Raw genomic sequence first — 60,000 nt, forward strand, 5'->3', positions numbered from 1 at the left:
TCTCTTGAGAAAGAAAGTATGTAAATTTATCGGCGAAAAAAGAGAAAAAGAAAAAAGAAAGAAAAAAAAAAGAAAAAAAAAAGGAAAACCTTGTTATTCCGTTCAGTTTCGCCCACGCCAAAGTCAATTTGTAGGAACCCTTTGTGCATCGAAATAACATATATATATATAAAAAAAAAAAAAAAAAAAACCCAAAAAACAAAAAAGAAAAGGGAAAAAAAAAGACAAAATCGATCGATCCTCTTGCAAAAAAAAAAAGACGTCGTTACATGAAGGGTTTAATGAAATCGCGTTCGAACTCGGAATAATCCATATTACAATCCCGTCAAGATATAAGTCTGAGCAACTGCCCTTATTAAAGATGTTGAAGGAGAAGAAGAAGAAGAAGAAAAAGAAGGAGATGAAGAAGAAGAAAAGAAAAGAAAAAAAAAAAGAAAAAAAAGAAAAAAATAAAATAAAATAAAATAAAATAAAAAGGTATATGATATATACGGTGTATAAATAGTATATCTCGTGATATGCCGCGACGATCGGATCTTTACTTTCACCTCGTAAACGATCGTTTGATATACTCTTACTTTCGCCATAATGTCACAATAAGAAATTTGTTTAGATTAATGCGAAGATCTTCTTTATTTCGCGTAAGGAGAGAAATTTAATATGGGAGAAAATGTATGACCATTTCTATCGTCGATGTGTCACGTGCCTAGTAGCAAAGATCGTTAAATTATTTATCGCATTTTTCGAAAGACACGAATTCGCCTTCATCGTGCTTAGCGAAGATAAATGAAAATAATAGATAAATAGTTTAGAGATGCAAATGAAAGCGTTCGCTTTAGATTAATCTTACTTTATCAAGTTCCTGCGAGATTATTATAAAAATGATAAAAGGAGCTTCGGCGATACAATCTTTTCTAGCTTTTAAGCTGATTTTTTAAAAGGAAAAATAATAATAATAATAATAATAATAATAATAATAATAATAATAACTATAATGGAAAAAAAAGACAAAAAAAAAGAAGAAAAGGAAAAAGAAGAAGAAAAAATATTAAGTGAAAGATTAGCTCGAAGATAAGCTTGTAAATGGCGACGAACTCGACGAACGGTGATCCTTCCTTAGCTCATATTCTCGAGTTAAGAAAGTATTAGCCTTTTTGGAATATACAGGGATAATAAATAATAATGGGATAATAAATGCGACGAATGGGAAATTAAGCTAAAGAGATAGGTATCCGATAATATGCAGGGTGAAACATTTTAATGGGAAATATCGAACGTCTCTTTCCTATTTATGGGTGTACAAAAGAAAAAAAAAAAAAAAAAAAAAAAAAAAAAAAAAAAAAAAAAAAAAAATTCTCTTAGGGAAAAGTTATGACATTTGGAAATAAAATTAAAGTATTTCCTTACATTGCTCATTATTTTCCCCCCATTAAGGAGGATCTTTAACGTTCGTCCATAAACAAAACGAAAGATCTTTCGACGTTCCTATTTAAATAGTTCACTCTATACATATATATCTACGTCCGAATAGACGAACGTAATTATGGCTCTAAAATCGATCCGTTAATCTTAATCTGATCGATATCTTCGATTACCTATTATTATGCATTGTTCGAAGTCGAATTTTATGCTTTTGAAAGCGCACAAGTTTTCAAAGTTTGCAAAAATTTCAATAGATATCGCGCCAATTATTTGCGCTAATTCATTTCTCTCATCATACTGCGATAATTTTTTTTAGAGACGTCATGTAATATTTTAAAGAAAGAAAGAAAGAAAGAGAGAGAGAGAGAGAGAGAGAAAGAGAGAGAGACAGAGAGGAAGAAGGAAAAGGAGGGACAGAGAGAAAGAGAGTGTTAGGGCCTTTGCTTTTACATGGATCGTAGATAAAAATTTTTCACGCTAGAAAATGAAATTTGTGACGTACTAATGTATATTGAATTTAGATCTTTGAATTTGTAAATTTTTCTCCCCAACTCTACGATCCCGATCTATTTAAGACGTCCTATTAGAAAAATATTAGATAACTTGACGTATATATATATATATATATATATACGTCAGAAGATGAACTTTGATGTCGAAAATTTTACGACGATAGAATATATCAGCGTGAGATGAAAGGGAAAATTAAAAAAGATTGTATTTCATTCACGCTAGATTAATGAACCCACAACAGTGAAACATACCGAGACGATATTCGTATTGTTTAATGTGCTTCATATATGAAACATAAATCGATGTTTAAGATGTTTAAATGTATAGACAGAGAGAAAGAGAGAGAGAGAGAGAGAGAGAGAGAGAGAGAGAGAGAGAAAATAACTCTTAGACATTAAGTTTTAATTCTTATCGTAGAACGCTAAGAACGTTAAGAGAAAGTTAATGAAAAAGTGAAAGAAGAAAAAGAAAGATGAATGTGATCGAAACTGTCCTAATCTTTATTATGGACGAAAAGAGCGTTTAGAGACTCTAGAATTAGAATCCTAACTCGCGATCGCTTCTTTATATCATAGGAACACGTACAACGTCCTTTCTTATATTTCATTTCGCTTCGAGCGATTCTCACAGAGTGACGAGCGTTATTCATTATCGATAAGGGAAAAAAAAAAAAAAAGAAGAAAACAGAAAGAAAAAAAAGAAAAAAACAGGAAGAAAGAAAGAAATTAAATAATAATTAAAGAATGAGAAAGCAGAATTTCTGCGTGAATAAAACACGGAAAAGCGACGAGTGTTATCGATATATTATTATATATCTTATTAGAAATGCGATAGTTTTTTAATGAATTCGTCGCACCGTTCATTATATGATTTCAATCAAAAGTTTTTGGTAAAATCCTCGCTCCTGGTATAAAATGCAGACTGTAGAAAAAAAAAAACAGAAAAGAGAGAAAGAAAGAGAGAAAGAGAGAGAGAGAGGGGGGAGGAGAGAGTAATAATTTATATGCTATATATGTACGAACGTGCAAAGGAATTTTAAAGGAAACATATCCATTGATTCACCAACGCGGAGAAATATTTTTTCATTACCATTAGTGCTCACAACTTCAAAGGAAAAATGATTATAAAATATATCTATATATTACGTACATACATATATATACATACATAAATGCGCATATATTCACAAATACGCTACCTGCATTTTTCTCACGATCGAGGTCACATTTGCTGTGGTTTTCTTCCTTCCGATAAAGAAAGAGATAAAGAAAGAGAAAGAGAGAGGGTAAAAGAGAGGCAGAGAGAGAGAGAGAGAGAGAGAGAGAGAGAGAATGTGATAAATGGCGGGGAGAGAGATGGAAGAAACTTTTCGTATAAGTTTCGCATGATTTTTGTGGATACGTTGCGGACGGAGGAAAAAAAAAAGAAGAAGCAATTATTTTCGAATGTGATGTAATACGTAAAGTTATAAGGAGCGTGCCTGAAATATTTTAGGAAACTTTATCAGTGTAGAGAAGATGAAAAAAAAAAATGAAAAGAAAAAAAGAAAAAAAAGAAAAATGAAAAAAAATTGAAGTCGAGATGGACTTTGTTTTCGTAATTTAGCATACGAGATGAGTGCACGCTTGTTGTTGCGATTATTGTCTTTTGAAGCATCACAAGAGAAAGAGAGAGAGAGAGAGAGAGAGAGAGAGAGGGAGAAAGAGAATAAACATCGCGATTAGAAATGCTTTTTTAGAAAGCGGATGGATCATTGAAAGAAAGTAGAAAAAAAAATGAATCTTTCGTAATTAGATCGCGAGATACCGCTTAGTTTTGTTCCAAAAATATCTCGGGCATGATAGGCTTTAAAAAAAAAAAGGAAATAAAAGTTGGATTTCGATAGCGTGCAACGAGGAAGCCATCGTCGTGTCGCGAGATAGATAAAGAGAAAAAAGAAAGAAAAGAAAAAAAAAGGAAAGAGAAAAAACGCGATGAACATTCATAAAAATGTGTTCGAACATTCGAACAAGTAGGAAATTGCATTTAATTGATATTTAAATAAACTCGGCACGATTATAAGAAATTTAAAATATTAAATATATACATATAAAATACGCTAACGAGAGACGGACTTTAGAAAAAGAATTTTTATCCTGTCGTTATTATAAATATACCTATAAAGTATATATACCCACGTATTCGATACTTTTTGTTCGTTGATCGAACTCTTCCGAACTTATCGATAGTCGAGTATGATTTCGATAGAGAGAGAAAAAAAAACGTGAAAAAAGTAAACAAAAAGAAAAAAAAAATAAAGAAAAGAAAATAAGAGACGTTTGTAATATTCATCGAATTACGAATGTCAAAATCAAGCGTGTAAATAAATACCTACAACTCTCTTCGTATTTCATCGTCATTCGAATTCGTTGAATTTTATAAACCGACGTAATTGTCAAAAAAGAATTTTTCGATCGTCGATTAATATATACCTATCTATTATTATACTTTTAACGAAAAAAAAAAAAAAAAATAACTTCAGCCATTATGATATAAATATATCTAATAACGAAATTTCTTCATTAATGAAGAAACCATAGCCGTCTTTTTATCGAACTTTGTCATATCGCAAAAAAAAAAAAAAAAAAGAAAAAAAAACTTAAATGGAATCGTCTTCTAACGATTGAAAATCATATACCTAATCGTGTCTAAATTACGAAATTAATTACGATCTCTTACGATATTTGGAAAAGTTGTCAACGATATTTATACTTAATACGTATAACGATATCTCTACATGCATACATATATATATATATATATATACATATATATATATACATATATACATATATACATATATACATATAATACATACATACATACATACATAAATACATACATACATACATACATACATACATATATATTATATAATATAATATTGAAATAATTTTCAAAATAAATCACGACGGCTTCTCGTTGTACACTAGAGTCCGTGATTAATATTAAGTCATTCAACGCACACTTGTAGCTCTAAGGGTTTTTATAATGGTGCTCTATGGAGGCAATCGTATAATTCGATTGATATTTCAAAAGATTAGCAACCTTCGAGAAGTTGCTCATAAGAAAGAAAGAAAGAAAGAAAGAAAGAAAGAAAGAATGAAAGAAAGAGAGAAGTAAAGATTTTCTGTAGAACATCATGATACATACCGAAATATGTAAATATACTTTATGATAGTTTGTAAAAGAAATTTAAAAGGATAGGATAGAAAAAGAAAGAAAGACAGAGAGAGAGAGAGAGAGAGAGAGAGAGAGAGAGAGAAGTTCGTCAGAAGAGTGCTAGCGATCGTTTTAAAGTTTCTTTTTTCTCATTTATATGAATTTTAAAAAAAGAAAAAGAAAAATCGTTCGAGATCGAAAGAGCTATCGATACTCATTGGAAAGATAGAAAGGAAAAATTAACGAGATAAAACGATCGTTTCTTTTTTTTCTTCTTTTTCTGTTATCACGGAAGAAAAGAAAAGAAAAAAGGCACAGGTGATAAAATAGAAAGGAACGAGAATAGATTACCTATTGCATTATCAATTAGTAGATTTAATCGAGAAAAGTCGATAAGCTTAAAAAGATTTGCAGTAAACGATTAAGATCGAATTCTTAGATTCTAATTGCGTTGTTAAGTTAATGACGATTTCTTGTCGCGGATTTTCAGACGGAAAAATCTTCGCAATCGGAAAATTTATCTTGTGTTACGTCGTCGTGAGATATGCGAATTCGATCGCTAAGTTATTTAATCATTCGTCAATTTTTGTAATCGCTCGAACGGAAAAAAAATGATTTCTGTGAGGAAACAAAAAAGAAAAGAAGATAATGAAGAGCTTGAATAGTAATTAAAAGAAAAAAAAAAAAAAAAAAGGGAGTAATACACGTTGTAAGAACTACGGTGTATTTAATAAATGCATTTAATGGAACGGAGACTGTGTTTGCAAGCTGTGTTCTCAAATGTAAGATGGAAACGTTAATTATTATAAAATTAACGCGAAGACAAACGCGATGAAAATGATTCGACGTGATACGAATAATCGTTATAAATGTTATCTACAATGTAAACGTTTATTCGAGCCATTTATACCTGGCTACAAATAAGAATCGGTACTTGTAGTGATTTAACGAACATGTCATTACTTTATCGCTTAAGAATTACGTTAATCCGTATATTTTGTAAGCCAAGATTATCGATAGTGATTAATAAACATTACTACGTATTACGATAAATCTCAACTAATACTCGATTTTTATCCAAACAGTTTAATATCTTATTTCACATTCGTACACCCGTTAGAAGTAGATAAATGTCAATAAGTGACGAATTTCGTCTGTTCTAAATAATGATAAGGTTAGTCGTAAAAATTCTTCGTACTAATGAAACGATCAAAATTCATTCCATAATCATTTTGATAAATTTATCATTTTGAAGACATCATGAGACGAAAGTAAAAAATAATTCGTAAACTAAGAATAAAATATAGTAAATTTTTTTCGCGTAATCGTGAATGAATCTCAAGAATTATGCATCTATCATTATTTAATGAAGATTCAATTGTAATTAGATATTGCCAAATTTCTACTTTTATTTTCATCGTCCATAACATAATTTATAATCATTATATAAATAAATCACACTTTTTGTGATGGTAAGAACGGTATAAGAGAAAAATGGTGGAAAAAATCACATAATATATCGAATGGACAAAGATAAAAAAAAAAGCAGAATTATATTATTCACAAAAATATTAGAAACAAATGTTCAACGTTTACGTTTGTACATCTCCGTCAACCATCGTCCTACTTTTATTGTCTTTGAGTACGTGGCTTTGTTTATGTCGATGGGGTTTTCGATACAATATGAAGGATCATCAAGTAATTATTACATTTAATCATTAATTTTTATAATTTTATATTAAGAATAATATTCAAATATTTTATTTAATCAATTTAACAGGTTTTGTATTGTTTGATAATGTACTTTTTCATTATCACGCTTCTCAATATGATATTTTTGGGCCATTTACAATTCAGTTGTGATCACATACCAGAAACAAAGAATTAACAATTATTTCTAATAATTCGTAAAAATAATGAATTGTCTATTAATTTTATGAAATTGTATTTATTTGCAATACAATCTGTGAATTATTCTTATATTGATCCTCGACGCATGCGTAGATACAAGTAACGTTCTAGATGGCGCTTTTGTTTCCTTGTTGTATACATAGATCTTCGATACGTCGTAGCATTCAGTTGTATGTTGTTACGTATATAATACAATTATACGGATCAGTGAAAAAAGTAAGTTTTATTAATTAGATAATTACAATATCAATCAGATTATTTCTCTTCTATTTTTCGATCTTTTCTTGAAATAATAGATCATTATATTTCTTTCGTCAAAATACATAAAGAAGGACCTAACCTCAAAATCACATTTGTAAATTATATCATATTGTAAATTATATCAACGAAATAACGTAGTGATAATATCTTATCGATAATAATAATGTGATATATGTTTAGATGAATTTGCGAAGGCATACACAATTTCTTGCCAGAACGATATTTGTCAAGAACAATGATATTGAAAAGGCAGCACGTACTATAAATCGCATTCTTAATGCTGAAGGTTTATTCCAACAATACAGGCTAACCAGATACTTCGAGAGACCAACAAGGACAAGGCGAAGAATTAATTTTGAAAAGTGTAAAGCTATATATGACGAGGATATGACAAGAAAAATACAATTATTAACAAGAACAGTTAGAGAAGAACCTTATCCTGGTTGTTCTTAAAGCTTATTTTCTTTGTAAATATGTTTTACAATCTCTCATTAAATCTTTGAAAGAAAAGGCTTTCATAGATACATTAGATATATTATAATAAATATATTAAGAAAAGAACGGCTACCTCTTGTTATCTAAATGACTTAATCTTCATTTAAGAAATTCAAATTGCAATTGCAAGATAATGTGATCATTTTCATACCACCATTGAATATAATTCTTCAGGATCCTTTCAAATACTTTACAGATACAGGTAATGTTTAATTGTTCAAGTTAAATTAACTGAGATTCACAAAATGCATATTTTATCTATGAATTCTTTATATAATATATTGTTTACTTTCCTTAATATTATCCAAGTTAACATGATTATGTTCAACATTGATACATTTCTGTTTGAGCATTCTAATGGTATTTCAAAACCAAGAGATATTAATAAAAATTAATAAAGTTTGTTAACTACAGTTCTGAGTCTAACATTTTAATATAATTCATTGTCCCACGAAGCTATAGGATTTCAATTAATAATTTTGTACCCTTTGTTTCTTTTATTCCTTAATATCATCATGTAATAAAGTATTTAATTTTAAATGAGTTATGCTATAAAACAAAATGAATAAAATTCTAATAAATTAATAATAGATTTTTTATAATAACAAAAGAACAAAAGCATTCATAAATTTTTATATAATTTCAAACTAGATAATTATATAAGTATATTAAACTAAATTCGTAATTTTGATGCCGAGCATTGGCGCTACCTAACGGGAAATTGAATCAACGTGTTCATACCGACGGATCGGGAATTTTTCAAATTCTCTTTTACAGATCCGAAGAAAACATTAAAATGTTAAGTAAGGATTAAAGCGAAAGTGAGATGATGATTTGTAGTATGCGTGTATTAAGATTTTTCCTTTATGTCCGATAAATAAGTAGCCACAAATGGGAAAGTTTTTAATATATGAAAAAAAAAAAAAAAGAAATTTCGAATAAAAGGAAAGAGAAGAGAAAAAAAATTTGTTAGAAAGTGAAAAGAGATGGACACCGTATATCAAACGAGTTATAGTGGCTTTACACTATTCGTTCGTAAAACGTTTTCAAGAATCAAATTACCATGGCGAAAACTTATCTATTCTAATAATCCTGTCTTCTAGGATATTGCCAGACGGTAGATACAGCAGAAGGAGAATACGTTCTCTTCGAATTTCTGGATAGAGGAACATTTTCCACGAGGGAATATCGTCTCTTTCTCTCTCTATCTATCTATCTCTTTCTCTCTCTCTCTCTCTCTCTCTCTCTCTCTCTCTCTCTCTCTCTCTCTCTCTCTCTCTTTCATGGAAAACTTGGCACCACTTCCCGTCCGTTCCTGCTATCTATTCAATTTTCGCCAAGTTAGCGAAGCCGCTGCCAAGAAAACCGACGGAACGTTTTGTCTTTTCTCACTTTTCGCGAGTCTCCTGGAAGTTACCGGGGAAAGATGAAGGAAGCAGCGCGAAAAAAGATAATTCCGCTCCCGTGGAGTTTCTTTGAGTTACGAGGCGAGATAGCACCGGCAAAAACCGACAACGGACAAGCCAAGCTCTGCTACTTTTACTTCTAGGACTTTACTACGAGGGTGAGAAAAAAAGAAAAAAAAAAAGGTACGTACTTACCAGAGTTGCAATTAAAATCAATTAGGAACTCATTTAACGAGTATATTATCGTTTCATTAACGTTAACTTTTCGTTAATTTTCGCATAATTTTAAAACCGAACAAAATAAGCAAATCATGAATTAAAGTAAGTAGTAATAATAAGTTTTAAACTATTAAAACATTATTAAATTTAAGTAAATATAATTGAAATTTATTATCTGTTCCGAATATGTTCGTCCATTGTATATAAGAAGGATCGAATGTTTATTGAGTTTTAGATATTTATAATCAAACTTCTAACTCTTATGGGGGGGGGAGGGATTATTCTACGTTTTAATGCCGTTTTGATTATACCGAGTATTTCAAAAGTAGGTATATACGTCTGACGTATACACCTACGTCAGACGTGGACTATGAATTTTCATAAATGCCATTCGAGTCGAATGGAACGATAAGTATTAAATTAATTGAAATTCATAAGTACATCATCACGAACTTGATTTCTTCTCTATCGTGAATATTTGGAACTATAAATTGACGATAACATAACGACGATTTGATAGCTAATAAATTCATTCATTTTTATAAATTACAAGTTTTTTTCCACTCAATATTTTTCGTGTTCCGTAAACATAAGCAATAGCATTTGCCTGGCCCCTATTTGATAAATTTATTACGAAGTTAATAAAACACGTCTCCAAAAGTTATCGTGCGTGGTAATTAATTCGAAAATAATTCATAAGATCGAATATATGAATTAATTAACGACGATCAGTCATTTGTCGATCTTACTCTCTTGGTTAACCGTATAGGACCATTTCATCAACATTTTAACGTAATACGTTTTGTTTTTCGGCATGCGTACAACGAATCAATTGTATTTGACGATTACATCGACTTAGCCAATAATATTTGTTGATGTTACAACGGGATACTCTCGAGTACAATTTATCAAGGGTTTATCCCGCTACTTGACCTACGTCGAGCAAACATATTTGTACGATTTATCTTTTCGTTTACTATACGAGAAACAAACATTGCAATTTGTTACCTCCCATATCGTTCCCGAGTAAAACACAATTTTTCCTGTTCGTTTATTTTTACCTGATTTTTCCTTGTTATTAAAATACATACACATGTTGTATAACAATCAAGGAATACAATTATTAACTAATATATTATATATATATATATATATATATATATATATATATATATTCTCCATATGACAAATGCAGAAGTTATATACGAAGGATTCTGATCCTTGAGTACATATCTAAATAAAACGAGTAAACTTTTGCAATTTCATTATGACTTGATTGAAAGCATGTTAATTATCAAATTGAAGTGGAAAACTTGAGATACGTTAATACGATGTCAAAGAGAAGATGGACGTAAAGACGAAAAGCCAATGAGAGTTAAAACGAGAAAACAGGGAGGAAACAGAGAGAGAGAGAGAGAGAAAGTAAGAGAAATTGTATACCCTTAGGGGCAAAAGATAGACAGAGAGATAGAGATGAAGATAGAGATAGAGATAGAGTTAGACAGATAGATAGAGTGAGAGATAGAGAGAGAGATCTAGTTCTAGCGAAGTCTTGCGAGTAGTTCGAAGGTGGTTTCGAATCCAGATTCTCAAGAGTTAAGCCAAACCGCCTTCTCGACCAAAACGTACTCCCGTTCTCTCCGTAGAGTCTGTTCTCTAGGAAGTCTGAAATGAGATCTGCGAGCTCGTACTGTCCTTGATTTTCGCATGCAAACGATCATGGATGCTCACTCAATATCCGCCAAGTTGTGAACCACTTCGATAATCCTCGAATCAGTCAACAAACGTGTGCGAGTCGTGGTATGTATATAAGAACGAGATAGTTGAAGCCTCATAGAGGCTAAGGAGTGGAGGTTAAAGAAGGATAGAATAAATCATGCGTTTCTAAATTCTCTCGACGATTTTCTCACAATTTTCCAACTATCTCTTATTACGCTTACTTACTTTCCATTATGTGGATATAGAAACAAACGAGAAAATGCTATTTTCAAAATTGAAATAGAAAATTCTATTATTGCGTTTCACTGAACGCTTTCTGAACAAATGTTTTCGTTTCTTCCAAAAGATTGCCCGTAAAAAAAAAAAAATTATCGTTCAATTATTTCACGATTTATTTTCTTTTATTTCATTCTTTTTTCTTTCTTCTTTTTTTTTGTTCTTTTTTTTTTGTTTTTTTCTATTTTGTTTTTCCCCTCCTTAGTATCTCGCATTTCTCGTATCTTACGTTGTATTATTTCTCGATCAATTCGATCGTAAATGTTATAGAAACATGCGACGTTTGAAAGAACAACAGTAGAACCATTTCAAAGAATCGTCATAATTGAAATATGAAAAATTCATAATAAAAGTCCTAAGGACAGTTAGGAAGATGCTTTGAAAATAAACATTATACTTGTAAGAAGTATCGTACGTAATTTCAAATAATAATTATTCAATATAGAAATTGAATTATTTTAAATTAATAAATACATTTTACCAACGGTAATTTTATCTCTTTTAAAAGAACATTTGTAAACTAAGGATAACAATTCGAATAACAAAATAGCCGGCGTCTTCCCGTCCGTTCGTTTTTTTTTCTTTTTTCTTTTTTCTTTTTTCTTTTTTCTTTTTTTTTCTTTTTTTTTCTTATCCAACCATCTCCCATTAAAAGCACAATGTGCTAATTGAATCATAGCGGGTGGGAGGAGGGGAGAGGGGACTCGTAGATAAAACTCATTCTTCTTTTCGAAACCATTTATCCTATCGTGTAATAGCTTCTTCTCTCTCTCGTGTCCTCGAACGCATTGCTCGATATTGCAGGAGTTTATTTGTTCGGTTCACTTGGTGATTTATTTCCGGTCTCGAAAAGCGTGCACGGAAGCTAGCCGAAGAAGGAAAGCGATACTGCAATGCGGCGGTTAGTAATGCCAAATTTAAGTGGAATGTTAGCATGATACACGTTATGGTGGACCAGGAACGAAGGAGAAAAGAGAATGGTCTTTATTATTTTCGACCAAGCTAGCATTCACCACGGTCGACCGACTTTCTTCCCGCTCTTTGACTTAAATCTTCTGTTTCCGTTGGTTCTTATAAAATATTAATTCATTATGAAACGAATGACGTTGTCAGTGATGTAACTAACGCTTTCATCATATTTTCATTAATAATTTATTATTAATATTTTTACGAAACTATTTGTTTCTTTTTTCTTTTTTTCTTTTTTTCTTTTTTTTTTTTTTATCCATATTTAATAATTCCATTTATTTTTTGTAAATATTTTGAAGAAATAATGATTAATCGTATTAGTTTTCGAATAGATCGATCGTATACACTTGACCTTTACTTATTAATTTTATCCATGCATGTCTAACTATGGTTCTCTCTATTCGAACGGAATAGGAGCTTGAATGAAACGGAAAGCGTCAAGTAACATCGAGTCTCGCGAGAATGTTAGAAAGTCGAGCGGTATGCAAATGTCGATCTCCGTTTCGCGCATAGGATCCCTTTGTCTTTGGCAGAAGCGTGTCGAGTTGGCGGAGAAGCACGTCGTAGAATGAGATTATTCGAGCCTAGACAGGGGACGATCAATGGGATGTCTACCGAAGTCACTTTTGTGTTACCAACAAAAGGTAGGACTGCCCCCTCCTGCATATTGCAATGGAAGCCTCAAAATTACTTTCGAACTCGATAGTTAATGCTTCGGCCCTTTAAATATTCCAATTCGTTACCCGCCATCTCTCTTTCGATCCTTAACTTTCTCTCTCTCTCTCTCTCTCTCACTCTCTGTCTCTCTCCTCGTTCGAAAAGCCGAACCAAATTGAAATAAATTTTTCCACCCTTTTCCTTTGAATTTTTCTCACGATATTCTCTCTTTTATTTTTTTTTTCTCCTTTTTTTTTCTCTTTATCTTTTTATTTTTTCTTTTCTTTATAATCCTGCCAATGTCACTTCAATTTTCTAATTTCTCTTTCCTTTTTTATGTATGCCACTAGAATATGTAAATACTAATCAGCACTTTCTTAATTAAATTCTATTATTATCATTCGTTTTAATCTAATTCGTTTATCTTTTTCCTTCCCCTTTTTTTTACTCTTTTTTTTTCTTTTTCATTTTCCTCCTCTACTTTTCATCGTAATTAACATTCTAAGAATACAATCTACTCTATTAATAATACATAATATTTAATATTTTCTTAGATGGATAATATAACTTTCATTAGTTCAATTTATTGTTTCATATTTTTGGATATTTCGTCGTGTCGATAAATAATTAGTCATTAAGAAAAGAGAAATGATCCCGTGGGTATTAAAAAGTTTCGACAAAATATTCTCAATGTGTTAGACGTTTGCGTGCCTTCGTTTAAAAAAGTAAATAAAAATAAAAATATAAATGAAAACAAAAATGAAAATAAAAAAAAATAAAAACTTTTGAGAGTTGGAATTAGTCCGTTCTTTATGGGCACGTTTCTTTTTCACCAACGAGAGCTACTGAACGTCGTAAAGCTTATAGATAGAGAAAAAACTTCTCGTCGGTCCATCGCAACATTTTTGCGTTCTCATTCCGACTAATGTCTGCTATATTTTACGTTAGTGATCGTTTAATAAAAAAGTTTCCAACGGTATGGAGAATCATGTTCACTTTTTACACGTTTATACTTGAACATATACAAAGGTTAAAAAGATTTCATCTTTTGATTCGCGAATAAAATGGGTCAGAGTTATATGTGATAAATAATAATAATAATAATAATTTTTCAGAATATTTTGCAATAAAATCTAATTAAAATTTACATTTTTCAACGGTTTTATATTATAAATAAGAATTTTTTTAATTCGTCTATGTACATATACGTATTATATTTACATTCATTTTATGAAATATATTATATTTATTTCATTTCTTTTAATTTTCCGATATACCATTAATATAATTAATGTCATTCATTCTAATTAGTTAGAAAGATTATAGATATTGTAATATACGTGCTTTATTATTATAACGAAAAATCTTAAAGTGCATTTAGGATCGGAATATACAAGAGCTTTTGTTGCAAGTCTATCGAAGGGAATCGATTTAACGTTAATGTTTGCGAACGATATTACACGTAACATCCGTTCCCGTTGGTCCTTCTCAGAAAACAAGACGTGATCCTGAAAGCTCTCCATCTAAACATAATTTTCAGTAGATATCTAACGAGAAACGAACACAGCTTTCGGATATCCATGTAATATGATCAAGATTAACGTTCATTTCGTTCGGATCTCACGGATCGCCTACAAACGCAAGAATCGATTCTAATAGTCAAGCAAGATTGGATTAGCCTCCAGCAAGTAAGAAAACTGTTTCTGAGAAAAAGAATTCGCCTGTACTTTCGTACCAAAAAAGATATATCGATTGATCGATACAGTGAAAATTTTTAATAGAATTTTACAAGGTGAAAGTGTACAACGTGACCATTTAAAAATGATTTAATTAAAAATTTCGACTTGTTAGAAAATTTACTTGTTTTTATAAAATTTAATATAATCACATAAGAAAGTGTGAACGTATTGTATAATTAGATATGGTAAGAGAACTGTGTAAAAATCGAAAATAAGATAAACCTATAGTATTCCGATTTCTCATGTTCTAGCTCGATCGATTATATGAAGGAAGGGTAATATGAAATCATTCGATTGTCGAATAATATCGTTAATTAGTCTGTAATACAGGTACAGGATAATTAGATAGATGACATTTAGGATGTGTTCGAATATAGAACATGATAATATCCTCATTTGTCATTTCGTTCGTTCAGATTTATTCGAATTAAGTTTATTTTATTTTATTTTATTTTATTATTTAATTTATTATATTTCATTAAACATTTAAGATAATTAATAAACTCTTTCGTTGTAAGATATCGTTATAAACTTTTTGAAAAGATACTCTTTTTGTTTTTCCTTTTTTTTTTCTTTTTTTTTTTCTTTTCTTTCTTTTTTTAATATGTACTTACTATTGACTATTGTTTATAAATTATGATTAAATCTATTATCCGATATTTTCTGATTAATTTGAATAATCTCAAAGTTCTCCTACAATACCATAAAATAGTAAGGTTTACTACGACGTGGTCTTGCATATGCATCTTCCCAATTGATATTCCCTCTCAGGAGATTTAGTCGACAAATTCGTAACATAACGTAATGATACCTATATCTATCTTGCTACATCATAATTTAATTATGAATAATTCTATTTCTACGTCTATACTTCGATCGAACTAATCTTTCGCGAACTATTATATATTCAAAATTTATGTAGATGTATTAAGATCTTCTCACAATTACGATCAAAAATTTTCCACAAAGATTGTAGATATTATTATAATTTATCAAATTGAATATACGATCAAATCAAACATACGATCAAATCGAATCTTTTTAGGATGCGATTTGACGAATCTACTTTAGTAATGAAACTTATAATTATCATTACAGATAATCATGCTATTTTTACAAATGAGTAACAAGTATCATTAATGTATAATATATCGTCATATAATCCGATTATATCATCCACATTAATTTGCATGTGCATGAACATTTTCAATCCATTATCACGGAAATACAGTATAGCTCATGCTGTCAGCGATGTTACGATTCAGCAATGTGGTATACTAGTGTAAATGCTAATATGATATCTGCACCATCGAAATAGGACAATAGTCAATGCGTTGACCAAAACGAAGGCGCTAATTAGTAAACGTTTTGCGTTAAAGGTTAAACGGCCGCATCTAAACGTCGACGTTGCTTACTCATGATAACAAGAAACGAGCTAACGTAATGCACACGTAGCTGAGTATCTTTGCTGTTTACATCGAATGCTTTTGATATCTTTGTTTGAATGAATTATCCTTAGCTTTATATATAAATTGATATTATTGTAAAATATAATCCAGACCTTTTTTTATACAAATTGATTTAATAATTAAGGAGACAAATTAATTTCAAGGACACTTAAGGATAACGAGAATTTGACGTTGGATATAATCGAATCCTCAATTCAAGAACTTGCTAATTACGACGATTTTCTTTCTTATTTTTCTTTTATTTTTTCATATATATATTTAGAAAAAATGTATCAGACTCGTTATAGTTAGGAAGGTAACATTTACAAATGTAGATTAACTTGACCAACGTACTTTGAGATTCAAATCCATGCTAATGGATTCTTCCTTGTGTCCTTCTGATGTGCTACGGCCGTGACGAACGTTCGAGAAGTTTGTAAACGCGAATTCGAATAAGGAGAAGAAATAGAAAAGTAGTCGGTGGGAAAGAAATAAGTAAATAAAAAGCAGAAAGGACGACGCCAGACGTCGTTTCGTCGTCGTTTCTTTGGCGCCGAGGACTCACGTCGATGACGCCAAAAGGATGGCGTCGAAACGACGCGTCTATACTGCCCTAGAAATTCAGTACTGATCGAGAGGGAAAGGAAGGTCGTAAGAGATGATTCGTTTCTCTCTTTTTGGAATATTTCGACGTAATATACGAAAAAAAGTCTTTCGTAATTTCCTGATCCAATATTATCTTTCTTTTTTTTTTTACCTTTATATCGATCACGTAATCATGAAAGTGATATAAATAAAAATTTATTTTCCGAGAACGTTGAATTTATTTGTATCGATTTTAAATTATTAAAAGGAAATAGTGTATGTACGAAAGAAAAAGAAAAAAAAAAAAGAAGAAAGAAAAAAAAGAGAAAAAAGGAAAGAAAAATTCAATTATACAAATTGACACAATTGTTGTATAATTATTCGCATGTTATTGCCATTGTCATAACATTTGTATTTGTTATATTTTATTATATATAGATTTATATATTATTATTATTATTATTATTATATCGTCATCACATTTATATAGTATTTTATTTTTATTATATAAAGTATAAACGTTATTATATTATTTCACATATGATCGAATTCAAGCCCGGTTATTTTTACAAAGAGATCCTTGTTATCTCGTTCGCCTTCGAGAAGAAATCTTCAACATAGCTAATACATAGAACGTGTCCCTTGGTATATCGAAAGCACGAACGGTCAGGCACAAACCGGAGCGTATTCTCGAAATCCTAGATCAACAACCACCGCATCCACAAACGTTGCGATACTCGCCTGAGATTCGGCTTACCGTCAGGATTTCAAGCGCCGTTGAATACCGCATCCGACAGATCGGATCTGACGGACAGGCCACGTTTCGCAGGCTGCATACGCGTTTACCGAAACGCGTCATTTCCGAAACAACTTCAATGCTCTCCTATGTCGACGATCAATCAAGAGTTCGATGAGAGTTTTCAATGGGATTGTTAGATCTAAAATTTCGTTAGATATAAATAAGGATTTTAATCTTTCATAATCTAATTTTATAATTCATATTTGTAATTGTAATAAGATAAGTAATAATTTTTTTTTTCATCTGTTTTTTTTTTTTTTTTCTTTTTTTTTCTTTTCATACGTACGAACTAACGCACAATTAATTTTATGATATAAAAGAATTTTGAATATATATATATACATATATATATATATGTATTTGATTTTAAAATTGTAAATATATCTTTATATAGATCTTTAATGAATAATATAAAAGAAAGAATGAAAAAGATTTTAAATAGTATCAATTCTTTATCAAATCTGTCCTTAAATAATTTTCATTTTTCAATGAATTATATAATTCATTTTTCATTGGACAATTTTCTGATATCATAAATTTCTCCTTTTGAGAAAAATCGATCCGTCTTATCATTATAAATTGATAGATATAAAATTTGTAGGTTTATAATCTTTCAAATTATTCATGTTCTTTCTATGAACTGTATCTAATTTAAGGAATTACTATGTCATTACGTAAATATCTAAACATCATGATCAGTATTTATCGAAATGGTTATCACATTAATATCGTACGTAAAAAATATGTAAATTGTCCTATTAAACATAATCATATATGACGTTCGCGATCATACAATAATCGTACGACATTATATGTAAACGAGCAAATATAATTGAAATAATTATAAAAAACTAAATATGTTATGTAATCCATTGAGACATACTATACACAATTAAATTCATATCATATAAATATATAATATGCATAAATATTTACTTTCTGTTTTTTTTTTTTTTCAGAAATGTGTAAAAATTTATCAGATATAATAAATATAAATATCCATATGTAAATATTTATAATGATACATATAAATTGTAATATATAAATATTATTACACGTATAAAAATATATATATATATATATTTCTTTTAATTAATTTTAATATATATATATATATATATATATATATTTCTTTTAATTAATTTTTATATATATATATATATATATATATATATATATATACTTCATATTTATTTTATAGACATTTCTGTCATAAATTCAAGCGATTTTCTTGACACGTAGCGACTTATCACAAGTCATAAGAAGAGTCCAGCGGAGGGATTCAAAATTTTCTTACTTCCATCGTATGCACTGGTCTCGCGAGAGTGCATTAATATGCATTATTTCGCGGAGCTTATGAATGCAGCATAAATAAGAGCCGTAATAGTTGACGGTGTAAATTCTCGTGAGATCGTTCGTGGCAAAAATAGTCTAGCTTTGAGATTGCACCCGTCTTTTCGGATTATGTATTTCTCAAAGGCGCATTAGCGATTTTCTCTTAAAAACGTCTTTGTGAATTCTCGTTAATTTTCACACTTCTAAGATCAACAATAATTAATCTTTCTCTCGTAATATATCTACATAAATAAGAGCACGTGCTCGTAAGAAACGTGAGAGATAAATAAGCATAAAAATATAATCTTGTAAGTATATATTAAATACATACGTATATACATATGTATTTACGCAATAAATGATTAGATTAGAATTTTATCTTCCATTTAATTTTTTTCACATTATTAAAAAAGTAAAGTTTTTACCATCATATTTTCCGATTAAATTAATATAAACATCATTAATTAATTACGAAGCGTGACGTGTAATATCAATTTGATAATTTAATCGATTTTCTAGGAATTCTAATTCCTCATAATTCACTTCAATCGTGTATGCATACTCGTTATTCATATTTGTATGACTAGAAATCAAACTGTAATATTGAAATATATCCGTTGGAAAATTTTCTCTATTTTCTAAGCTATCTTTCAAAAGTTCAGAAATATACTACATTTGAACTGTCTGATCTTACAGGCTCGATCGCCTATTTCGTCGAAGACATTGCACCAGTAACGTAATGTAGTACTATCTTTATTCGGCGAATTTTTTGTAGATAAGAGGTCCTTTTGCGCGTATGAGACTAAACTCCGCAGCAGCTCGTAAAACTTTACGAGTTTCGTTTTCTACGTTGAAAGAGTCGTTTGGGAGGGAGGCCTGCCTTTGGATTGTGATGACTTTTGGGCGTAAAAGCCTTTCCATTTCAGACTTAGAACGTTTATAGTTATTTGTTTCATTTAATCCTTTGCTCTGTTTATATATATATATAGTTTATATTACTATAGATTCATAATGTATACACGAATATATACATGTATATATTCATATATACACGAATATTTCTTATATAACACATTATACGTACAAACATACATATATATATATGTATGTATATATATATATATATATATATATATATATATGTATGTCTGTATATATACAGCCATGTGTTTACACATATGATATATGATCTAACAATGTTGATATATGTATACACATGTGATATATAAACTCAAATAGACACATGAAGGATTTATCAGAAATTCTTGAAACTAAAATATACATTTTCATATTAGTTTCTCGTTTCAAAATTTTATTGTAAACTCGTCTATTCTTACTTCCGATAGTTTTGGTAACGCTATTTCTCACGTTCATATTATCGGAGCAAGTTTTTCTTTTTGATATCAAGTACTCTCGATATAAAGTAAATCGTCCGTCCATCGTCCACGATATTTTTCAACTTTTTATCAGTTACATTTGATCGATAGTAGTTTATTATTAATCGTTGTAAAAAGGATAAAAGAAAAACATAAAAGGAAGGATCTTACTTTCGGTGCAGTTCTTCAAATAATTCTTATGTGTCATAACCAGCACACAAGTCATAGTTTCTTATTCGCAAATAGACAAAACATGTCTAGGCAAACGTTCAATAGACACCGTGCATTCCTTCAGTTTGCTAGCTTTTTAAAATTCACTCTTCGAGCACTTCTGAATCTCATTCATACAAAAATACGTACGCGACGTCCTCGGAAAACTTATGTACGAGAAAACGAATGGAGTGGTTGTTGAAAATAAATAAAAATGGAAAACCATGAGAAAAGACGAAGGATTTTAGAGAAATTCTATTTTAGCAATTTTATATAATTCTTAGGTTGATGATCATTGAATATAACCTTTGTTAAATCAGGCATATCTATCGTATGTAGATAAATATATGCAATCGATTGTAGGTATATATATATATATATATATATATATATATATATATATATACATATGTATGCACATTACGATAGATAGCCATGGCAAAAAGGTATTTTCCTCTCTCTCTCTCTCTTTCTCTTTCTCTCTCTCTTTCTCTTTCTCTCTCTCTCTCTCTCTCTCTCTCTCTCTCTCCCTCTCTCTCTCTCTCTTTCTCTCTTTCTCTCTCTTGCTCACTCTGTTAAGTCAGATGCGGCATACTCGCGTTTCCGTGACAAACATAATCTACTTACGAAACAAATCCTCTTATCGCGTCACTGTTAGAATCTCTATTTGCTATATCACGTATCAGTTCGAATAAAGTAATCGATTCGAGACTGGTCGAATTTTAGTGATCTTCATTCTGTCCAGATGTTCGTCAGGCAAAAAATAGAAAGACCTAAAAAAGATATACGGAATACTCGTTTGCGTGAAAACAACAACAAGGAAAAGAAAACAAAAAAAAAAGAAAAAGAAAAAAAAGAAAACAAAAAAATAAAATAAAAGTTGGGGAAAAAGGAAACAAAGTTTTTATTGGAATAGTCGGAATAAGGAATGTCAATATAAATTTCTCGAAATATCTATTCATATTCCCTCTCGATATTTCTAATGAAATGGACGTGTCGGATTTATTAAAAACACAATTAATGCAATTTTAGCACCTCGTTAATAATATCTAATTTTTTCTGAGATACAATCTGTCTTCATTTTTCTTTTTTTTTTTTTTTTTTAACAATATATAAAAAATTAATATCATTTATTATAACCTTCATTCAACGTCTATAAAAAAAAAAAAAATGCATAAATCAATTATATATACTCATATCAATGTAGTTACTTTTTTTTTTTTTTTTTTAATAATGAACGCCTAAATCTAGAGTTTTAAATGTATCAATATAGATTCTTCGATATATTCATTCATATTTTTCCTTGATATTTCAAACAAGCATAAGAAACAAAATCTAACGTGTCAGGATTATAAAAACATAATCAATGTAATTACGACGGCCCCGTTAATAATATATCATTTTTTCTAAGATACCATTTACTATACTTCTTTAATGATATATTAAAAATTAATATCGTTTATTATAAGTTTAATGACTTTAGATATACATAGGTCATTAGATATACATAGATATACGTATATATATATATATATATATATATATATATATATATATATATATATTTATGCGAATGTTAATTTTTCGGTAACGAAAAATTAAATTGACGAAAGTTCGATATGGTATATTTATTATGCATGAAAATTCATGTTACGCTAATAGATTTAATTATTTTTTTTTTGTTTTTTTTTTTGTTTTTTTGTTTTTTTGTTTTTTTATTTACATCACTCTTCTCGCACTTTCAGCACTTTCTGAAGCTCACGTTATAGGCCTATAACGGATTTGTTTAGTAATCGCGATAACGACGTAGTAACGACATAAATGGATAACAGCAACTATATTTCAATTTGATTTTTGAATGGAACAAAATGAAACGATGAATTTGCTTGTAGAAAAGATTATATAGATCGATTGGATAAAACTATTTACAGGGACACAGGCATACGTGCCCGCGCGCATATAGACACATGGACATATACGTAGGCATAATAACGTAGAAATATATAGATGCTTTTGAAAGAAGGTTAATCGAATCGTATGTAAAGGTAAAGTAACGAGAAGTTTCGTTTAAGTAAACGAGGCAAAAATCGATAAAAACTTCGACTTAAACTTTAGTCCAATCATATCCCTTTCTTTTTTATTTTTCTTTCTCTAAAACTAAAGACTACGTAAATGTCATAAAAAACGATCCACGATCGATTAATCGATCGCGCTCGTTTACTCGTAACGGAGAGTCGTTACTATTCAAGTTAAATGAGATTTCCCGTCGAAACTGGCGAGTTTCCATTTGAGAAAACGTTCTACTATACGGAACGAAGACCGAACGAGGCGCGTTTTTATGTCAACAGAAAACGATATTTTTGAAGGAGCGCATTGTGAGCTGTTCGATCTATCCGTAAATCGCGTTAAGATAAGACCCCGCTGAATATCGATGAAAAGGTATTACGATTCTTTGCAACGACCTTACCCTCCCGCCCCTCCCCCGTCTCTCTCTCTCTCTCTCTCTCTCTCTCTCTTCCTCTCTCTCACTCTCTCTCTCTGTCTGTCTGTATGTCTGTCTGTCTCTATCTCATTCTCTAAGAGTCTGTCTACGTTCTTCAAACGTACGAACTTTATTTCGAATCGCAACGTCGAACTTGGCACACAAACTGTTCTCGTTCGAGTGAGGAATACGAACCGTCGAGATATTCAAGGTCACGCGACGAAATTCGTGTTATTATTGGAACGGACGATCATTTATCGTTTCGAATGAAATGATCGTACAATTATTAATACATTTTTATCTTCGTTTCGTCTATAAAAGTAATTGGAGTTACGATCGGATTGAACTTATCGAATGTTTTCGCTTTATTTATTTTGATATGTTTTTTTCTTTTTTTTTTTTTTCTTTTTCTGATCTTTCTTTACTCTTATCCTTTTCTTTTTTTTTTCGTTGTTGTTTCTTTTACATTGGCACACGTTTAAATTAATTAGGAAAATAAAAGTTCATTAAGGGAAAGCAATTACTTCGTTCGAAGCGTAATTAAGCACGGATCGTTAAGCGCCGCTACAATTTTTTTTCTATTTTCTTTTTCTTTTTCTTTTTCTTTTTCTTTTCTTTTCTTTTCTTTCCTTTTTCCCTGTTTTTTTTTTCTTTTTTTTTTTTTCTTTTTCTCTTTTCCTCTTTAATAGAGCTACGATTTTCCGGTGGCTTATCGACGAACTTAGGATCCATTATTCCACATATATGTATTTTCAATTTGGGAAACTATTATCACAGGGAACAGCATGAAGTAAGAGAAAAGTTGAACGCGTTAGTAGAAGTACTGCAACAGATGGCACGAATGCGTTAAAAATGACACTTAACACGTAACAGTACGATAATCGACGTTCATTCGCTTAGCATCCTATCTCACATCCTGTGCCTGGGAAAAAAACTCGTCCATGAAGAAAATTGTTATTCGAATTTATAACGAAGTAATATTTCCCTCGATGTGAACATTTCGATCATTATTTTTTTTTCTTTTTCTTTCTTTTTTTCTTTTTTTTTTCTTTCTCTCTCTATATAGAATATTTTTTTTATAAAATTTATTCATCGATATTTCTCTCATTATAATATAAATGATCCGAAGGATACGATAATAAATCTTGAGAAATATGTCAGTGTGAAAAATAAATAAACTGAAATAACAGGTATTTTGTTATTCGTATCTTTCTCAACGTCGTCCATTCTGTTTACAATAACAAGGCATTCAATCAGAGTAGTTCATAGCTAAAGGGCTACCATTAGTTTCTATTCGAATTCATGCGCTGGTGTATAGGAGATATCCCTCACGTACATAGTATAACATGCATGTATATGCAGAAACGTACAGCCTATCTCGGTTCAATCTATCGATTTAGGCAATCGATAATCATCCAGTCTTCTGCATTAATTAGCGCTGACTAATTCCACTCATTGTTACATGTTTATAGATAATAATTGTATATAGTTAACGACATGTTTTACATTTATATTATTTTGCTCTTGTTTTTCTTTTCATATCATATCTATCTATAATATAGATAATTATTACGACGTAGTATGTATGTAGGTTACGAAGGTAACGAAATGATATTTACTTTCAACCGTCTATACGTACATACATACAGACGTTTCATCACATACACACACACATTTCAATACATCTCTTATAATTAACTATATTTATAAATTCTTTCTCTCTCTCTCTCTCTCTCTTTCTCTCTCTCTCTCTCTCTCTTTCTCTGTCTCTCTTTAGAGATACAGATAACAACAGAAGAAAAAGCGTTTAAATTTTTTCGATAAAAGTTTTTTATCTTCTAATATTAACGAGTATTTCGATATTTAAATCCTAATATATTAAATTCGATGAATTTAATGTCATTTAAAATTAAATTATTATTAAATACATTAAAATGTTTGTCACTTTTATTCTTCCATACGTGCACATAGATATACGTGTATTATATACTTTCTTCATTAACCAAATTCATTCAACTTTGATTTGTATTATTCATTTCATTTCACTGATAATAATCTCTCGTCAATGAAGATTCTTCTTCTCGTTGAAATTATCTAACAGAATATATATATATATATATATATATATATATATATATATCCCAGTGCATCGATAACAGGGTGAATAATTATCTTCGTAAAGATGGACAAATGAAAATGACGAGTTTATCAAATTAATACTTTGGATAATATTTTAGCGGTAAAGTAAATATTTTGCATTTGAAATGATTACAAATGAACAAAGAATTTTATTATATTACGAAATACATTATTGTTTTATCAAATATTATATCTGTTTTTATAAATGATTATCATATGGATACTGCATATGTATATTGATAAAAATTATTATCGGTAGGAAGATCTATCGATAGCAATATATATATATATATATAAATGATTAATGAACATCGAATGTTTGCGAGTTGTAAAATTAAATGAAAGAAATCAACTGTCGCGTAAACATTATTCATAAAAAGAAAAAGAAAAAATAAGAAATAAAAAATAAAATTTGAGATTCAAAAAATCGAGATTAATATGATGTGCAAATTTAATATTATGTTCATTCAAAGCTCACGATCTATGAGATCTATAATACGTCAAAAGGAGAAAGTTCCAATTTGATATAGACTGATATCGTTCTTAAGAAGAATCGTAAATGATAGTGGCGCCAGCATGATTCGCTCAGGTAGGAAAAAAAAATGAAAGAGAAGGAAAAAGAATGAAAGAGAGAGATAAAGTGAGAAAGAGAGAGAGAGAGAGAGAGAGAGAGAATGTGTGTATATTTGTCTATGTGCGTGTCTATATGCGTGTGTATGTGACAAAGTTAGAATCTAAGAAAACGAGCTAGAGAACGAGAGAGAGAGAGAGAGAGAGAGAAAGAGAGACAAAAGGGTGAAGAAATAAGAAAAGAGACAGAAAGAGAGTCTTTGCCCCTTCCAAACAAGTGTGGTGGCGTGAGCGATCGGCGCAGGCGCACTCGATCGGCTTCAAAGCTTCATGCCGCCAAAATGCATTCACCAGTCAGTCGTGTACAGCCGGTCGCGGAGTACGGAAGGTGAAAGACGCATTTAACTTTTATACCACTCGTTTATCACCGAACGTTCTCCTTTCCTATTAAAATATTCTTTATTTTTGTTATTACATTACTCTCCATCTCGTAGACGTAATTAGAATAAATTCTAACGTATACGATTTCAAATATATCGCCGGCGTTTGTCGTGAGTCGATTCGAAAAAAGAAGAAAAGAAAAAAAAAGCAAACAAAAAAAACAAAATAAAGAGTCGACTTATTTAGTTCATCGAAAGAAGAAGAGACATAGAAACAAACTGTCTCTCTCTCTCTCTTTCTCTCTCACTGGTTGAAAAAGTGGGAGGAAGAAAGTGATAGATAGATAAATACAGGAGGAACTTTTCTCGTGAGTTGAAAAGAAAAAAAAAAAGAGAGAAAACAATAAAAAGTATAGGAAGAAAACAGAAACAAAAGGGAAAAAACAACAAAAAAGAAAGATCGCCGAATAGAGAGTTAATCTCTACGAGTGTGTCGTTGCGTTTGTTTTTGTGAAGAAAGGGTCAAGTATCGAAAAAAAAAGAGGGAAAAAAAAAGAAATCTAGAAATGAGAACACTTATGGAACACCAACTGTCCTGGTTCGCCTTGTTAATGACTGCCTTCTATTCTCGTAAGTATTTTAGTCTCTCGATTTTTTTTGCGAGTGTCAAGGGTAATTGTGTGTCGAGGATGAACGAATGAGAGGACAAGGGACAATAGGGATGATCTGTGAAATGATTCACTTTATTTCGATGTGTACGTTTCGTCGTCTTCTTGCCTGTGATTGGCTTGATGCCCACGTGTTTTTCATTTCTCTCTCTCTCTCTCTCTCTCTCTCTCTCTCTCTCTCTTTCTCTCTCGCTCGCTCGCTCGTTCGCTCGCAAACGCGTGTTCTCTTTTTATATTTTCGTCAACGATCGATGAATTTTCAACATAGTAAAAAGATGAATATCGGGAAGGAAAGGTTTCTTGAGAATCAGAAAGCTGACGTTCGTAAAACGTAGAGCGGTAAGAATTTTTTCTCCTTTCCATCTTACTCTCTTGCGCGCCCTTTTTATTTCAGCCGGTGCGACCTTTAACAGTTCAACGCACTAACGAACTAACGAAGAAAGGAAGGAAGAAACGAACGAAAGAACGAACGAACGAACGAACGAACGAACGAACGAACGAATAAACGTGTTCTCAACGAAAATTTGATTTATCCTGTGAAAATAATATTATAAGGGTCTTCGAATTCGATCATATTATTTTTCTCTTCTTCCTCGTAGTTACAACTTTAGTTTATTCTTGTCTACATTATTTCTGGTAAGGTTTAAAGAAAATTTCTTATGATATCGTATTTATTTATTTAAAATTTTTCGTATTTAAAATTAATTCGTGATATTCTTAGAGAGAAGGATAGAGAGAAGGAGAGAGAGAGAAAGAGAGAGAGAGAGAGAGAAAGAGAAATGTAGATAGAGGGAAAATGAAAAGATCGAAGGAAGGAAACGGATTTCCAAACGGAAACGAAACCGTATCTTCCTTCCATAGGTGAAGGAAAATTTCCTTCTTTCGTTCATTGGTCCGACCGAAGCTCACCGGTAATTAGGTTTACCGCAGATCGGGACATTTAATTAACGGACGTGATTGATATCGCTGCGAAGTAAGCGTTTTACGTGAATTTTTTCTCTACATTTTATCTCTCTGTTTCTCTCTCTTTTTCTCTCTCTCTTTTTTTTCCCGCCTTTATCCATCTCTCTTTAATATTATTCTACTTTAATATTATCATTTATCAAGTAATACAGATAGATAAAAAATAATTCGTTTATTTATTAAATGAAAATGATGAGAAATATTATCTTAGGCATTATCTAATCATTCATTTCATTGTATCTCATTGTCAGTCATCTTTATGTTTCTTTCATATGCAAATGCATAAGTTGTGCAGAAGCAGCAATGTCATCTCGATTATACGAAACAATGATAAGAGACGTTGAAGGATTCAAAGAAAACGTAACGTCAAAAAGCATCTTCCGTGCGCAGCTACGCGAAAGACGATAGTTACGCGTCCGTCTATTTTAGTTCACTATCTTGTTGATCATCTTATTTCAACGATCGCCAAGGAATTCGTTTAAAGTGTGTGTATATATATATATATATGTATACATGTATGTATGTACGTATGTACGTAGAATACATACTTTATATATGAGAAATTTGTATCCGCTGCGTTCTCATTTTGTATATTTTCAATCGAACGAAATCTTAATGAAAGAAAACTTGTTTACGATTCTACAATTGAACGACGTCATTATAATAATAGGAAATGTGTTTCTTTTTATCTTTACATATTTATTCCTAGAACTGACCTATGCACGTGCTATGCATCCATTACATCCTTGAATACAATCTCAAATTAAATTATGACTTGCGCGCGTAATCCCTACGCCACAATACATCGTGAATTCTGTAAACAAATAAGATTTCGTACTATTTATGAGATACAAACATGACATATTTATTCGAGCTCTAATGCAGATATATATATATATGTATATATGTTTACCACGATCTTGTTATGGAACGAAATTTTGAGGATTTTATTGTATAGAATATAAGTCGTATTTGAATAAAAATAATATATTAAAAAGAAGATGAGAAAGTGGATAAATGTTATGTTTTGAAAGAGTAAATAAATGGCCATCATTAAAATAGTTTTAAAATAAAAGGAACTTAAATGCAACGTAAATAATTTTTCTTCCAAACCGCACGTATAATAGCGCTCGCAACAAGTATTTCTTTTTATTCATCTCCGGACACAACTATTTCGCGTTGTAATATTTGTGAATTCCGCTTGTAAAACTTTACGCTTCTTATAATTAACACGGATTATCCTTGCAATTTGGATATCTCTTACGACCACGTATATTCATTCATTATGGAAAATATATTCTCTCTCTCTACACGAAAATTGTATTTCCGGCTATATGAAGAATGAATTCCATCGTGTCACTAAAATACGGAAAAATCTGGACATTTTTCATTTGCCTACAGAAAATTTGTAAATTATGAAAGCGTAACAGCTGGATGAGATCTTTAAAAAAAAATTAAAAAGAAATTGTGTGCCAGACAAATGTCAAAAAAAAAAAAAAAAAAAAAAAAGAAAAAAAAAACAGAAGAAGGAAGAAGGAAAAGAAATGAAGATACGTGCACGAGATGATCTAAAAATAACGAAGAAAAAAGAAAGAAATAAAAACAAATCGTTTCATTATCTCTTACAGATCACGTGCATCACGAAAAGAAAATAAGAATATTAGTACTTATGGGATTTCGTTAGAAGAAATCAATAAATATACATATATATATATATATATATATATATATATATATATATATAAAACAGAAAAGTATTCTCACGTATCCCTTAGAAATGTGACTCCCGTCTGATACAACGACCCATTTTCCACGTAGTCTGGTACTGAAGAATCAAAAAAAAAAAAGAGGACGAGTTAGCGAAATAGTTTTCCTTATAAATCGCGTCAAGTTCGCGGCGACAGTCGTAGATTGAATAGAAAAAAGTAGAAGAGACGAGATAGGTGATATGATGGCGATAGTAATAGTGGTAGTAAGTAGAGGGTAAAGAAAAAAGTACGATAATATAAGAGAACGAGGAGAGATACGAGAAAGTTAAAAGAGAGAAAGGAAGTAAAGAGAGGGAGGGGGGTGTAGTGGGGTGGGATGGGTTGAGAAGAGTAGAAGAAGAAAAGGTAGCCCTTGGATCTTTCTAGAAGGATCGTTTTAGAACGATCTCGCGATTTTCTCGTCGAGCGATCTCGAAATAGCGCGGCGCTTAGGCCACGTGGGTGAGTCTCTCCGTTACATCGTACGAGATGACGTGGCAAGCTCCGATTGGACGATCGAATGGGCGTGCGCCTTGGCTCACTTCGCTCGCTTACCACATTCACGCAACACGCTCACGCACACAGATAAATATACGAATAAGGTAGACGTGTGTTGTGTTGCGACGAACGGCGAAAGGCAAGTCGAATGGATAGGTATGTTGTCCTCTCTGTGTATGTATGTATATATATGTGTGTGTATGTGTGTGTGTGTGTATATATACATATATATATATATATAAACAAGTTTTGTGTTAATGTGTCGTAGCTGGCACGACGCATCGGCTCTCACGTATCAAACTTTTTTCCTTCTTCGTTCTTCAACTTCTATCTTTTTCTCTTTCTTTCTCTCTCTTTAGATGGCGCGCGCGCGAGTTCTCTTCTTCTAGTTTATTGTAAGGACCCACTGGAGGCCAGTTTATCTCCAGATGCATTCCTCGCAGAGTTAGGTCGATCCCTCCCCTTTATCTTTCTCTCTCCCTCTCTCTCTCTCTCTTTCTCTCTCTTTCTCTCTCTCTTACTTCGCCTAACCGGTTCCATGTAGCTCCCAGACGGACGTCCGGACGTTCATTCCCCCGTCTCTACAAATTCCTTGCTTGGTAACGTCATCGGACGCCATTGACCGCGTCTCTTCGGCTCCTACGTCACAATCGGCATCATAGTTCACATATGTATGTATGTATGTATGTATGTACTTATATACGTATGTATACATGTATGTATTTATATATGTATGTATACATATATGTATTTATATATGTATGTATGTATGTATGTATGTATGTATGTATGTATGTATGTATGTATGTATGTATGTATGTATGTATAATTGAACATATAGATATGTATAAATGCATGTACGTTTTTGAATATCCATGAATATCGATTCGAGAGTCTCCGAATCTATTAAAAATTGAATGATCGGGATTGACAAAAGGAAAACGAACGATATCTCGAGAGTGCAAGCGTGCAATGATAAGAAAATAGAATGAACGAAAAAAGAATAGGGAAAAGAAAACAAGGGGAAAGTGGTAGGATCGATGAAATCGGTCTCGTCCTTTCTTTTTCCCTTTTCTTCTTCTCTTCTTTTTTTCTCTACTTCTCTTTTCTTTTCTCTCTCGTTCGTTTTTTTTTTTCTTTTCTTTTCTTTTTTTTTTCTTTTTTTTCTTTTTTCTTTTTTTTTCCTCGTTCTCACGACGAGGAGAACACGTTCGGAAATGTGTACCTCGGCATACCGAGGGGGATGCCTTCGAAAGTCTGCTTTCGTAGGATATCAAGTGGAATATATACCTACTATCCCGAGGGAATTCCCTTGCACGGAGCGAATTAGTTGGCTCCGTAGCCACGAATCCTCTTTGGGCCAACCAAGCGGACGTTGGCAGAGGTCAGTTCATCGAGAAAGAGAGATAGAGAAAGAGAGAGAGAGAGTGAGAGGGCGAGGGAGATGGAGAGAAGGGAGAGAGAGAGAGAGAGAGAGAGAGAGAGAGAGAGAGAGAAAAAAAGAAAGAAAGAGAATTCTTACTTTCTTTCAAAGCAAACAGTTAACCGACTTCGTAAAATACATTTGGAACTTTCGGTAGCGGATTTTCTCTTACGTAAGTAGCTGCGCTTAATTAAGCCTCTAAACAACAACGTTAAGAAAGTCTACGAACGACTGAGTGAGAAGAGTGAGAAGAGTGAGGAACAGAGAGAGAGAGAGAGAGAGAGAGAGAAAGAGAGAGAGAGAGATGGAGGGGAGTCTGGCCTTAACGAGTTTGCCAGCGTAAGATGAGAAAGAAGAAGCAAGAGAGAGCTTCGATCGTACCTCTATCTAAAGTCTATTCGTTCTCATTCCTTCAATCTTCTTTTCCTATTTTTCTTTTCTTCTTTTTTTTTTTTTTTTTTTTAACTTTTTTCATACTTATTATTCGAGAGAAAAGAGAGAGAGAGAGAGGGATTGCTGCAATGAAAAGTATCACGTTATCGCGGCTGCTCATCGTGGTTCATTCCATACTATGTATTCTGAACCACGAAACCTTGAAGTAAGGTGATAATAATCATTCTTTGATTTATATCTAATTTTATTATTTTCTCTTTTCTTTTCTTTACTTTTCTTTTTCTTTCTTTTCTTTTTTTTTTCTTTTTTTTTTTTTTTTTCTTTTTTTCTCACATCTGGGTACTCCAGATAAGAGAAAAATTAATTAATAACGGTAGAATGATATTATATTAGCAGCGTAGAAATTTAAAATGTCTACCCTTTCTTTAAATTAATGGGTTGATTTTATATTATCAATCGTATATCGTTCCATAAGAATATTATCCGATAATATAATATTACAATAATATATTGTAATAGCAAAAGGACCAATTCCAGATATATCATTCGATACGATGAGATAAGGAAAATGATTGTCGACATTCGTCATACGAACCATTAGTTACGTCAATGTCGCATTTACTTACTTGCTGGGTGGTCCATTTACGACGAGACCGCAACCTCGGGTCGTCCGGTGTATTACGAATATATTTTATAAAATTCCTTCTCTGCAAACGAGATAGAGAAAAGCGGAAACCGATGGATCTTCCGGATATATCGGTGTATTCCTCTCTTTCGACTATACGTTTTAGCAAATACGACTTTAGCTATATATCTATATATCTATATATCTATATATATATATCTATATATATATATATATATATACATATAGTATGTATATATATATGTATCTATATATACATATAGCCATAAATCGGGAATAGCGTTGAAACTGGCGGCAAACGAAGCGGCAGGATTTTGGAAAAACGTTATCGACAATCTCTCTTCCTCTCTCTCTCTCTCTCTCTCTCTCATTTTTTTTCTTCTTTATCTCTCTCTTTCACTCGAACGTGCTAAAACATGTATCTACGCACGAACTGTAACCCGTATGAGGAAAAGTTTATCGAGTTTTCACGTTCGCTCGTGGCGAATTATCTTCGTTAGCGAATACGTCATCGATAGAGTGCACAGGTTGGCGAATATCAAAAGCTCTTTTTCGTTCTCCCTTCCTCTCTCTCTCTCTCTCTCTCTCTCTCTTCTTCCTCCTCCTCTCGCTCTCTCTCTCTCTCTCTCTCTATTTCTCTCTCTGTATTCCGATATGTCACAGTTCAAAGGAGATGAGAATATCCTCAGTGTAATATGTCATAAGCGAAATTTATTATCATTGTTGTTTAGTCTATCGTTTGCTATAATCCTCAAAGAGATAACGCTTAGAGCGTTATGTCTGTTAATGAAATAATATCGATCATCAGACGAAGATAAATGAAAGATCAAATTAACGTAATATATCATACTTTAACATTTCTATCTTTCTAAAAACTCAAGAGGAATGTGATTTTTAAGAGATAAAAAATGATCCTTGAGAAGCATTGATATTTTGCAAGATTTCATTAACGTAAAAAAATAGAAGCCATGGATGGAATTTGATTTTCCTTAAAGAAAGGAATAAAATGAGATAGAGAAATGAAAAGAGAAAGAGAGAAAGAGAGATAGAAAGAGAGAAAGAAAAAGAGAAATAAAAAAATTCAAGAGTGATCTTGCGTGGCTGAGAAACGTCAAAGGAAAGCAACTTCCTTTAACGTTATAAGATGAAGAAAAAGGAAGAGAACATATCTCCCTTCCGGTTTTCACACCTCTCTCTCTCTCTCTCTCTCTCTTTTTCTCTCTCTCTTTTACTCCTTCATGGTCCTTCGGAATTTCCCTTGGAAATATCTAGCGATCCCTAGGAAAAGTAACGCGACATGACGTCGTTCTAGTCATATCGTCGTAACGTTCAAAAGCGTCGAACTGAAACGACGAAGACGTCATTAGTTTCTCCTTCTCTCTCTCTCTCTCTCTCTCTCTCTCTCTCTCTCTCTCTTTTTCTCTCTCTTCACTTATTTCCTCGGTTCTACCTTATCCCCATATATTCTTTTTTTTATTTTATCTTATCTCATCGCTTTATATCCATATTTTATCGTTATAATTTGTTATTTTATATAATTATCTTCTTTTTCTCACTAACTAGAGCGTAATAAATTATTAACGTCGCTTCTTTCACGTTTGTCCGAAATTTTCGATTAAATCGACAGGAAGAGGATTAATCGATAACATATCATTCAATTTACCAAACTGTCTAACATTTCGAAATAAGATTGAGTGAAAGAAATTTCACCCACTTAATAGATATTTATCCTACTTGATATACTTTTTTTGTTTTGTTTTGCTAAATATATGATTTAAATAAATATATAATTCGTTCCATTTCGTGAGAGTATAGGAAATTATTAGATGTCTGGATTTGATACGATTTGAATTAAAAGAACATTTCTTTTCTTTCTCTCTCTCTCTCTCTCTCTCTCTCTCTCATTCTCTCTCTATCTCTATCTCTATCTCTATCTATCTATCTATCTATTTCTTTTAATTTTAAGTTATCATTTAATGTATTAAGTATCGTGGCGTGATATGACGTGGCATCATACGATGGTGACGCAAGTGTCGTGATTCATCAGAAAACTCAAATATTCATACAGACAGGTATATATATATATATATATATATATATATATATATATATATATAATTATCAAATATTTATCCACTTGAATAGTTTTAATATTTTAATTTCCATTATATATACATTATAAGATATTATTATTTTAGATTGTAAAAAATGTATATAACTATCAAAAGATTTATACGTATATAATTATGTATATAATTATCATAATTATCAAAAGTTATCTATAAATTATATATAATTATAAATTATATGAAATTTTTTAACTGTATCGGTATTTAATAAAACAAAAACAAATGAAATTGATGAATAGAACGATCTTACTATAGCTGTTTCTAAATATTGATATCTGAAAGGTAACATATTCTTTTATCATATATATATATATATATATATATATATATGTATCTCATAATATATTGATTATCGTAGATCTACTTTATGAATGTACATACGTAAAAGTACATAAATATGTATGTCAATATTTACATATCTAAATATAAAGAGAAATATAATTAAAAACCGATCGCAAAAGGAAACAAAACAGAAATTAGAGGTTAAAAATAATAAAGTAAATAATTCATTCTACATTATATAAATATTCATTCTGCATTATATAACATATATATGACATAAAAAGGAAAGGTATATCTATATACAGTAGTTATAAATTTGAATTAGAAATAATATACAAATTTTAAATGTGTAAAAGAATCGTATATATACGCTTATGTGCATGTACCTTTCGGTCTTATCTATTTCTCTCTCTCTCTCTCTCTCTCTCTCTCTCTCTCTCTCTCTCTCTCTCTTACACATGCATTCTCATTTTGCGTAAGCTAAGCACGTTTGGATATATGTATAAGTCAGTCTCTGGTTGACCGCGTGCAAAGGTGCGTAAAAGAGAGAGAAAGAGAGAGAGAGAGCGAGAGAGAGAGAAAGAGAGAGAGAGAGCGAGAGAGAGAGAGAAAGAGAGAGAGTGAGTTACATAGAGAGAAAGAGAGAGAGAGAGAATGAGAGTGGGGGAGTAAGAGGGAGAGAGACAACCAGACAGATAGATAGATAGAGACGGAGAGAAAAAGAAAGAGAGAAAGGTGTAGCACCACAAAGTACGAGGGGAAAGACGCGTATTTATAACGAGACGGGAACATCGTATGATGCCGGTACGACCAATCGGAAGGCATTTCGTGGTCTGGCCTTGCGGCTCGCTTCCCTCGCGGTCGTGCTCGTGTGAAAGAGCGTGAACGAATAGACGCACGGGAAACGTGAAAAGCCATTATTAAAAGTATTTTATGATAAGAGTAAGGTGTCCGTAAGTTTATTTCGATTAAAAATTCGTTATCTTCTTTTTTTTACGCGACATATGAAATAACTTTTTGTAATTTGTCTTTTATTATTATTATTATTTTTTTTTTCTCTCTTTTTTCTTTTTTTTTTTTTTTTTTTTTTTTTTTTATTGTTAAGAGAACATCACTTATGTCACAATTATGCATATATACATAACCTACCTATGTGTGGGAAGATTTGTAAAAAAATATCATTGAATAACCTAATCATTATTATCGTAATAACTAATATTAGTTATTATCTGAAAATGTATATATGTATGTATATGTATATATTAATATATAGGTAAATATTGAATATGTGTAAATGTTTCATAGACATTTAACGATTATTGCAGAGAAAAAAGTGAATTATTGTATAATAATAATGTAGACTAAAATTTTTCATTCTTTAATTACTCATTAATTCTACATTAGACAGTAATATATAAAAAGAAAGTGTAGATAATTATTAATGATTTTTATAGTTTCTTCGAATTTTTATTTAAATTTATCCGTCGATTGATATTGACAGGGTCGCGTGTATTCGAGAGTGGGAGGTTATATATCTATGTCTTCTGGTCATAAGTTATCTGTTTCAAGTTTACGAGAATCGATAAATGTCACTCAATCGAAACAATTAATTTCTAATTTATTTTATTCCCTGATAATGTTGTCTCAAGAAGTGAGAAAAATGATATTAATCGTTATCGAAGCAGTGTAATGGTAAATAAACATGTGGATATTAAGAAGAGAATTATCAGATTTTATGAATAAAGTATTTGATTAAAGTTTACGTAAGTTCAGATCAACAATTAGAGATTTATATATATATATATATATACATAAATATATCTATTTAAAATTAATTTGTTTTCTTAATAACATAGGATTTAATTTATATAAAAGTGATGTATGAATATGCGAAAGATGAAATTTGAAAGAGAAAAAAAAAATGAAATAAGAGTACCTATCATTCATATTGTTTATAATCCTATAAGATATTTTTTTCTTTCTACCTCTATCCTCCCCTCTCCTTTTCACTCTCACTCTCTTTCTCTCTCTCTCTCTCTCTCTTTTTTCCATCTCTTTCTCCCCTGCATAAGGAATTTGGCTCGCTTTATTTCCGAATATCGTAGAATCGCTTCGTGCATAGTTTCGTTATACATTTTTCGCTACGGGTGAAACTATTCGAGTAGATATCTCTAACGGCAATGTAGGAGGAGACGTGAAATTTAATCGAGCACGTTAGCCACCGACTTCGCTTCGGGACGACAAAGTTTGAGTTATTTTAGATAGACGTCGGAAATCGAAGGACCTTTAGGGAAACAATGAAAAACTATTATTTCCACCGTTAGAAATTCCATTTTCAAAGAATTCGTTCGAACGTGAAAATTGAGACATAATAGATGAGAGAAAGAAAATATATTCGTCCGAAATGAATGACAATTTTTATTATCATAATCCAAGTGAGTTCTCTTAGGTAATTAAGTCGAACACCAAATGAAATGTTGCTTTCACTAAATCATCAAATTATATTCCTCGTAATAATCTTGAAAGGAAATAGTTTGGCACTCGACTTTTTCCTCTCCATAAAATTATTTGCCGAACTCTCAAGTAATATTTAAATTCTCACCGAAGTTCCCTCCCCTCCCCTTCCCACCCCATCGCCATCCCGCTTACTCATACTCCTTTTGAATCCCTTTATCCATCGCGTTACTTTCACCCATAAAACGCTCGAAAGCGTTTTCTTAAATCTCCCTTAGTTTACATTTTCCTGCATTTTATAATATCTTGGTAGTAGTCAACGTGTTTACCATATAGCGATGGGATTCTCGTTAGAGGAAGAACATTTTTAAAGTTCGAATCGTTCCTCCTTCTTAGACTTATAGTGAAACTTTTCGAAGACCAATAAACGTAGTGTCTGTGTGTGTGTGTGTGTGTATGTATGTGTGTATGTGTGATACGTTTATTAAATCTATCGTAGAGAAGGAAGAAATATAAAAGAAGAAGAAAATAAAGACTCTTATGACGGTGACTATGAGGAGAGAGATAGAAATACAATGAGAGATAGAGATAGAAATAGATAGATAGATAGAGAAAGAGAAAGAGAGAGAGAGAGAGAAAGAGAGAGAGAGAGAGAGAGAAGGAGAAAAAGAGAGAAATTTCTTCCTTTAAGTTAGGTGAACACACGTAACAAGCATCTTCGATTGTCGTCGATAAAGGAAAAGTGAGAAAATGAAAGAGAGAGAGGGAGAGAGAAAGAGAAAGAAAACAAGATAAAGAGAGAGAGAGAGAGAGAGAGAGAGAGTTAGAGGATGAGCGAAAAGCAGTCTATCTATCGACTCTAGAGTCTAGAGAAATAGGTTTACAGGTTGGCTCACATTGATGCTCCGGGTCACGATCTAGCGATTCCCTCGTGAACGGATCATCCTGCGTCAGCTTCGAAAAGCGGGTTCTCGTCGTTCTCGCTACGTCGAGGAGATAACACAAAAATAACAATGCGATCGTTCTTCTCTCTTCTCGCGAATCGATGAATTTGCACCGAACGATAAAATAAGAGAAAAAGGAAAAGAGGAAAAGAGAGACAAATAAATGAAGTTTCGTCGACGTATTTATATATATATATATATATATATATATATATATATATTTATATATATATATGTGTGTGTGTGTGTGTGTGTGTATACATATATGTACAAATATACGCGCTCACGAACATAGACATATATCAAACCTTTGGCACCCATCGGTGAATTGACGCGTTATCAGCACGTTGATTAACGACTCGAATGTTTCCGCGATCGAATACGTTCTCACGATTTTGATCACCATAGGTACATGGTGAAAAACAAATATATAGGGTGTTCAATTTAACTTTACCATCATAAATATGTCCGATATATTTTTTCCTTGAATTTTTCTGTAAGTAAATATATATATACATATGTATATATATATATATATATATATATATATATATATATATATATGGTTAAAGAAATGCGAAAGTCTTTTGAAATCTTAGAAAATATGATCTCGAAGAAAATGTTTCGCCTTTCGTAAGATTTATCATCTCTATTCGAACAGCTTCTTTTCAAGACAATTTTTTATAATATTAAGAGCACAGGAGAGGTATCAGGATAGTCAAGATAAATGGGACACCTCGTGTATACGCGTAGGAAGAGAGCACAAGAGAGAGAGAGAGAGAGAGAGAGAGAGAGAGAGAGAGAGAAATATTGAGAGCAAGAGAAGGAAAGAGAGAACAAATCGCGTTCAGTCTCTTGTTTATTAAACCCGATCTTTCTCGTGCGAAAATCTCAAACTATTACGGAGATATATATATAAATTTTAAATTCGGAGAATTCTATTCTTCAAATATCTCGTCATCGGTACGAAGAATGAATTTATTTATTAACCGATTTTCTAAGTGTACGATTCATACAATAATTATAAAATATTAAATAAGAGAATTGCGAAATTCTTTGCTATTTTCATTGTTTCAAAGATATTTTATTAATATCGTATGTAACCATCATAACGTGTTAAAATTTTTTAATATAACGTCGAGAATCATAGGTGTATGAAACGTAACGGTGCAGAAAACGGTGGGTTGCAATATATTTGATGCGATGCACTTTTATGCGCCCTTTTCCATCACAATGGACGAACTAAATTTTCTGAGAATATAGTCGGAAGATTTCTCTACGTAATACAGATAACGCGGTCGCGATATATCATTCCGTTGGAACGATTTGCCAAAGGTACGATGTTGGAAAATACCGACCGTCTAGGTATATGTAAAAGTGTCGGAGTTGGTGCTGCTGACGCTGTCGGTGGTCTCGCATAAATAATGATCCTTCGGCATGGCTGATCCATTTGCGTACGGTCTTTTTATAATGGCAAAGGTATAATATACTTTATTGTTGAAAAGTGAAAAGTACCGTGGGAGGAGAAAAGGAATGCTATGATTCTCATCAATTCATCTTTTTTTTTTTTTTATCAACATTAATTGATATCGCATATTTTTCTTTTTCCTTTTTGTTCTTTTTTTTTTTTTTAATGCAATCCTTCTCTCTTTCTCTCTCTCTCCCTCTCTCTCTCTCTCTCTCTCTCTTTTTCTCATTAATAAATGTAAATGAGTTCAATAAAGCTTAGCAATATGTCATATAAAACAAATATAGAGAATGAGCAAATAATTAATATGTCATATGAAATCAAATTAATAACCACGTAAAATGACTTTATATTTATTAATTAAAGAGGGTAATTGTCTTTACATGAAACATTTCGTATTATTAATAACGAAGCCACAAAGCTAACAACAAATTCGTATTAATCTTTTCATTGAAATTGATTTTTCATAGAAATCATTAAACACTTATCTCAGCTGGGATATTAATTATCGAGCGAAATGATCTTTTATTCATGTGCGTTAAAACGATCGCATTGGGAATAAAATATTCGAAATGAATTCATAAATGTATATACGGATATGTGAAACATTTCCCTAAAATCGATAACTAAAATATTATTTCATGTAATAATAATTGAATTATTTATCATTTACATAAATATAAATCAGTCAACGAATAAAATCAACAAATATCAAAGATCTATATGAAAATCTCATCGATCCTTGTTTAATACAATTACATATCCCATTTATTTCGTAAATCTTAATATAATTGTAGGTACTATTAATTAGAGTAAGTAAAATGTAGGTGTTAATGTCAGAGAGTATCCTTCGAGGATATAGGTAAAATGGGAGGGAGAGAGAGAGAGAGAGAAGACAGAGCGATAGGGAGTAGAAAGGAGAAAGGAGAGGTCGAAATACACACGACATAGATCCTCGAGATGGAGAAATGGCCAAACTGTAAAAGGATGTAGTCGGTTGCATAGATCCAGGCGTTGAGAATTAACTAATGCCCAGTCGCATAATGCGCTCGTAATTTCGCCTTCCCCTGGGGAGCCATAACGTTGCCAAGGGATGCACTTTAAAATGGTGCTCGACTTTATGGACCTGTCGACGAAGTGTTATACGCACATATATTTATATACACACCTGTACGTACATATGTATATGCGTGTAAAAGTGATAGTATGCAGAGAAAGAGAGAAAGGACTAGCGCACCAACCCCATGAAAAACGTTCGCACGCGCGCTCACAACACAAAAGCGCAACTACCGACTCGTCCGACCGTTACTCCAGTAATTAACGCGCGAATGAAGATGAAACGGACGATTGTTCGCATTTTCCTGCTACTTCCGTTCTTTCCTTCCTTCCCTTCTTCCTTCGTTCCTTCCTTCCTTTTTTTTTCTCTCTATATCTTTCTCTCTCTCTCTCTCTCTCTCTCTCTCACCCCCTTTCTCTCGTTCTTTTATTTATTTATTTATGTATTTTTGTTATTCCTTCCTTCATATACTCAGAGATTATCCCTTCCTCCCTTATCACTTACTTTTTTTTTCTACCTCCCTCTTCTTCTTATCCTCCCTTATCACTTTTCATTGCACCGATATAAGCAAGTACCTTTCGTTTTTTAACACTTCTCTTCGATGTGTGTGTTTTTTTTTTTCGATATCCCCCTCGCACACCACAATTTTTGCCTTCCCTTGCCACGAAACCATTATGTTTCTTTCTCTCTCTCTCTCTCTCTCTCTCTCTCTTTCTCTTTTTCTTTCTCTTTTTATCCTTATATTACTCCAACGGAAATGCATTACGGATCGAGTATCGGTAATATCTCTTTCGTGATGACTTGCATGAGAAACTCTTGGCTCGAGAGAGTGATAAAAGAGAGAGAGAGAGAGAGAGAGAGAGAGAGAGAGATCGTTCTTCGAGATGCTTTTTGAATTGATCGTTGGCGTTGTAACGCGATATCTCGGTCATCCTTTTATAGAAATGGGATTATATCGAAGCGTTAGCAAATGATATAGATACATATGTACATATATATATATATATATATTTTTTTTTTTGTAAGAAATTATATTTATAATTAACGTAGATATGTACTTACGTATACATAGACATATCCATATGGAAGCATTATTTAATATTGAAATTGAAATGTTTCCTTTATAACTGAAATTAATTCGGTACGACAAGTTAGCGAATTACAAGTAGCTACTACTTAGCTACGTATTGTATTCATTTACAATCTCAAGAGGAGACGATGTTCTCCAACAGAAATACCTTATATGTTACGTTTCAATTCTCTTCCTCTCCTCTCTCTCTCTCTCTCTCTCTCTCTCTCTCTCTCTCTCTCTGTCATTCTAGGTTGTTCGCTCGTTAGACGACCGCAGTTTCCGCACGAGATCCTTTGGCTTGTTATAGTGTCGTAAGCAAAACTAACACGTTGGACGAGTAACGTTTCAACGTTAATCATCGTCAACGAGATCTCAAAGTTTCTCAAAATTCTCCTTTTAAAAAGAAACGTGAACTTTTTTTCCCAATGTATGTATATACGTCGGTCCTACGTACTATCATCACGATAGAACCAAAAAACGTACTGCAAATTTTACGTGACAGTTGCATATACTATTCCCGTTGTTCCGTTGTCTTTATTAATAGAAATCATAGTTCTGTGGAATTTTCCAATTGCGTATTCACCTGGAAATATAGTCGACAGGCGTGAGAATAATGCGTGCCCTTTCACACAATTCTCGCATTCATATATGTAAGTCATCTATATTTCGCTTTTGCATTGCTTTATATTGACATGTCATGCTAAATCTTCGAATAATATTCAAAAATTTATAATATTCTATGACAAAGCGCTATTCCTGTTTATATTCGATGACAAATAAAAATCGATTTCCTTGATTAACATCATTTTTTATATCTAATACGAAATTCTATTTCAGCTATGTTTTTTTCATTTAATTTTTTTATATCTTTTATTTATTGAATTATTATATATTATTCATTAATAATAATAATAATAATATATATATATATTTATATTATAAATAATATCTTTATAATTATTATTATTTATTATTTATTGAAAGTTACAATATTATCGTAATCACATTATCGATGGTTTCGTACGTTTACAAACTATAGATTACGATATTACAAGATCCTATTTATATCGATTTAACAATTTATTTTATTATTTACTAATATATCAGTGTTCAAAGATTTTTCCAAGGATTTTAATTTTTTACAATACTATAACGTGATAGAAAGGATGAGGCAAATATCGTTTTACGATATTGTTAGGCCACTCGAACGAGATTAAAAACGAGAGAAATTGGACGACAGTAGAAAGAGAGAGAGAGAGAGAGAGAGAGAGAGAGAGAGAGAGAGAGACAGGGGGAGCGGAGAAGGGAGAAAGAGAAATAAAAAGTTGGTAAAGAAGGGAGTACTTTTGAAAATCGACGATAAAAGCACTCGATGAGTTCTTGATGATAAAGAAAAAGGGGAGTGACGGACAGGTCGTCGACTAGAAAATCCACCTTTATTTTTCCTTCTCCACCTATTCCTTCCTTTTTATTCTCTCCTTTTCCACTCTTCTCGATCGACGATCGATCTCTTTTATTTTCCACGGATCCTTTGTCTTTCTTCAGACATAATCCTCTTCCTTTCTAAGTTTACCATTGTACCTACGTCCTCGGCAAACATTAATTCCGTTCGTTCCGTGCTTGTAGAGACGAGGTTCGTGAGGTCGAGACGATCATTAAGATAACGAGACTTTTTTTCTCGATCTCTTGATAAAACTTACCAAGATTTATTCAATATAAGTCTCATACGAGAAAGAGAGAGAAATTAAGAGAAAAAGAGAGAGAGAGAGAGAGAGAGAGAGAGAAATTAAGAGAAAGAAAGAGAGAAAAGAAGAGGAGAAGAAGATAAATTAACAAAACGATTATTGAAAAAAAAAGAAAAAAGAAAGAAAAAAAAAATAAGACGGACCGTCTCAAGTTAAAAACAAGACAAAGAAAAAAGGAAAAAAGAAGAAGAAGAAGAAGAAGGAAAAATAAACAGAGAGATAAATAGTAAGAGAAAAAGATTCATCTGCTAAAGTACACGCTAACGATCGGCATTCGTTAAATAAACGATCGAACGAATACGCGAATAGTAAATTTGTCGATTGATGAAATAGTACGAGGAAGCTGAATTTCTCTCTCATGATGATTTATCGGTAACGGAAACGTAGAGATTAAACGAATCTATAACCGGCTCAAGTACAGATAGGTATCCAGAGTAGCCAAAGTCGTGAGTTTGACGTAAAACTGAAGAGGAGAATAATCCTCTTAAAGCTTACTCTTTCTCCCTCTCTCCCTCACTTCCTCCCTTTTTCCCTTTCCCTCTCTCTCTCTCTCTCTCTCTTTCTCTCTCTCTTTCTCTCTCTGTCTCTTTCTCTTTTCCTCACATGATCTCGATCTAGATCTATCTTTCTCGTTTACACTGCATCAAGAGTACCGGATTCGAGTGCATGCCGTTGGGCAAAAGTGTGCGAAGAAGTACGCACGATTCGATGCATTCGCTTCTTGTAACTTCTATCTATATCCATATCTATATATATATATATATATATGCTCTTAATGTGTGAGCTAGTATGTATGTATCTATGTATGTGTGTGTGTGTAGGATGCCCTATCCATACCATGAGAACTGTCCGAGAATCGATTGAACGATCATTGCTCGCTGATCGTCACCGCTTGCTAGAAGTCCTCTCATAAACACACACGCGCATGTAAACACACAGATAGATGCAAACACATATACTCCGTCTATCTGTCTGTCTCTCTTATACCAATCGCCAATCCATTCCATCTCTCTCTCTCCCTCTCTCTCTCTCTCTCTCTCTCTCTCTCTCTCTGTCTCTGTCTCTTTCTCTCTATCTATCTATCTATCTATCTATCTATCTATCTATCTATCTATCTATCTCTATGTCTCTATCTCTTTCTCTGTCTCACTTCCTCGCTCAGTCACCACCACCCGTTTCGGCCCTCTCCAATAATTTAGATAGTTTGTAATTAAATTTAATGATGCTCGTCGTTGGAGCCTCGAGGGACCAACCCTGGCTCGTACTCGAATTTCCCTCGAAATTCATCGTACGAAAAGCGCGTTGTCGCACGCATGCGCGCCACTGCTCATAGATTTGATTTCATTAACCTTATCTCTCTTTCTCTCTTTTCAAACTTAATAATATTATTTACTTATCAAAATAATTTCATTCTGTCTTAAAATAAATAAGATATTAAATGTAGTAATAATATTAATTAGAAAATAAATCGAGGTACATGGAAAATTACCTGCTTTTAAATTATTTTAATTATTAATACGACACGTGTCAGAATCACTAGTAATATTAATTATCTAATTGTAATAATTTGTTAATAAGAATGTTTGCTTTTTTTTTCTTTAATATAATTTTCTTTTATCGTTTGAAACGAATCTAAAATGATTCATACTATTGTCTCATAAGTATGAGATAATATATCATGATTATTATATATTATTATTGAAAAATTATTATATTTCTACTACATATGGGATATCGTTCCTTCTATTTTTCTTTTTAATCAATATATCAATGATATCCTTCGATGAAATATTCATTATCATTAGAAAATAACTTTTCATTCGTTATACGTAAAAGCTACGAAAGGAAATTGGTTAGAATTGAATTTATTTATTTGTTTAATGAATAGTTCTTTTAGTAACATAAAATCAATTAATTAAAAAAGTTAATGCGTAAGACTAATTAGTAACGAGATGTAAAACGTGCGATAGAAATTTTAGGAAGGTCTCGTGGTAGCGAGGTACATAGGTATCTATCTTGAATAGGTACTTCGTAAATTATGCAACGCGCTAATGCGTTCGAGAGAATTAGACGATATTATGCAAAGTTCACGTTTGATAATGATCGCTTCGAAATAAATTAATCGTCGGCCGGAGGTTCATCATCCATACCGACCTAAAAGAGTAGACGTACGCGCCCCGCTTAATTTATTTAATTGGGGAAAATGGCCGGCGGACGTTGTAAAAAGAGACTCGTGCGACCGTATTCGACGAGATGACAGGCAACGTTTCCAACCCTTTTATAGCGTTTAATTTAACGCTCGTCCACCATGAAATACTAAATTGCAATGTCGATTTCACTGAAAACTTTCTTTCCAAAGAATTCAAAATAATGCGATCTTTAATATTAGTATTTTTAATTATCCGAAACTACGAATTATTTGTGCTTTTTACTTTTCAAAAGATTAATGGCGTATTAAAGAGTCTGTACAAATTTCTTTAATAACTATGAATGAGATATGTTATATCTTTCATATTTTTATTTATTTACTTTCTTAAAGAAATCTCAATGAATATCGAACGAACATTATATATATATATATATATATATATATATATATATATCAATTTCGAAAAATTCGACATTAAATAGCTAAGAAAAATAAATCATATGGATATCGATGAAAAATTTGGGAAGGAATGAAAACGTATCATTTAAAAACGAAACAGTCAATATAATATGTGGAACGTATGATGATTAAATGCGCTGTGTACTCGTTTTAATTATAAACCCAACGCTGTCGTTTACGAGATTCCCGAGAGTGTTACATTATGTATTTGAAAGCAACCAGAAAGAGAGAAACAGAGAAAGAGAGAGAGAGAGAGAGAGAGAGAGAGAGAGAGAGAGAGAGAAAAAAAGAGAGACAAAGAAAGATGCTCGATCGCGATGAAAATAAAAAATAAAAAAGAAGAAAAGAGGAAAAAGAAGTTAGAAAAAAAAAATAGAAATAAACGCAGACAGCTAGCTGGTAACGCACCGGAAAGGTTTCACACGTTTCTGTATTGGTAAAGAGGGGGATGAAAACACAGGAAACCCATTCGTGGAGCGCTAACGATGACAAATGAACGCTTATTATCATACTGGACAGTACTGGCGTAGGACAAAAAGCCATTCGTTCAAATTAAGAAGTTGATTTGAATTTAATGATGTTTCGTTTACTTATTTTGTCACATTTTTCGTACTTCTAACATATTCGTCATTTTTTGTACCCTTTCATCCTTTATCATCCTTCTATCTTGCCACTTTTAATCCCGTCTCTCTCTCTCTCTCCTTTATCGTCCATATTTACTCGAGATTAACGATTAGCTCCGACTAGTAAAAATTATATCAATTCGTATTTATGAAGATTTTTGATGACTTCTTTTTCTTTTATTCCTGTTCGTTCACCCGTAGCATTTTGACGTTCCTATTTGATTTCTTTTCCTTTCATTTTTCCAAAGAGAGTTTCTCAAACAACGTAAAAGTTCACAGCGATACCGGCCAGACAAAGAATGGCCGATCATAATTTGACGAGACAAATGGGCCAGACGTTAAAGCAAATGTTTTCTCAGAGTAACGACAATCTTTTTACGATGATCGATGTTTTATGCGAGAGGACCAAAAGAAGAAAGAAAACAGATGGTATCATTAAGTATTAGTCCTTGATCGCAAAAAAAAAAGAAAATAGAAAAATAATAATCGGAAGTTATGAGACGATGAGGAAGTCTAATGAAGCAAAAAAAAAGAAAGAAAAAAAGAAGAGAAAGAAGCAAAGGAATAAATAAAAAAGGAACGAAAAAATTAAGACAAAAAGAAAAAAAAAAGGAAAAAGAGAGAAAAAAACAGGAGAAAACAGAATAGAAATTGATAATAAATTTATATTTTTAGAAAGGTTTATGCATTTATTAATTATTATTATTACTTTGTTTTTCTTATTGCATGTAATAATAATTAATAATTAATAATGTCAAAATGTATTACATACGTATACGTATATTACGATATTGTCTCATTGAGAAATATCAAATTGAACAAAATGAATTCGTTTCATACGAATAATTGAGCCGTATATTTTGAAAGTGGCCTAACTCCATTTATCTTTAAATTGAGATATTTAAGGGTTTGCGTTTCAATGAATTTAAAAATATACGTATAGAATACTAATGAGTCATACTACTTAAGTGTATCTAAAGGTGTTAAATTTATAGTTTCTATTAAAATAGTGGCAATTATTAAGTGAATAATATGCGTTTTCTTATCAAGAATGGAGTTAGGCCACTTTCAAAATTAACAATCAGATTCATTATAAAATTTGAAGGTGCCCAAGTCAAATTGAAAAAAAACAATACTCAATTTATTTTACATATCTTTAAAACACTTCGAAAACATAATTTATGCGAATCAAAATATTTTTTAACTACATAACGTACAAAATTACAAACATAAATTTATTACAAAACAAGATATATCGTAATAGGTCAATTATGTCCTTGAATTTTGCTGTTGTAATTTGTCTGATATTTTTATACAGTTATGTCAATACGATATTTTCGAAGTTTCTTGTTCTAACCCCGACGTGGTAATAAATTCAGGACTTTAAAATTTTCATTTTCATACATTGATTTAAGTATAAATGGAATTAGGCCACTTTCAAAATAAACGGTTAAATTATTGAACTAACTCTGAATTGAAAACTTATGTGTCAAGAATTATCGTATTTGTTCGGAATATAAGCAACCTGAAATGCTTTACTAATAAATAAAATGAAGTTGTACATGTAATTATAGCGATCGGAAAAAAATTGACAAATGAAGTTAGGCCACTTTCAAGATAAACGGTTCAATTATATTTTTAATAGCAAAGAAGAAAAGTTTTGCGGACAATTTATAAAGATAAGATAAATAAATAAATTAAATAAATATATATACATATTTTTTTTTTTTTTTTAAAGAAATAAATTTCTTTAAAGAATGATTATGATTGAACGTAAGTACGTAGGCCGTTGTATCGAAGAAGAAGCCTCGAAACGTTCTCTTTCTGAACGTTGTTTCTTCTTCGAAGAAAAGGCGTACGTGTTAAATACGCGTCACGCTAACAAACCGTAAGGACGTGCGTTGTACATTAACGGGGACGAAGGCTCGTTACACTCAGTGGGTAGAGCCGGTTGCAGGTAATCCGATTTAATCCTCGCAAAAAGGTGAGTCGAGGGCTCAAGTGGATAAAGCCGATGTTGCTTGGCCTGGGCTATAGTGGTGGTAATAGTAATAGTAGTAGTAGTAGTAGTAGTACTGGTAGTAGTGGTACGTCTCGACGTTTTCTCCAAAGACCCTACGTAAAGATCTTGCGCTTCGAGTGCCGAACTGTAGACTTTCGTAGAAAAGAATGAATGGTTCTACTCGAAAAGGCATTCTTTTCACCCTCTTATCTCAAATTGCGAGTTTCGAGAAGCAAATAATTGCCGTACTTACGTTTATCTAATTCGACGTAATATACATTCGTAGTAATATGTTAAAGAAATTCGGAAGAGAGAGAATGAAAGAGAGAAAATATGTTAGAAATTGTATTATATCACGGAAAAAGAAAAGGGAATAGAAATATTACGTGTGATTATTAAAAATAATTATTATTTAAAAATGAAAAGATTTATGTTTTATATACATTTTACAAATATCTTCTTACATTTTTAATGGCTCAAAATTGACTTGATTTCTAATCCTTTATATTCCCCGTTTATATATTCGTTCATTTAATTAATCATATATTTTCCGAGCATCGATACTTCGTTTAAAAGATTGACATGTCAAATTTTTATAAAGTACATTCAATTTATATTTTTATTGAATTTAAGATAGTAGATACGTGTGCGTTGTTAAAGACTTAAGGTTTTAGGGTAAGTAAGTACCTGCTTTGAAAGATCGATGCGAAAAGACGTTAGAAGACGTTAAACGATGTTACCGTCGTTCTGGGAGGGTAATTGTGAAGGGCAGAGCTGAGGGTCTTCTGAGAAAAATTAATTTCTAGCTTTTTTAAAGTCGCGGCACGTAAACGTGTCTTTCTTAGTGAAGGGATGAGTTTGCGCGAAGTAGATGAAGAAGAAAGAGAGAGAAAGAGAGAGAGAGGAAGAGAGAGAGAGAGAGAGAGAGAGAGAGAGAGAAGAGATGGTTCGATCAGAAGTCAATAAGATTAGCTGGTAACCTACGTGGAACGAGGTCAAGATCGACTTTTCTCTCGACACCTTCGCCTCTCAAAACGAACTTATAACTTCCGTTCAGAAGAACTAGACGCCGAAAGAGATTACCGGAAGTGGCACTTCCCGGGTAACAAACAGAAACTACCGGTAAACTGCTTTCTGTCTATCTGTCTCTTTCTCTCTCTCTCTCTCTCTCTCTCTCTCTCTCTCTCTCTCTTACCTTTCGAATATTCTTTTTCATTCTTTTTCTTCTCATCATTTTCTTCCTTCACTACTCTTTTCTTTATTTTTCTTATTCGTTTCATTGCAATGCCTCAATGGTTCGACTAGCAGTTTATAATCTAGTTATTCAACTCAGAGGGCATAAATTCTCCGTTGAATTTCTCCCTTAGTAACTTTAAAAAGTGAATAATAAGAGATAACAAAAAAGATACGCTTCTTGATATCGGAAATGTTACTGACGTGGTCCTCCCCTTTTTTTTTTTTTATTTTGCTCACAGTTCTCGCAAGCTGTAGGGGTGAGGAGTGCGGACACGAAGAACTTACGAGATGCGCCAGGCCTCTCAAGAAGATCAGTAACAACGATCTTAGCTTCGTTACGAAGAAGGAGGATCTTCAAGAGCTATGCCCGTGAGTTTTCCAACTTTATTAAATCGACTTAACCGAATCTTAATTGGCATCTAATTAAATTGACTATTGTTTCTTCTTATCTTTCTTTTTTGCTTTTTCTTTCTTTTCTCTGTCTCTCTCTCTCTGACTCTCTCTCTCTCTCTCTCTCTCTCTCTCTCTCTCTGACTCTCTCTCTCTCTCTCTCTCTCTCTCTCTCTCTCTTTCTCTCTCTGACTCTCTCTCTCTCTCTCTCTCTCTCTCTCTCTCTCTCTCTCTCTCTCTCTCTTCCTATTAACAAAAATAATTTCCAATATTTTTCAATACCAAGAATATTCGTATTTCGTACGAATTACGTATCAATTTGATAAATGGACAATTTATTTCTCTTATGAATAAATTAAAACTGTAATAATAGAAATTTTTCTTTTTTTACTTCTCTATTTATTCATAGCTCGCAATTAATCGATGTCCATATCGATGTTTCATCTGAGTAATTCAAACTACCGTCGATTAATTTATTAATTGACTCTCATTAGCTCGTTACACTATAACGGCAATAGTTCTCGTTAACATTGACCGCTATTGCTAATGAATGCATTCTAAACAAAGAGAACCTAATCGAGACTGATTAGATGAATCGAAATTTCAATCATATTGTTTCGCGTTGCAGATCCTTTAAATATATAAAAGCTTTGATTGTAATCGTATTTAATTATTATTATTATTATTATTATTATTATTGTTATTATTATTATTCATTTTTATGTATCGAAGAATTTTTCTTAGTACCAAAATCAATACTCCTCTCAACTCCCATAAGCTATGGCTTAACGTTGGACAATATCTTGTCGAAGTAGCATACGTACATACGTAGGAAGCTTACGTCGAAAGGTCTTAAATCTACTTCTTTAAGAGCGGCTTTCCTGCAGGACGGTTTTCTTACGAAAAATCCTCGATTTCATTTTGGTTTCCCCATGGTAGTTGATTTGTATCGCAAACGTGGTAATCTTAAATTCCGTACTCGCATAGAACTTATCTTTGTGGCACCATGAAAAATTTCTCTCGACGATTTTCCTTCTTATCTGGAGTTCCTTTAAAATTGTTCTTTTTTTTTTCTCTCTCTTGCTGTCTCTCTCTCCCTCTCTCTCTCTTTCTCTCTCTCAATTTTTTTTTCCTTTACGTTCTCTTTTTATCCATTATCATACCTTTGAAGAAAATGATGTAATCGAATTACTTCACACGCGGCATCAACATTTTCCACGTTAAACGCGCCAGAAAGGGCCTTTAACCGCGCCATCGATAATTTCATTAAAAAGCGAGAACACGCGTGGCTTGTTTGGCATTATAACTCGTAATCCGAGTATGCTCGAACTATCCCAGAGTATAATGGACCAACCTCGATGTCATATGAGTCCTCGGACCGCAATGAAAATCGCATTAACGGGCCGGACCTAGACGATTATATGAAATAAAAGAGGAGAACAACCGAATGGCGTTATGCATTTTCAGACTTGCATTTTCCTCTTCGAATTTTGCTCGTTGATTCTGCTGTGTTAGTTGTTCTGTTTTTTTTTTCCTTTTCTTTTTTTTCTTTTCTTCAAACGAAAAAAAATTTTTCTTTACCAAAATTCTTTACGATTTTGTAAGAAGTGATTAAAAAAAAAAAAAAAAGAAGGACAAAAAAATACAATAAAGAAATATCAAAATAGATCTATAAATCGCACGTAATCCTGGTCAAACATACACAAAAATCGAAAATATATTTTTTCTGAAAAATAAAATATCATCAATGGTATAGCTTTCACCGAATATCAATGAAAGATAATCATAGATATCCCCAAATTAATAAAATCTAATTCGAATTGAATTAAAGCTTACCAAAGTAAACAACGTTTTATAATTCTGAATGAATTTGTAAAGATTTATATAAACATAGCGATACCGTTCATAATTCATCCGATACCGCGTATCATATTTAATTAAAAAGTAGTCGTAAATTTAATTACGTAAAACGTTTGAATAAAAAGTATTCATTTATGTATGCAATAACAAACAAAGTAGAAAATTAAAATGTAGAATATTAATGATTGTTATCTTATTTTATATACAATATATTTATATATATATATATGTGTGTGTATATATATAAAACTTTCATATGTAAAATTTCAATTAAAGTTGGTTCGTTGGTTGAATTGAACGAGCGTACAATAAATTATAAATGAAAGTACGCACATAAGTTAACTTTAGCTTTACAATTTTCTTCTCTGAGTGCCTCGGGTAAGTCGAGTTTCGACGATTTTCTCGCGTGTGCAGGATTGAAATTGAAATCTGAAATTTAGATGCCTTTCGCCCTTCGGCAAGGTAAGATCTTGCAGCAAAGCCTAAACCATTTTTCCCGGTATAGAGAAATGTAAAGAAAGCACGTAGAAAATTCTTTTTCAACGTTAAAGCCTTGACTTGCAGTATTATTCAAGGTCGCGAGTTATCTCGTAGCTCGAGTTGAAGTAGATATCTAGTTATATTGAAAGTTCCGAAGAAGATGTAGATTGAGTGGATAAGATAAAGGAAAGAAATAAAAAAAAGGAAAGAAGGTCAAATTCGTAAGAGAGGTAGAGACACAGAAAGAGAGAAAGAGAGAGAGAGAGAGAGAGAGAGAGAGAAAAGGAAGCATACAAGCCTTTTAATATATATTTTTTCATCTCTTCTTTCTACTTTGTTTTTAATTTTATATCATAAGGATCGCGATTTCCTTGATTTTTTTTTCCTTTCTTTTTCTTTACAAATTCGATAAAACATTGACAATAAAAATGAAAGATTATTTCAAAACCAAGATATAGAGAGGATGGATAAGTGGAAAGAAAAAGAAAAAAAAAGGAACATTTAGATATTAAAGGAAATCATATGATAATAATTATATCATTTCGAAAGAAAACTATTTTACTAAAATTAATACAAATGTTCATTTTAAATTCGAACATTACACTTTATATCCTTTTAAACGAAATTAGAAAATTGTCTAATATCTCTTATACGTTCGTTCGTATCTTCAAATTCGAAACTAATACATAGGTATTAGCTTTTCTTCGTGTTTGTTCTTAACTGATCCTATATATACGAATACATACATATATATATATATACACACATATATTCAAATTTAATTCAAATATTCGAGTAACTAAAGCAACGATTATACGATTTCAATTAGGACGAAAATCAATTAGTTAAATGAAATCGATTGAGTCGAATATTCGAAGTGATATAATACAGTTTACAGAGAGTATTAACAAATTTCCTATTTCCCAATTTCTCTGTCGATATTTCCAGAGACATCCAGGCTGGCATGAAGTGCATCAAGACGTATACCGTCAAGTGCATGAAGGACAAACAGAGGGAACACTTTAACTCTTTGTACACGGGAACAAACCAAGCGATTATGGAACTTTGCCAGGATGGTCCTTACCAGGACGGTAAGTGTGCTGGACCGTCTTAACGTTCAAGTCTCGCGGCCGTGCAATTTCCTCGAGAAAATCGATAAATTCAAGACGCATTCGAGATAGCCAGTTCGTCGGTTACTGCGTTGTGTCCTTTACAGAATCAAAGGAAATCCCTTTTCTCTCTCTCCCTCTCTCTCTCTCTCTCTCTCTCTCTCTCTCGTTTTTGGCAATTCAGCCTTCTACATACATGTATATGTATATGTAAGTGTGTGAAAGACAGAGAAAGTGAGAGAGAGAGAGAGAGAGAGAGAGAGAGAGAGAGAGAGAGAGGAGATAGATATAGAAAGAGAGAGAGAGAGACAGAGAGAGAGAAAGAGGCGATACACGCGCAATATTCCCGTAATCTCGAGAGTGCCGAATGCATTATTGAGTCGAGTGCCGGTCGCTATCTCTGACCGTGCCGTATCCCTCTAATCTCGAAACACAGAGATAACTCGAAACTAGCCGCGTGATCTCTCTCCCTTTTCCCGCTCTCTCTCTCTCTCTCTCTTTCTCTCTCTCTCTATCTCTCTTCCTCTCTCTCTCTCTATCTTCACTTATCGGATATCTTATTGGATCACATCGCATCGGTTTCGCACGAACGATGACCCAACCTCTTTGCGATGTAATTTAATATATTTACTATTTGACGTAAATTTTTTTTTTCTCCTCGCCTTACAATGATTCAACTAAAACGTTCGGCCATTCAATCTTTTTGAAACTATTTGACAGATCGGTTAGATAAATAAACGATTATTATCTCGATACGTTATTTTATTTTATCATTCGATATATGTCTCCTTTTTAAAATATATTGTAATTTAATATTTGTCGTTTCGATGTTTATTGATGATGATGAAATGTTATAAACATTTTATTGTTATTTTTGATTTCAGAATATCTACGGCACGCACCCTGTATGCAGAAAGTTAAGAATGAGTATGATCTTTGTTACAAGAAGTACGAGAAGACCACTCAAGAGATAGAGAGAGAAAATCGTACGGCAGGTGCTTATGGTTCTCTCAAGTCGGTCTGTTGGTAAGTGAGATATTTTATATAAACGTGAATAATGAAATTATGAAAGGATAGTTATGAAGTAAGAGTATTTCAGTTTATTTAATAAATAATTTCAATGTTTAATATCACTTCTTCGTTTCCTTTTTCTTCTTCTTCTTCTTCTTTTTTTTTTTTTTTTTTTTTTTTTATAAAAATTTACTATAATCTTCGCATTCACATTTATCTTTTCGTTATTCGATTTGACGGGAAAGAGATCGATAAATTAAAGTAACCACCTTCCTCGTTGACTTTTATCACAATCTTTATCTTTTCTCTTTCATTTCTTCCACGTCGGAAGTTTCACTTTATCGCGGTACGTTCTTCATATCGAAATTCATTGACGTTGAACGTCGAAACGCTAAGTGCGCTCAGATTTCTTTGAAATTTGATCTTTAATTAATTTCATTGGAATCATTCGTATTCATTCCGTTTGTATTTGGCTCTCTTTATTCTCGATAAAGTTTAGTAGAATACTATTTGAAACGAGATGGGTTATGTCAATGTTTCAAGTGTGCACGTTTGAAATAGAATATTTAACAAATATTTTTAAAGTTAATTACATTCCATACGTTTTTAAATATTTTTACATAACAATTGTTTGTTCATCGAATACATCCGCGAATATTTTCGATGAACGAATTTATCTTTTAATGTTATTTCATTTAAATAAATAGAATATAGAATTTCATCGATTATACGAGATAGACCTATCGAATTTATATCCATATTCCAGGACTCGTTCGATACACTTCTTTTTTTATCCATTTATTCACTTTTAATACGTTTTATATAATACGCCAAATGACGTCACGAATCAGGATGGATTCATTTAATATAACAAGACTATACAAATATTACGAGGGAATATATAAACATAATCACTTTAATCGTAGAATTATATTACGCATTTGAAACGCTAATTCTCTCTCTCTCTCTCTCTCTCTCTCTCTCCATATACAAATTATTTGCAAATTTTCCAATGTCAAAAACTGCGTCAAATTGTACCTTGAAAATATCATAAATATTATCAAGATATATAATCAATTTCACAGTCACATAATCCTTCTTGTTCGGTAACCCGTGTTATTTAATTTAATCTCATATCTTCTTTTTTTTTTTTTTTTTTTTTTCAATATCTTTTTTTTTTCCAACCTTGACAATATTTTAATACCTTCAACGCAATATTTCATGGGTTTTCATACGTAATAAAGGGAAAATAAACGTACGCATCGATTCAATAAAAGTTTAGACGATCATATAACAAATATCATGAGTGTCAATAGATTCGCGACAAGAAATGGAATTAGATATTAATAGATAATAAATATCTGTCGTAGAGCTCATTTTTCAATGTTTTCGGGTTGCGCACGCGCATTCATAGAAACGATATTTCCACTTCCTCGGATCTTCTCTCTCTCTCTCTCTCTTTCTCTTTCTCTCTCTCTCTCTCTCTCTCTCTCTCTCTCTCTCTCTCTCCTCCCTCTTTTTCCCAAAGGATGCACGAGTTCAAAAGCTGCAACAGACCGTGTTAGAGATAGGCTAATGACATTACACTCTATGTACATCCATCAACCTGAAAACCTGCCTTGTGTATTTACACGCGGTTGTTCGCGAGATCACAACGGCGAAACGACGAGACGAGAAAACTGAGAAGAATCATTCTTTACATTTCGTTTTCTCTTTGACCAGGAAATACAATTTTTCTATTCGGTTCGAACTGATTTTGGTTATTCATCGATCATTTGAAAAGTTTAGAAAAAAATTATTATTAATTTTCAATTGTATAATACAATATATCGTTACATATTAATAGTCGTTATAAAATTATATCATAAACAAATTGTTGGATGATAAGAATCGTAGTTTTTTATAAAAATAAAAAAAGAAATAGATCATGATAAATACGGAATCATTTTTCAAATGATTGCGTTTTATTGTATGCTAGATTCATTATGAAATATAAAGACGATGAAAGTAACATTGAATAATAATTTAACAAGATGAAATTTCAATAGTTTTTTTCGAATCTGTCTGTTGCAGTGCCTTCAAGGAATATCTAGATTGTTCGCATCATACGGTACGTCGACAGTGTGGCGATGACACGGCGCGATTCACAAAGGAATTCCTCGACAGGATGTCAGATTCGCTTTTGAAGGTAAATATTTGCTACTTTTATCCCAGAGTGGAAAAGTTGTTACTAAAGTAGCGTCGTCTACTGCAGCAACTTCACGTCATTTTGTCTTTTCTTTTTCTTTCTCTCACTCTCTCTCTCTCTCTTTCTCTCTCTCTCTCTTTCTCTCTCTCTCTTTCTCTCTCTCTTTTTCTTATTTCCCAATTTTTTCTTTTTTTTTAATCACACACGAATCGATTAGCTCCAACCAGTGACCTAATTTTCAAGACTTGATATCCTAGGATTTAACGTCAACTTTTTTCTTTCTTTTTTTTTTTTTTTCTTTTTTCATTCTTTCTTTCTTCCTCTTGAATCTCAATTATATTATTTAATATCTATCATCTTTATTATTCATTTAATGAAAACTTCTTGCTTTTATTTTACTTTAAATTCTCATTTAAAATTATTTCTTTACAAGATAAATATTTAATTATTCTCATCGATCTCGAATCGAAGGTGAGACGATAACGAAGCATTTTTGTTTTTCCCTTTTTCCGTTTCAGACGCATTGTGCATCGTACAGTCAAAAGGAATGCGCGATGGAAAGCGGAGCTGATCGAACGTGGAGAAGTATCGGGTTGATCTTGCCAATGGTGTTTGTTTTTCTCACGAGGTATTTCACGTAGACATACATGGCCGTTCAGTTAGCCTCCATGGACGTCACCGATGATGCCGGAAAGAAGGGCAATTTCCGTGCAGGCCCTTCGAAGGGGCTATCTTTTCGAAAGAAATGATGTCAGTCGAGAGGAGAAACAACGATTTTTCTTTTTTTTTCCCTTTTTTCTTCTTTTTGGAAGACCGACGAATAAAGAGGAATAAAGAAAGAAAAAGAAGCAGAGGAAGTAGAAGAAGGAGAAGAAGAAGAAGAAGAAGAAGAAGAAGAAGAAATGCATACATAGAAACAGAGACAGAGAGAGAGAGAGAGAGAGAGAGAGAGAGAGGGAGAGAATAACGATGACGAGATGAACGAGACGAGCCGGAAGATTTTCTTCTATACGAGAAAGCGTCGCTCGTTTCTGCTTCGGTACGCGGCTTGATGCGACTAGACGAATTTTCGTGTGAAAAGCCATAAAATGGGAAGAGAAAAATTCTTTGTTAAAAAGAAACGAGAGAAGGAGATAAGAAAAAAAATAAAGAGAAAGGAAAAGAAAGAAAGGAAATCCACTTGTTCCTTCCGGTTAAGATATTCGTTTCCTTTTGAAACCGCAACCCTGACGTAACCCTGACGCAACCGATTATTATTCTCAAGAAACATGGTTGACTCGTTGATCTCGATTGAAAATGATATTCATCAATTAAAAATTATCATCGATCGATCATCGTCATCGTCGTCGTCGTCGTCGTCAATAATATTATAATATAATCATCGTCCTCATTCAGAATAAATATTCTTCTGAACACATTTCGTGATACATTACTACGATCTATTATAATTATATAACTATAAGGATCTTCGTAATTTATACAATGTATTCGCGTTATCAATAATCGTGTTAGATTAAAACTCGCCGTTCGACATATACGAACAACGAAGGACCAGAATGTTGATGATTATGGACTGGATCGTGAGTTCGATTAAATCGATTAAATATTTAGATCGGATTCTTTTTTCTTTTCCTTTTTTTCTCTCTCTCTCTCTCTCTCTCTCTATCTATCTATCTCTCTATCTCTCTTTCTTTTCTTTTTCTCTTTCTTCTTTTTCTGCTTCTCTTTTGTCGCGATAAGAAACATAAGTATTTGAGGATAATGACGTAAAAAAAGTAAAAAAGAAGAAGAGGAAGATAAAGATGAAAATGAAGATGAAGATGAACTCACACATACATTCGAGAATAACGTTAGGTACTTCACTTCGTTACCGAAAAGCCGATCCTTTCGAGAAGATTGTAAGTGCGAGAGAAATAGATATATATATATATATATATATATATACATTTACCTCTATATATGTATTTATATAACCATGGAGAAGGAGAAGGAGAAGAAAAGAAGTACGTTCCGGCGTCGAAGCACGTGCCGTTTCCGGGGAAGGTAGGAGGACGTGCACGAAGAGGAATACTGATCTTTCTTCGGGAAGTAGCAAGTTTTCCACTAGGACCGATAGAAAAAGGGACGTATCACTCGACGAATAGAGCATTGGTATTGGTCCGTTCGGGGTTATTCATCGAAACGACATCTTCTTTGGTAGGACAAAGATGGATGAAAGAAAGAGAAAGGAGAAAATGAAAGAAGAAAAAGAAGAAGAAGAAGAAGAAGAAGAAGAAGAAGCAATGAAGGTTATCTTCGCACAAACGTTCTTTCTTTCAATCTTTTTTTCTCTTTTTCTATTTTATTCCTTTTTTGCTTTTCTTTTTATCTCTTTCTTTTTCTATCTAAGTAGATAAAGTCTTCTCGTAGCTCTTCTTTTCCTTCTATTACTGTGCTTTTCATTCTCTCTTTCATTTTTATTCATTACCTGAAAAAGACTAAAACGAATGGTAGACACGAAAACGGAGAAAATGATGAATAAGGATAGTTAATAGAAACGTTTCTCATGTCTCGATCGCGATCATAACTTCTTTCCTTTGATAAGATTTTCTTTCCTTTTCAAACACGCTATCGGAAACGTTTTACAAAACCAATCGTTTTCGTTCTCGTTTTCGTTCTCGTTTTCGTTCTCGTTTTCGTTCTCGTTTTCATCGACGTCGTCGTCGTCGTCGTCGTCGTCGTGTATCTGAAAAAAAATTCTAAACTCGTCGTTATTCCTAATCTCTCTCTTCCCCTTAATGTTCTAAACGCGTTTAAAGATAATACACGAATCTTTCAATCTCATTCGCATATTTCTGATTTACATGAATTATGAAATACATTTGATGTTTGATTAAAGATTTCTTAATTAT

The 60,000-nt window shown here is 32.1% G+C and overlaps 3 protein-coding genes across 3 annotated transcripts in view; all 3 read left to right on the plus strand.

Moving 5' to 3' along the window:
- Positions 1–1,303, plus strand: part of LOC118444962 (uncharacterized) — a 13,850-nt gene extending 12,547 nt beyond the window's left edge. Inside the window, exon 4 of the mRNA XM_035873791.2 lies at positions 1–1,303. This exon is cut by the window's left edge and continues 2,171 nt beyond it. The gene's annotated coding sequence lies outside the window, so the exon portion shown is untranslated.
- A 5,872-nt stretch (positions 1,304–7,175) lies between these two features.
- On the plus strand, positions 7,176–8,073 carry mRpS21 (mitochondrial ribosomal protein S21). Its single transcript, XM_035873793.2, has 2 exons — positions 7,176–7,263; positions 7,489–8,073. The coding sequence occupies exon 2, from the start codon at positions 7,489–7,491 to the stop codon at positions 7,759–7,761; it is 273 nt and encodes a 90-aa protein (XP_035729686.2). The 5' UTR covers positions 7,176–7,263; the 3' UTR covers positions 7,762–8,073.
- Positions 8,074–26,094: 18,021 nt separating this feature from the next.
- On the plus strand, positions 26,095–58,719 carry LOC118444960 (uncharacterized). The gene is made up of 6 exons (XM_035873789.2): positions 26,095–26,742; positions 50,311–50,440; positions 53,750–53,892; positions 54,795–54,936; positions 56,995–57,109; positions 57,628–58,719. The coding sequence occupies exons 1-6, from the start codon at positions 26,679–26,681 to the stop codon at positions 57,748–57,750; spliced, it is 717 nt and encodes a 238-aa protein (XP_035729682.1). The 5' UTR covers positions 26,095–26,678; the 3' UTR covers positions 57,751–58,719.
- Positions 58,720–60,000: the final 1,281 nt, after the last annotated feature.

The sequence above is a fragment of the Vespa mandarinia genome, chromosome 1 (genome assembly GCF_050613455.1).
Source record: "Vespa mandarinia isolate Hongniang chromosome 1, ASM5061345v1, whole genome shotgun sequence".
Taxonomy (NCBI): Eukaryota; Metazoa; Arthropoda; class Insecta; order Hymenoptera; family Vespidae; genus Vespa; species Vespa mandarinia.

Excerpts from the sequence above, each read along its gene's own strand:
- mRpS21 (XM_035873793.2), top strand. The coding sequence starts at position 7,489 with ATGAATTTGCGAAGGCATACACAATTTCTTGCCAGAACGATATTTGTC.
- LOC118444960 (XM_035873789.2), top strand. The coding sequence starts at position 26,679 with ATGAGAACACTTATGGAACACCAACTGTCCTGGTTCGCCTTGTTAATG. Across the intron at positions 26,743-50,310 it reads AATGACTGCCTTCTATTCTC|TTCTCGCAAGCTGTAGGGGT; the intron begins GTAAGTATTTTA and ends TTTTGCTCACAG. Across the intron at positions 57,110-57,627 it reads TGTCAGATTCGCTTTTGAAG|ACGCATTGTGCATCGTACAG; the intron begins GTAAATATTTGC and ends TTTCCGTTTCAG.